Source organism: Protopterus annectens, chromosome 2.part0 (assembly GCF_019279795.1).
Source record: "Protopterus annectens isolate FY-2018-M chromosome 2.part0, PAN1.0, whole genome shotgun sequence".
Lineage (NCBI taxonomy): Eukaryota > Metazoa > Chordata > Ceratodontiformes > Protopteridae > Protopterus > Protopterus annectens.
In genome coordinates, this window is record NC_056728.1 from 1,873,817,611 (window position 1) to 1,873,889,699 (window position 72,089).

Sequence of the window (72,089 nt, forward strand, 5' to 3'; positions counted from 1 at the left end):
GGTCTGAGTGCTTATTCTATGGACACATGGTGGCAGTACAGTGGCACAGGATGACATGGCAGCACAGCAGAAATATGATGTCAGCAAGGTATGTCAGTATTTATGCATGATTCCCTAGGTGCATATGTGTAGAAGGTCGTGTCTGGGACAATGGGGTAGCTGGCATAATTATGCATTCATACTTTGTGAGAAAGTCTGCTACCTTTATACATGTCACCTGGGCTTTCTGACCATGCAAACTTAGATGGTGGCAGACATCACAGATGCCTATATAGGACCTGGAGCTTGTCACAGGGCTGTAAAATGCATAATCATTGTACAGAAATAGCCCATTTTGGCATGTCCATAGTGATACTAGGGGATATATCTGTAACTACACACATGGACACACACACTCACACAGAGTTGGCTGGTAGGAAACTAGAACACCTATTTATCTACTACTACACACTACAGCTCACAGTAGTTATCCCATGTACCATGAGATTATCTGCTTTTGGGCTTTCAGCTAGTACCCTTAAGGTGGATGACATCAGCATACCTTGTGGAGGAGTGCATTTAGAGGCCAGTAGCTAGTTTTAGGCCCATAAAATGCGCAACCATTGCACAGAGATAGCCCATATGGACTTCTCCGTAGCACAGCAGATGGATACTTGGGTACACACACACAGACAGTTGGCTGATGTGAGAGTAGAACCACTACTTATCTAGTAATACACACTACAGCATGCAGTACTTATCGCTTGCACCACAGTGCTGTTAAGGTAAATGACATCAGCAGGCTTTGTGAAGGAGGCCACTGTTGATGAAAGCAGATAGTCACTGGGCCATAAAATGAATACCCATTGCACAGACATAGGCCAAATGTTGCTGTCTTTACTATTGCAGGGGATATATCTGTATACACACACACACACACACACACACACACACACACACACACACACACACACACACACACACACACACACACACACACACACACACACACACACACACACACACACACACACACACACACACACACACACACACACACACACACACACACACACACACATGTTGTGAGCTTAAAACCCCTACCTTTCGATTTGTACACACTGTAGCTTGCAGTATTTATTGCATGCACCACAGATTACATCTGCTGCATTTGTTTATGCAGCCACAGTACTTGTGGCCTACGCAAAGTGGCCTTGTATTACAAAGCATGTGTGGTGTGCATAGTGCTTGAGTGTGTTGCTGTTGTTGTCTCTAGTGTCATAGGAGTGGGATACCTGTTAATATCCTTGCTATGTGTGTACAGCTCCTAGTATGGCCAGGTCTGACTGGTTACAGTTTGTTAGGTGGACAATTGGCTATGGACAATATGGCCTGTCCAAGGCCTGCATTACAACCATTACATATTACACCAGCTGCTCACCGTTGTCTGTCTATAGGGTGACATTCCACAGGCACAGGGTTCTGTGGGTGTATGGATTCTGTCCTTTTGCGGCCTTGGTCTGTTACCATCACACAACTGTTGTGATGTGTAGGTGCAGATAACCCCAGCATTCTGCAGGATAGCGGGGACATTCGTACATCTCCACACAAACACACACACACACACACACACACACACACACACACACACACACACACACACAAACACATGTATGTATGCATCATGTATATGTATATATATATATATATATATATATATATATATATATATATATATGGATATGGATTCCTATTACAAGAATGAAAGTTCACTACTTCGAACTTGTAATAGGAAGCCTCACTTCTGCGAAAGTCCACTTTAACGAAAGTGAACTTTTGGGTAAGTGCACTTCAACGAAAACATTGCAGCACAGTGGAGGACATACAAAAAAAGCTATGTCCTCCACTATGGTGGGATAGTCACAGACCTTAGGGTTAGGACATGGGACAGGCGATAGTTTGTAAAGCTATCCCCTTACCCTAACCCATGCCCTAACCCTAAGGTTCTTGACTATCGCACCATAGTGGAGGACATTCCTATGTCCTTCACTGCGCTGCAGTCATCACAGACCATAGGGTTAGGGCACAGGTCATAGTAAGGGGAAAGCCGTAGGGCTATCCCCTTACTATGACCCATGCCCTAACTCTAAGGTCCGTGAGTACTGCACAGAAGTTCAGTACAACACCCATTCTTTGTACTGAACTTCGCGTAAGTGCATTTTCAATTAAGTGCACTTTTGCTGCAGTGAGCATTCCATGCACTATTTCAAATTAGTGAAAATTTGATCTAGTTTATGGAACCCATATATATATATATATATATATATATATATATATATATATATATAGACACACAGACACACACACACACACATATATATATATATATATAGATATATATATACATATATATACATATATATATATATATATACATATACATATACATGTATATAACAGCAATGTCATCTTAACTCTTGCTGTGGGTGTACATTATGTAAATGTGTTATGTAGAAATGTGTGGAAAGTTTGTATCAGTATGCCAACATATATTGTCAACAAATATATATATATATATATATATATATATATATATATATATATATATATATATATATGGGTCTACCTGAGATGGTCGACAAGCCATTTGATCGACTTTCATTTGGTCGACAATTCATTTGGTCGACAGGCAGATTTGCCCCCCTCCCCAATGTTGTGCAACCCTGGAGTTGATATATATAGTTAGGGGGGGTGTGGGGGGCACAGCCCCCCCACATAAAACTGCTTTTCGACCAAATGAACTGTCGACCAAATGAAAGTCGATCATATGGCCTGTCGACCATGTGATAGGGATCCATATATATATATATATATATATATATATATATATATATATATATATATATAAGCACATACTGATAGCTAGGGTAATCATGTGTGACGGATGGTATAGGGGGAGACATATAGCTGTTCTTTGGGAGGAAGAGGCAAGAAACATGGGCTCAAGTTAGCTAACTGTAGGAGTATGCCCAATGTAACTGTCAGTACTTACAAGGTGACTCCAGCCCAGACCTACCTTTAGTCCAGTCTGGGATTTTGTGTGCTGCAGACTATTGGCTGCTGCACCTGTTTCCACACTCCAGCACCTCCCTGATATTTTGTCTAAGGCATTCCTTGGCTGTCTGCTGAACGTAATATGTGACTCATACCTACCAACTGTACAGATTTGCACAGAAAGTCCAGATATTTTTCTCATATCTTCAGTCTGTGTTACATAACATTTTGGTTTTCTGGCACATTATGGCAAATCATTAAAGAGTGGCATTAGGAAATAATGACAAATATTTGAGATTCAGACTGCAGACACTTCAGAAGATTCATGGTAATGCAAGCCTGTTTGCAATATTTAACATTTGCCTCTATTTCTGGGCCTTTGTCCCACTTATATTCATGGCTTTGATGGATTTGTTGCTATAAGAGGTTGAGAAGTTTGATGTGACTGGGGTACATGCTGTAACACCACATATAGGGTGACAGTTTGCATTCCTCTCCCTGTACATGTTTTTGCAGTATGTTCGGTCTATTGCACTATATGTCTGCTCTGTTGCACATACAGTTGTGGTTTTCTGGTACTATACTGTAAAATGCAAACACCGAAGTGTTGTATCTACTGAGACATTTAAGTGATGACCTTTACATCCTACAGCTAAACTAACCTGTTGCAACCAGCTGTTATACTAGCCACCTTCTAGGTTACTCAGACCATGTATAATGTCTGTCTGTAGGTTTGGCTCTCAGTTTTTTCTCTGGATTTGTCTAGCTGTCTTTCAGTAACAGATTGTGACATGATAATAGTCTGTGGGACTCCTACCATACAAGTAACTCACATGCTAAAGTTATAGATGCTGCCAGCTTAAAACCATCAGCACCATCACCCATGCTAATGTCCTTAATCCAGTGAGCCACACCAGCCACCAGACAGAGAGAGATTTATTTCCTCACACTATCAACAGCATATAGACATACACTGACCCTTGTATTTTGTGGGCAAAATATGTGGCCAGGTTGTATATCACAGCCCTGGAAATGTGTGGTCTGCTGTTATATCCTTGCAAACATACTCTATTACTGCAGTTGTAGGGGAATACAGATGTGTTAGGGGTTAGGGACTCTAGCATTGACAGTTGTGCATCTGTCCTGTGACTCCACTGTTTGGCATTTCCTTTGCATAATGCAGTGGAGTTTCCAGCCATGTGACCTAATGAATATTATGGGGCACAGTATTGGACAGGGTACCTGTTGTCCTAAGTGGCTGTTAGATCTCTGCAGACATGCAGCAGGTCCATACATCTGCTACCATTGTCTAGTATCCTGTACATTTGTTGTATAGGAGAGTGAATTACCTTGTGAATGCAGCAGTTGAGAGACCTGTGTTTCATGGCTGACTCAGTCTGATGCATGCAGTACACAGTCAATACTTGGTTAGGTGCAGGTTGTGTGGTGCGGCTGGCATCCTTTTTACTATGTATGCAAGTCAGAGTAAGATGTCAATCCCTAGAGCCCTAGGTTGGCAGTGCATGTGCTATGCACTGCCTCTTGGCCAAGGCCAGGGCATACTGGGCATGTCTACATCTGCCTACAGGGACAGCCTCAGGGGGGTTCCTCCTCTGATTCCTCCTGTGGGTGTGGCTGTGGGGGGGCTGTATGTCCCTTCACTGTGATGATCCTGCCACAGCTATTTCTAGAGAATCATATTGTGTAGCATGGCACATATTGTAAATATCTGTGCACATGTGGCTGGAAAGTACTGTAAGGCTCCTCTATTTATATTGAGGCACCAGGACCATGACTTGAGCAGCCCAAACACATGCTCTGTGATGTTCCTAGTTTGGTGTATGCCTCATCATGGCATTCTTCAGTAGGTGTATGTGCATTTCTGATGGGTGTTATCATCCACTGCTCCGGTGCATAGCCAGCATCCCCCAGTAAATGGCCATATGAGATGTCCCCCCAGTAAACATCTGGTACAGCTGTGGTGTGTGCCAGATATGGGAGTCATGATAACTACCAGGCTGCCAACACACACATTCATGATAATGCCCTGGGCATTGCACATGACTTGGCAGTTGATGGAGTGATACCACTTGAAGTTGATGTAGACTCTACCCTCCTCACCAGGCAGTGTTTTGATGTGGACATGAGTGCTGTCTATGGCTCCCAGTACCTCAGGATAGTGTGCTATATGGTAAAGGAGATGCATACTGCTGGACCTCTCCTCAGGGGTGCGGGGTAAATAAATGTGCTCACTGGCATGTGTTTGCATAGAATCCCAGAACTGGTGGAGTATCCTGGATGCTGATGTCTGTGAGACCCCCATCATGTCCCAGTTGGTCTTTGAAAAGTGCCTGTAGCTAGTATCCTAAGAGCTACACATACCTTTGTTTCCACTGGGATGGGTTCCACTCTATTGGCTCTGGGACTGAGATGAGGGTGGCAGACTTTTGGTGAGTTCTTTTAGTATGTCCCTGTCCACCCTGTAACATTTTACAATCTCCAGCTCATTTAGCCCCTGAAAGGTTACCTTGGGCCTGAATACTCTTCTCCTTCTCAGTCTAGGCCTATTATCAGCAGCAACATCAGCACTGACCTCAGCCTGTAGAACGTATAGATGTAGCAGAGCTGCAGCAGACCCTGGCATTCTCTCAGTTAAAATTACCAAGTCTGTACTTCAATGGTGCAGAGTATGGAGGGAACATCGGATCGTAGGGTGTATGCATACTTTATAGTGCTCTGCTGCAAATGCAGCCTATGTGATTGGCTAATTATGATGTATTCCACCTGCCAAGTAAATCATTGAGAGTTTGGAATGGCCCAGTTTTGGTGGAACAGGGGTCATCAGTTATTTATATATGACTGGCTTTCTCAGCCAATTTCATTTTTTTTCTTTTTTTGACAGCCTTCCTTGCTAAGCACTGAGGCACAGCACACAAACTTGTGCTACAGGTATAAACAATACTTAGCACAGTTGCACACCATGCAAACACACTCAAACCAGCTTAAACACATGCCCCAAAGCTAAACAAAGCTTAGCAGCACTGGACAGACCCACTGTGCTCAGCTCAGCACCTCTGTGCTCCAATGTGCATAATGAAATAGAGACACACCCCTTTTTGATGTCAACTTCCCCTTTTTTGGACACCAATATGGTTTGGGGGCTACACGTGTTTGATCTGCGGGCACGAATACCCATTTTTCTTATTCAGTAACCTCAGCTCATTTGCATACAGATCCATTCACTCAATCTGGATACTACACTATTCCAGGACCTGCCTCAATAGCAATCACAGGCATCTACCATTGTACATACTCCATGCAAGGCCCTATAATGCATTATTGTCACATATTTTATTTTATTCGTTTTTTTATACTTTTAAATATATTTTTATTGCATAATGGCATGTTTGCTCACTGTTGGGTGCCATGCAAACATAATATGGGTATTAAAAACAAAATTATTTTAAATTGTTTTCCATTACTTTTTGGACACACAGGGCATGGTTTTGCTTTGCTATTTCTGACCTTCTAACTGGGCTTTTACAGCCCCTGTTCACTTTTTACTTTCATGTACATGAAATTTTTAAGTGTACACTTTGGACACCAACACGGGATCTGCACAGCTGCTAATCTGCTTGCTGGATCACTCTACATCCTCATTTGCATGCAATTCACCTGCTTATAAGGTGATTTGCATGTCACCAACACTTCCCTGTTGACATGCTCATGCACGCCCCTCAGCTCTGTTTAGTGGAATGCATGGCTGCTTACTTCCATGTAATCTCTGTGCCACTATGCCTACATGGAAAATTACTCCATGTAGGCTTTATTGAATTTCCCCTTATGTCTAATACCTTTGTTATTTCTATAAAACAAAGATCAGTGGTCATGAATAAAGCATGTCCAGAATAAGAAATACTAGCAAGCAATTATAAAACATGAGATGGAATTGTGAATCATGCAAGGACCTGTACTTTTCAACTTCTAACACTTTGGAATTAAGCGTTTGCAAGATATTCCTGATCACTTGCTAAGGTAGCTGTCCCCAATTAATAAATGTCATTGATCTGTGCAAAGCTGTTGGGTAACACAGTGATATACTAAAGAAGTCAGAAGACTGCTGGTTTCATATTTATGAATCAAATGTTTGAGTATGTCAAAGATCAGAGTCTGTGTAGTACTTGTACATCTCACAGCTACTGGAATCTCCCAATACTCCTAGACTACAACTCATTGGCAACATGCACATCACGAGTCCTTGATTGTCTGTGTGTTGAAATATCTGTTCTTTGGTTAAACGCAATAATATATCTTAATTTATTATATATGATATACCTCGAAGAAACTCGTGCTAATTTATGACTCCATTGAATATGCTTTCTGTTTCCTCTTCTTGTCTTTTAGTTCTTTCTTTCTAAGATATTAAAATTGTTGAAAGCACTATTACAGAGCGAAATTTTAAATTATCTGCATAATCTTGTTTTCACCCATGTATCAACGGCACTTACACCAACTTTTACACTCTAAAACTAAAGCAGTTGTGTTCTGCAGAAATATCACAGAAGAGCAAATGCATATGCTTAATGAAAATTAATGCTTTATTTGGAGAAACGATGTTTATAATATTATCAAGATGCATAGCACATTCAAAGTTCAGTTCCATTATCAAGGTTTCAAGTACAGTCCAGTTATTTTAAAGACATGATTTGCAACACAACAGTATCACCTTAACAGTTTTTGATGGTTCATTTTGGTATTCAGTATGCAATTCTGCACTATTTGTTCTCTTTGAGTCAACATACCAGGCTGGCACATTATACTTGGATTTGTTTTTTGCTTAGTACTGTATTATTCTGAGATGTGGTTCATGCAGTGTGTTAAGCATTTGTCTTTTGATTCAGTTGGAAGTATTTTGTCACCTTTGAAATTTATCACGGGACGCAACTTATTTATTTTTTGAACAACTAAGACTGTGCCACTTTCTATCATGATGATTTTTGATCAGTTCAACATCTCATTATAATGACTTTCAGTAATTACATTTCTAAGTCAGTGTTACCAATCCCTGGAAATATTTTTGTTTTGGTTTACTTTTCCAAAGTATCTCCAACTCTTCTTCTACTATATCAGTTCTTTCAGAGTGACGTTTTACTGTGACCTATTCAACATCACTGCTATGTGCAGTTTCTTGCCTGGTCTGCATTTCACTTAAAACAATCAGCTAATATAATTTAAATAAACTTTAATGCATATTTTCATGGGTCAGTCCCCCTACACTGATGTGGTTGGCCATATCTCCCACAAAACTTCAGCTTGTATATAACAACTTGGAGGCTGCACATGTATGGAAAAGGGAAATATTAGTTATTTTAATTCCACTCAGTATCACTTCTCTGTGGTTAAAGGTAAAATGCAATGACTGTTCAAAATGTTTTGATAAAATAAATAGATATGTTTGTCCTCACCGAAAAGATAGCTTTCTGTATCCCTAATTGCACTTCCTGGTGAAGAAATGTATTTTTATTTTTTAAAGCCTTGCTTTCATGAAGGCAGTATGTTGGTCTTTGCTTCCTTTTTCAAGTTCTTTTTTGTGACATCATCAATAACTCCATTCATGTAGATGGGAATGGAGATCACTCCTGAGTTAGGTCATTAAAATGCAATTTGTGCTCATACAATACAAAGGAATAAGACTCTGTACGCAGGAACATGTTAATGCCATCGGCATTGAGCATTTTATGTTCACAGGAACCTATTAATGCCATCGGCATTGAGCATTTCAGAAGGATTGTCCCAAAACTATTGAAAGCTTTTGCCTCTCTTGATTCTCATACACAAATGCATGTGTTTTTGGAAAGGTTTGATATATTCATATGGAACTTCTCAGACATGCTATCATAATCATGTATATGGTACCCTTAGGTTGTGTGCCTATCCTTCAATGCAACAGATGATAGCCATTTTGATTTTTAGAGGAAAAATAATTTATACTGTTATTTTTGTGTTATAATGTATGCAAATAAACTTTCACTTTTATATAAAAATGCATGTTCATTTTTAATAAAGTCAAAAGAACACTTTATTTTGCTTATACTAGTTTTTGATTGTTTCATAAATGTTGCATTTTGTCAATTCATGATGTTCATTCTAGCCTGAATTTGACCTTATGAATGGTAATATGTTTGCAGTGGTTAGGTATTATAAAGTTTCTGGAGAAGACAGTTGGATACTAATTTTAAAAAAACTAAATACATGTGTGAACAATGTGAAAGGCAGGGAGATGTCAATATACAAAGTGTATGAATGTAACAGTGTGTGTGCCAATGATGTTTTTGCTATAACATTTAAAACTGCAGAAATAACATTTCTTTCCTTAGAAATATTTTTCATTTTGATTTCATAAGAACATACAACTGAATTTGTCACCTATAATGAATATTTAAATTGCAAAGAAAAAAAATGATATGTGCATGTATTAGCGGACAACTGTAAAACAAAAAGGCCATCTAAACGTCATGTATACCTGAATCCATTTGAAATTTTCTCATTAACATCTCAAAAAAGTATGCCTTGATGACAACCTACAAAATGCACTTAGTTGATGATTTCAGATGTAAAAATAAATCCACAACTGTATCTGCTTGTAATGTTTGTTTTTATTGAAAAGGGATGAAAGTGCTTGACCTGTTTTTTACTATTTGCCCAGGAGCACTTTTTGTCGTTTATTGGTTGTTTGTGCTTCAGACGAATGGAGGTTTTGAGGAATGTCTGTCATTGCATTTTACTCCGCCCAAAAAAAAATTCTCTGGAGAATTAGTTGCTTTATTTGTATAGAGATAAATCATGAAACACACCGCAGTAGATACCACGTATATTACGGAATTGCATACTGGGCCAATATATGTATGGTTCTGTGTGGTATGCAAACCACAAATCAAAAGACTTCTACAGTGAAACACAAACTGTAGGATCCACAACAATCTGCTACATGAACATTCACACCACAGCCAATGGACATAAAAACACTTTCATCTTATCAAGTGTTAGACCTCTTTTATGTTGTATAGATTTCTCTGTGTAAGAAAAAAAGGATGGTCTGCACATTTGCTTTAAAATTAATCTAAATATATTTGCATTAATGATGCTGTGAAATTAAACAAATAAAGTAATACCTAGAAAATCAAAGCATGAGTTAAGTCTTCAATAAGTCTATAAAATATTAAACACAACTTTTAGATATTTTTACCCACAGTTTATTATAATCAAATAATGCCTTTTTTGATATTTTATCAAGATTTCAGCAATGAAAAAAAGGTATAAAATGCCCAAATTCAAAATCTTTAATGGCTTTTTTTGCACACATCTATAGTTATCATGTGTACAAAATACATACATACTGTAACACATGTACTCACCACACACACACCCACGCACACATACACACACACACACACACACACACACACACACACACACACACACACACACACACACACATGCAAAACTATACTGCCCCTGTTAAGCCAGATGAATGACCGTTTAACCATAATCAAACAGCAGTAGGATTCAGTCACTTTCATCCACAGATTGCTTCTGTACTCATTGATTAAATCCCCTTTATTGACAATATGAATCTTACAGCTCTGATCATTATCAAATATACAGCAATGTATTTCAACTTGATTTCTACAAATAGCCCAGTAAGTTAGATAAAAGATTTCCTGCATTCACACACACACACACACACACACACACACACACACACACACACACACACACACACACACACACACACACACACACACACACACACACACACACACACACACACACACACACACACACACACACACACACATCCATCATCATAATCATTGACATTTACTGTATGTGCAACTGCAATTTGATTGTAATGAACAGTAGAAGAAACTTGTCTTCTTCTGTCTGCTTCTGCATCTGCTTTCATTTCAGACATTCTTTGTAGAATTTAATGTTATTAAACTTTATTTTTTTTATGTTTTTTTTTCTGTTTAATGAGTGAAGTATCACTATAAACTGTGCTTCCTACTCCGGGAACACTTATATTGAAGTTATTCATACTACCTCAGTCCCAAAATATCAGAATTAGCTGATTCAACATTGATTGGCTTTCCGAGATCAGGCTGCATTTAAAAACAAGACATATTCATCTTAAGAGCTTTATTTTACTGATATTAAGCGGCAATGCTATTCACAAGTAACAGCATTTATTGTGATCCTGAAAAGAAAAAAAAAAACATTTTGCTTCATTTTAAAGCAGCTTATCAGGATTAAACTGTGCCCAAACAGCTGGAACTCTAAAACAAATTCTTCTTATCTATGAGTGCATCCAAGGCTCTCCTTTCCACTTTACAACAATCTCTCCCCTCCCCCTTCTGTCTAAATATATATATATAAATATATATATATATATATATATATATATATATATATATATATATATAATATACACTTTCCACTTACCCAGTTATTTTTATTACCCCTAAACTACATGACTGCCTATCTATCCCCAACACTTATCTTTGAATAAACATGTTTTTTATTTAAAGTATATGGATTATTTGTGCATTGTAAACTGCAACCACCAAAACTGCCTTATTAGTTTTGTATTAATTATTCACTTTAATGTAAGTGTACTTTCTTTGTATAATTTTATGAAATATTTACTTTAATGTATGTGTATTGCACAGTACAGTTAGTTCATTGCTGAACTCATGATATGTTTCTGTTATAAATGTGTAAATGCTTTTGCTTTAATAGAGGTTTTGCACATTCCCTGGGATCCACTAATCTTCCGTGCAGGAATAATTTATTCCTGCATGGAAATAACCATTTAAGGGCATCATGGCAGCGTGCCATGCATAGTAATGAAGGGGCACTGCCTCTGCTCCTAAACAGACATGGAGCATGGACCAGTGCAGGGTGTGTGTCTGAGAGCAGAGCTCTCTTAATAGAAATGTCCCTGCACTCAGGAAGTGCTGCTCGGCAATCACAATGAGCGAGAATGCTCATAGGAGGCTGCATACCTCCCAACTGTATAAATCATCACAGAATGTCCAGGTTTCTTGACATACAGCACCCCATTTGTCCTGGCAAATCACTGGAATAATCTCAGTATTGAAGTTGGTAAATAATGGCATGCATTTCAGTGTCAGACTTCAAATCCATCAGAAAACATATATTAAAACAAATCCTATTACTCTAGCAACTGTCCCAAGTTTATAAGAGCAATAATGAAAATATGTCCGTAGTCGTATCACAATTTGTCAAGCTTTGTCCATATAGTTTGCCTGAAGAGGTTGAGAGGTCTGGGGGGTTGCTAGGATGTCTGCCAAATGTGCAGATGCACACAGGAATCCACAGCAATAAGTGAAACCTGTCCCTTCCTAGAGAAAATAGCAGTAGAGAATTTTTTTATCAAACAGATTAATTATAACTGTAGGTGCATGGGTTTGCCCATTGCTTAGCTATACATACTGTAACTTAAATAGCACAAGAAGATAAATAGCAAGATACATGCAATAGAAGCAGCACTGCAATAGTGTAGTGATCAGAGCATTCACTTTGTGAGCAGTCATTCCTGATTCGATTCTCACTGTGGTACATTCCATACAAAATCACTTTATGAACATTTTTCTTGCTGTATAGCCTACTAAATAACATATATGTGTGTACTGGAGTACTGCATTAAGTGCAGATGTGAGGTGTCATTGTAATAATGTGGTAAAATCCACAGATAAACACAAGTGCCCCATACAGTATATGTAGACATGAATCAGGGATACAAAATGAAGGTATAATGTGTAATAGGTTCATAGGTTCATAGGTTCATACTAGGCTATCTGCCCAAGGGCATTTATAAGCCTAGCCCATAGTTATGTGGCTTTCGCCACCCCTTTAGTTTGAATAAAAACTATGCCTATCATTTTTCTGTGCCTCTGTCAAGCAGTGACACTGAAGTAATCCCTGGGGATCTCCCATCCATTGGTCAAGATTCCTCTTGAACAAGGCCAGCGAGTGCTCTGCCTCACATGTACGGGATTTTGTTCCACAGCATAGGGAGTCTCTGGGTGATGAATCTGTCCCTCCAGCACGTTCTATTTATAACCGTGTCAAGGTTTAAGTCTCCGCCCTTGTGGTTCTGAGGGATCTAGATTTTTGAGGTGAAGCATATTCATCAAATCTGGGTTTGACATGGCCTTATATGTCAGGCACAGGTCACCTCTGAGCAAGCGGTATGAGACTGAATAAAGCTGGAGTTCTTTCAGTCGGGCAGCATAAGACATATTTTGAGACCCTTTATCCTTTTGGTGAGGAACTTTTGGGGCCTTTCAAGCTGCATCAGGTGTCTGGTCAGATACATTCGAGCGGGGCATTGTACTCAATCATAGGTCTAATGAGTGATGAGTACAGGGGACGATGACCTCCCTTGATCTAGATGTGAATCCCTTCATGATCAGGTGGGCGATATAGAAGGTTTTCCTAACTACTTTAGCAACATGAGTGTCAACGAAGACTACTGTCAACTTGGGTCCCCAGATCCCTGATGACTTTTCTGTGCTCAGTGGATTGTCACCTATATGGTAGCTAGGGGTAACCTTGTTTTTCCCGAAAGGTATGACTATGCATTTTGGCGTTTAACTTCAGGCCATGGCTCTGGCACCAGTTATCCGTTTCTGTGAGGCCCTTCTGGAGGATATCTGTGTCAGATGTGTTTTCGACTATGGCCCAGTTTGCAGTCATCTGCAAACTTTGTCAATAACCCTCCTGTGTTTGCTTGTACTTCAGAAAAGTAGATGCCGAACAAGAGTGGACCCAGGACTGAGCCCTGTGGGACACCACTTGTGACAGGCTTTGAGTCTGACATGGCTCCAGCAACTCTGACCCTGTGGGTTCTGTAGCCAGTTTGCAACCCATCTTGTGATGTATAGGTTTACATTCAAGCTGATGAGTTTTTCGATGATACCTGAGTGGGGTATTGTGTGAAGGCCTTTGCCAGGTCGAGGTAGGCTGTATGGACTGCCTTTCCCTCATCAATGGCCTTGGTGACTGTCTCAAAAGTCAACCAAGTTTAAGAGGCAGGATCTGCCTTTGACAAAGCCAAACTGGGTTGGATCCAAAGTCTGCAAGTTCCCTATGTCTTTATTTATGAGTTCCATTATGATCCTCTCCATGGCTTTGCAGATAAGGCTTGTCAAGCTAATGGGGTAATTTCAGGGTCTGTGGAGGCACCGCCCTTGAAGTGGGACCACAGTCGCGTTCGCCACTCCTCCTTGAGCGTATCCTGAGGTGAGGCTAAGATTAAACAGCTGTCCTAACTGTGGGTTTAATTCCTCGTTGAGTTCATGAAGCACACAGCCGGGGACACCATCCGGTCCCATGGATGCTGTGGGCAGTTCTCACCTGGGCGTTGGAGATGTTTGGGGCTACAGTCCTCTGGAATAGATATCTCTCCTTTTGGGGGGGAGGGGGGGGAGAAGTTTGCACTGAACCTGTCAGCCAGTATGTTAGCAATGTGTGTAGGTTCAGTAATTTTTTTCAGTAATGAATGATAAATCCATAGAGTGTCCAAATCTATCAATTTTCCAAGGAGCTATGTTTAATTTCTGTCTAAATTAGTGTGGAGGTAAGTGGGAGTAAGCAGTTTTAAGCAGTAGTAAGTGGGTTTAATCCCGTTTGCGTGGGGGTAAGCAATGTGCACACAGGTTAAGCAATTTTGAAGCTAACTCCCTGTAAGCATATTTAGATAAAAGTTAGCATTGCTTACTGCCATGCAAACCCACGCAAACCTGCTTACATCTGCTTAAAAGTTCCTCAATCACTCTGTATCTAACAGCTGATGTTCTGCCCAGCAACAAAATAAACAGCCTTGATGGTCTTGAACCCAGTACCATGTACACTATAGTCACAGCAGTTAACCAGTAAGCCATCATAGCAGTACATAAAATTGAGGTATCCTCAAACAGATCCTCACTATAGCAAAATAACAATTTACATGTGAAAGGAATCTATATACAGTTTTATGTTGTATAAACCACTACATAACATAAATATGTGAACTGAAGTACTGCATTAAGTTCAGATTTGAGGTGTCATTGTAATAAAGTGGTGAAATCCCCCAGTAAACACAAGGACCCCTTACAGCATACGTACACATGAATCACACATACTAAACAAATATATAACATGTAATGAGTGATAAATCAATGCCAAACAGCAAATAGTGTGCAGATTTCAAAATAAGCAAGGCTAAGCATTGCACACCCCTACTTACTAGGTGTAAGCAATGTGCAGGCCAGCTAAATCAATCTGCCCATTGGTAAATCCCTTTAAGCAATGCCAGTCTTAGATAAGCAGGTTTGCCCATAGCGTAGCATTTTCAAAACTATCCAATCATGGCAAAGTGGGGGAAATCAGCCCTATTTAACCCCACAGGCAGAAATACATCTCATAACTGGATGCAGCTTCCTCCTGTAGCCACTATGGCCAGTCTAGGAGAAGGATCGTACTTCCAGACATAGCAATGGGGCATTCAGGAGTCCAAAGTCATGGCAGGACTTCTCATTAAAGACCATGAACAGAGACTGCTGCAGGGCCAGTACCAGGTTTCCCAATATAAAATGGAAATCTGGAACTGTCTCATCCATGACCTCACCAGTGCCACTGGCATCCCTCGAACTGGTGAGCAGGTCAGGCTTCACTATGTCTACTTGAAATGGAGGAAGAGGGAGTTCTTGGATCAGTGGATCCAAGAAGCTAGGCAGTTGGGTGATGTCCCAACCGTGTGTGGGTACTCATCCTACTACCTGTTTAATAATTGCCTGCTCATGTATATTATGGATAGGTATGGCTAAATATTCCTCTTATGTCTTTGACAGTGGCAGCAGAGTGGGCTGTGAATCAGGAAGCCCATGCCTGGAGGCTGCAGAGGCTGCATCGCGAGGCAAGTTAGTAATAATCTTGCATGTATTGTCATAAGAAATAAATCTAAAAGTAGTAGAAAGTTAATTGCCAGTATAAAACATGTATTTTTTATGGCATGGACTGAATAAACCAGACAATATGGCGGGAAGAGTCTCATACAGGTTGTATGTAAATAAAAGGCCTGGCAATAAAGGTCTAACTCCTGGACTGTTTGTGTTTAGTCTGGTGTCAAATGGTAATGTAGTGTTGCAATCTCTTAATAGTACTGCTGTATTAAGCACTGTTACCTGCACTGTGCTACATAAATGAAATGTGTAAAAATGTCTGTATATGACTGTTGTAATCACAAGATCATATTGTGCAACTGAGAGAGACTTAGACAGAAAACAGTGAAAAGATAGATAACATAATCCAACTAGCACACTCAATTGAGACATGAAGTGTTGTATTTTTAGCACACACAGTCATGGTTAAATCCTAGGAATGGTAGTAAGCCGCATGCAGAATCATACCCCACAACTGTACAGATATTGTCAGAAAGTCCAGATAATTGGCATAATTCCCCTGCCTGTCACCCTGTCCCCCTGGCAAATCAATGGGATGATCCCAGAGCTTTAGGCAGCAGATAATGACAAACAACTGATTGCCAGACATCATAACTGCCAGAAATATATCTATAAGAACAAACCTGTCACTCTAGTAACTCACCAAATTGTTATGAGAGTAATAAGCAACGTATGTCCCATCCCCACCCCCATGTTGTGAAGCTATGACCAGAGTGTGTGCAGTAACAGAGTGAGAAGTATGTGTATAATAATAATGTGGAATCTGGTGATATGTGCAGTAACATTCAGGTAGTGTCAAAAAACATTCCCCCCACAGGTCTGTCAGAAACGAAAACTGTGCCTAGAAATAAAAGATTGAAGTCCAGGACTGGTACTGTTTAGTCTGGTATTGTATGTCAGTGTTAGTGTGGCAGTTTCTCTGAATAATAATGTATTACTCATCACTGTCATTCACACAGTGCTACATAATAAGACTGTCTAGGAAACCCTGTATAAGGGTGTTGTAATTACAAGGTCAGATTATAAAACTACGGGAGACTTATAGACAGAAATTAGAGAAGAGATACACAGCAATATCTATATAGCACACTCAACTGTGATGTGCACTGTTTTATTTTTAGCAGACATAGCCATGGTTCGAATCCTGGGAGTGGTAGTAAGCTGTATGCAGAATCATACCCCTCAGTTGTACAGATTTGTCCAGGATGTCCAGATAATTGGCCCATATCCTCTGCCTGTTACCCTGTACCCTGGCGTATCAGTGTAATGATCTCTGACATTTAGGCAGCATTTAATGTCATTTAACTGACTGTCAGACCTGTAAATATTAGGAAAATATATATGAAAACAAACCTGTCATTGTAGCAACTCACCAAAGGTTTATGAGGGCAATAGTCAAAATATGTCCCAGTTTCACCTGCATGCTGCCAGAGTGTGTGCAATAAGAGATGGACAGGTATGTGCATAACATCAACCTGGAATCTGGGAATATGCATAGAAACAGTGAGGTAGTTTTAACAAACAATACCTCCTCAGGTATACCAGGTAAGGGGTGTATACTGCAGGTAAAACACAGTTCATGTATATAGTTGTCTACAACCATACCACTGTCCAAACTAAGGACATAGGGTAGTGTAATAATACCTGTAAGGTACGGATCACAGCACTGATTAGGAAAGTAATGAGAACTACAGGGATATACAAGTTAATCGACACCCTCCACCATATCTGCAACAATAATCAAAATACACAACTCAATGGGTATGTATACAATTAAATCTACTGTTGGGAGATATGTCTTATTGTTTGATAAATATTAAAATTTGTTTCTATGCATGTGCCGTGTTGAAATACTCCCACATTGGTGGCATGCTGCCATCAATGTATCTGCATGCTGTCGTAATGGCCACTGTGGTTCCAGATATGCATGTGTTCTGTTTGCTATGCAACTGTTTCATATCTGGTGTTTTGGGTTAATAGGAATATCTATGCATGCTGTTATACCTAATCCTGGAATGTGTTAACTATTACTAACCCACATTTGTTATAAAATTGAAACGCCATAGCACATTTGGGAAGGCCAATCCCAGTGGACCCACCTCTCCCACCTCATCTGGACGTGGCACCAGGCACCAGCATGTCTGGGACCCACCCCAGGATCTCCTATTCTGCTGGTCCTGCACCACCTTCTGGTGGAACCGCCTTAGGGGATGGGGCTCACCCCCCCCGGGATTAGGCATGGACAGGATATTGTCACCTGTCATAAGGTCCTGGGTCTGGTGTGTAGCGAGCTCCACAGGGAGTTCAGAGATCTGCTACACCAGCTTGAGGGCCATGTGGCACATCTAGTCAGCCTGACACTCCTACCCAGCCCCAGCACAGTCACCTTCGGGGCGTGAAGGTGCAGTGGTGACTGTCCATGGGTGGTGACCTCAGTCCCACTGTTTCCATTAGGGGGCTCATGGGCTTCTGACTTCTAAACAACCCTCCCCATCCAAGGTGTTTACCCCCACATGTGTCATATACTGCCCATGTATGCTGTCTTGTCTGTCTTGTCTGTCATCCTACCCAACCTACCTCCCCAAATATACCTACTATCCCTCCCCAACATCCCACTCTTGCCCTAAAAAAAAGGGCAATCTGTTCCTAAAAAAAAAATCACGCCCCATACATAGTTGCCCATTTCGCAGACATGTCCACTGGACACATGTAATCTGGTCTAATTGGCTTCACAACATATTATTGTTGTCCTCACCCCTCTCTCAGGGGTATAAGTGTCCAAATCTATCTCTAAATCAGTGTATATGTACAGCTGTTGCTGTAGAAGAAATAGGCAGCTATGAACCTTCCCTACACCCATCCTGCACATCCCTAGCTATTTTCCCTACTATCTTTCCCTCTTTGTGCCTCTTTTTCACCAATTTCCTGTCAACCCTTTTTCTTTTCTTTTAAAGAAATTAATGTGGGGTTAAGTGGGAGTAAGCACATTTAAGTAGCAGTAAGCGGGTTTAAGCCTGTTTGCGTGGGGTTAAGCAATGCCTATATAGGATGAGCAATTTAGAGGCTAACTGACTGGAAACATATTTAACCAGAAATTAGCATTGCTAACCATCGTGCAAACCTGCACAAACCCATGCAAACCCGCTTACAACTGCTTAAAAGTGCCTTATTCACTCTGTATCCAATGGCCCATGTTTTGTCCAGCAACAAAATAACCAGCCTTTGCAAGTCTCAAACCCAGGACCCTGCACACCATAGCCAAAGTGATTTATCACTAAGTCATGAAAGATATATATAACCCTGATGTTTTAACAAACATATTATCCAGCACAGTCATTCAACAGTACAGGAAATGCATTTATACATGTAGATGTATGTGTGTGTGTCTGTATCTCTCTCTCTCTCTCTCTCTATATATATATATATATATATATATATATATATGTGTGTGTGTGTGTGTGTGTGTGTGTGTGTGTGTGTGTGTGTGTGTGTGTGTGTGTGTGTGTGTGTGTGTGTGTGTGTGTGTGTGTGTGTGTGTGTGTATACATCTATACATATATATGTCTACGTATATACGTCTATATATATATATGTAAACCGATATAGATATATATGTATATACAGATCTATATCTATAGATATAAAAGAGAACACAACAAATACATATATGACCAAAAGCACCATTAATGAGGGTAAGGGGGCCCAAGCTAAGTACCTTGTGTAAGTATTGATATCATCCCCTCCCCCACAGCCAAACATATCTGCCTTGCAGCACAATACCAATACTTGCAAGTTCCATACCCAAACCCTACACAACACAGACACAAAAAGTTAACAGTAATCCATCCCACCTGTATGATGTCAGGATGGTATCAATAACATATTGTGCAGTACAGTCTGGCTACCATAGTGAATGTACAATGTGGAAGCAGTAAACATTCCAATGATACACACACACACACACACACACCCACACACATATATGCAGATACATATATATATATATATATATATATATATATATATATATATATATATATATATATATATATGTTTGTTTCTTTCGGCTTTTCCCGGTTAGGGGTCCCACAGTGGATCTCCGGTCCGCTAATGATTGGCAGTAGAGTTTGACGTGCTGGCTTGCCGGGCCTAACGCACAACCTTCAATGAAGGAACACACATTCACGCATGTTGCCACACTGAAGATGCTCTAACTGAGAATCGAATGGAATGCTGTAATTACGGAGAAAGCCAGTACGAACTGAATAAATAAAATTCCACTTTATTCAACACGCCAAAAAATAACCAACATTGCTGGTGTTGGTGATGTTGGTTATTTTTTGGCGTGTTGAATAAAGTGGAATTTTAATTATTCAGTTAGTACTGGCTTTCTCTGTAATTACAGAATTTCTTTTGGAATTATTTGTGACTGTTGAGTGCTTCCACTATTTGATTTATTGAGAATCGAACGGGCAACGTCTAACTGTGAGGCGACAGTATATATATATATATATATATATATATATATATATATATATATATATATATATATATATATAGACACCTTTTAAAATGGACAGTGTATGATACTCTCATACAAAAGACAATTATTGCATGAAACATGTACCCACAGAGATGTCAAAGGATATGGCACCACACAAAGGTTTGCATACATAAGAAATGTTTATTTGTGCACTATTACAGTTGTATATGCCACGTCATATAGCTGTTTGGTGTTTGAAATACATAGTAACTGATTAATCCAACTCTCAAGCAGATCATTTTATACAGTAATCCGAAAGCATAACATATGTTGCTGTCCAGGCCAAGGCCTTTAAGTAGTACAACAGTAAAGAAAGACTGGGCCAGAGGATAAAAATCAATCAACAGTAAGTAATGCAGATGTTGCTCAGCAGCCTCCAATTACACTCTGTACTCAAACCCTAGGGGGAAAAGAATGAAGTTGTCAAAATGAGGATGTATCTGTTACATAGCAATGCTTAACTTAAAACATCACTATCGCACTGACAAACAGAGGAGTCTGTATGACAGTAAGCACTAGGCCACCAATGTTCCCAAGGTGAAATGTATGGTAATGTACAGCCATATACTGTAAGGTTTCTTAATACTGATATCCCTCACATGCTGTAACAGCCTAGGTTATATATGGTGCATACCCCTCCCCCATAGACTGACATACAGGGGCATATAACAGTGTTACATACACTGACCTCTGGACTGCAGAAGGACACACATGTTTTGTCCAGGTGCAGCCCACATATATATGGACCCTACTCCACAATATGTGTGGGGACCACAACATCACTGGAATGATGGCAGGAATGGCAGCACAACATAATCATAGGCCACTACATAACAACCCCCAACTGCATATCATATGGACAAAGCCTGGTATATAGGTGGAGGACAGAGACCGGAACACAGGACCATATTTGAAATATTGTTGTTATACACTAAGAAAGTTGCTGGTGTTACAGGATAGTTTGCAACATACCATTAGTCAGGAACATGAAGTCAGAAACAAAAATGGATGTAGCCATGTACTGATAGCATTCAACAGACAGAATGCCAGTGATATATCTGACACAAGAACTTTGTGGTGGACAGACAAAACATAGCAGGCAATCCTATGGCCATCATGTGGATAGGCACACAGATGAGAGCTATGCAGACAGACTGCATTCCATGTTAAACTAGTATGTACACACAAACCCTGTAACACTTGTGGTATACAATGCAAATAGCAGCACTACTAACACTGTCTGTAGGTCTGGAACCTAATACAAATATGTAGCTGGCCTGAATCTGCAAGTCATCTTGTAAAAGGTATTGCTACCTGCTGTCTGTAACACTGCTGCCCACACACGGGAAGGATGTCCTCCATACAGGAAAGGTAAAGGGACCACACCCACATGATGTAGGAATTTATAGTAGTGGGATGCCATGACAGTGCTAATTGGAAGTACTACACAGCAGGCTGCATGCAGGTAGCAAGTTGTGGGCACTGACTAGTGCAGAGGCCATCACCTGATCATGTGCATCACCTACAAAATTCATCCTGCAATCTATTCAAAGCAGCTCAATCCATTTAGTGGAGAGAGACCAGATAGAGAGAAAGAGAGAGAAATAAAAAAAAAAAAAAAAAACAAACACACATCCATCCATCCACACAGCGAAATGTATCCAGAAGAGACAACATTCCCACAACAGGTATGTAAAGTATATATGCATATAACTGAATGCTGTGCTTCGTCCATAATAATGGGATAGATGATGTGGAATGATTTATATGTGCCATCAGGTGTTGTAGTAATGATGTCCAGCAGAACAACTGCTATGAACAACAGTGTCTGTCCCTGTGGGCAGTGGGCCATACCTGTCAACTGTGCAGATCAGCACTGAATGACAAGATATAAGCCATCATAGTGTGTTGTGTACTGCAAGATGTATATTAGTGTGAAAGTAATGCCGTTATGATGGACATGTGAGTTCCAGAGCTCACCACTTGCAGGACAGTCATGTTAACGTGTAATGGAGCATGCACAAATGCCATAAGTCTGTAATCGGCTTACCTGCAATCTGTCCCTATATATACCACCCCTAATGTTGGGCTGTGTCCACATGTGGCACCTGTCTGTGTTGTAGCAAGGCAGAACAGTGCAGCTGTGCAGGAAGGAGAGTTAGAGAGTGGGCACCTGATGTCTAAATGCACTACATATATATATATATATATATATATATATATATATATATATATAGATATATATATATATATATATATATATATATATATATATATATATATATATATATATATATATATATATATATATATATATATATATATATATATATATATATATATATATATATATATATATATATATATATATATATATATATATATATATATATATATATATATATATATATATATATATATATATATATATATATATATATATATATATATATATATATATATATATATATATATATATATATCTATATCCATATCTATATATATGTATGTATATATATATATATATATATATATATATATATATATATATATATATATATATATATATATGTGTGTGTGTATATGTATATATATATATATATATATATATATATATATATATATATATATATATATATATATATATATGGGTCTACTTCATTTGATCGACAGACCATTTGAGCGAAACTCATTTGGTCGAAATCTCATTTGATAGAAACATCCTGAGGAAAACAACATGGCCTTGGTTACTTTCAGTTAGATACTTGTTATGTTACATTCAAGATACTATAGCTAAATCGAACACAATGCTAGCAGTTCATTTCTCTAATAAGCCTTTGTCTACCTTATCTCTAAACTACTGCAGCTGCAGAGGTTCCCATCCTCTGAACAAGGCTGTTTGTCTGGAATCATTACATTTATTAAACGGTATATTGTCTATTCATATGCTTCTGACCTAGCATATTAACACCTGCTTCTCAAGTACATTTCCACAAGGCATAAACAAGAATATTGCTGTGCTAGCAGTTACTAGGTCAGAGGGCAACTTGCAAGTTTCAGTAAGCATGCTGCAGTTTCAATAAAGCATAGTTTCGGTCTCATATGAAACTCAATTTATATAAATCACAGTGCATGAGAAATAGAATGAAAAGTGTATTAAAAACACTTGATTATTAATTTGGCATTAAGCATATACATATTAATACATATTTTTCTAACATCTCCCTCCTGTTAATACTTTTTATTCTATTTTCAAAAAAGGATAAACAGCTTGCTTCTTTTCCTAACCTCTTCCATTTAGGATTTGCAGTTAAGAAAGTCATTCAGTTTAAACTTTTATGAAAGCGTCTCGCATTCTAGCAGCTCTTCAAATTCAGTACTTTGATATATAGTTTCAGATACGGATATATCTATGAATTCCTTAATTAATTTCTTCATGCAGGGGATTCCGCAACAAATACAAGCTCCTATTAGGAGTAAACCTACCCCAATAGCAATCAATATGTTTATAAAGATGGAGCCCCACCCCCCAAAGGCATTCTGAAAAAACTCTGTCAGAGGGTTTGGGCCTGGTTTGGTCATGGCCGACACTTGCTGAATCACCTCAAGATGGTTGCTGATCTCATGCTGATGGTCAGGAATAAACACAGCACTCCTCTTTGATTAAAGCGCAAATTCCTCATCTCGCCGCTAGGGTGAAGTCAACAGCCATTCGGTTTTTAAGCACTACAGTTCTCATGGCATTCAGTTCATCAGTTATCAGTTCAAGGGCAGAAAAAGTTGCATTACTCATTATTTCGAGAAGTTTAGACAGTTTTCGCAGTTCCCATATTGATTTGACTCCGCCATACATGGGTGATATACCTGCCCAGGATATAACAGCATCGCTCAAGTCCATGTGCACAAGTTTGGTTTCCACATTACGATGGTCTTTCCACCCCGCTTTGATTCGTCCCACTGGATTCTCCGGTTTCTTAACAGTCTTTTTGGTTACGTCTCGAGTATTTCGAATACTCCCTTGAGGCAAAGCTGCAGTGTGTCGGATGGCCGGAACCAGGTATCCCAAAAAACAACTGTCAGACCATTTCTCAGGTAACCATTTATATGCCTTTTTTCCACATACAAAATAACAGTCCTCTACCTTTGTCATTACTTTGTTACGAAATGACTGCCCTGCATGAAACATTTTCCTATTTATCACTGATAACTGTTTGAAAAGTATAGGATTGTGCTGTACCTGATTAAGAGTTTTATGCATAGATTTCAAAAATGAGTCATAATCTGTACTACTAGATCCACTCAAATCATTTGGTTTTCTATAACATTTGTACTGTACAGTAACATTACATTTACTCCATCCAACTTGGATGGAGTCATTTTTATAAAAGCATACAATTCCTTTTTGTGGCACAGGCAAATACAGTGCTACCTTATCTTGTGCTTTAATAGCGACTGTGTCAAAAAACAGATTTTCCCAGGTCTCATTGACCCCTAGGGGGATAGCAGTCATTAACAAACCCCCGTATGCTGTTGGTATGGCCGTACAGACCCAGCAGTTCGAAACATTGAAATTCTCTGCGTATACACGTGTAATTGCCTGATAAGTGTTAAAGTTCGGATGCCAGTCTATGTTTGGTTCATTACGTCTAATCAGTTCAACCTTTGTGGCAGGAAAAATGGCCACAGCAAAAGAACAGTGTGATCAATATTGCAACAAAAACAATCATACAAGTTTTTTGAAATTGCTCAGTGTCTCTACTCACTCTGTATCTGGCCATTTTGTTCTTGTTGTGCAACAGTAACAAAGTTTTTGTCCAGTTCAAAGTTTTTGACCAGTTTACAGTGTGTCAAATGAATCCAGGAAGCTCGCTCCGCGATTTTGACTGCAGTGGGCATTGACAGCAGTACCTGGTACGGACCTTCCCACTTCGGAGAGCTCCAATTCTTCCGTTTCATAATCTTTACCCACACCCAGGTGCCGGGGGATACTGGTGCTTCCGATTTCGGTTGCTCTTTATCTGAAACAGAATTTAACTGCAAAAGTTTGTTATTCAGAAATCTCCTCATCTATCCTGCAAGTGAACTGTCAGCCTCCTGCTCTGTAGACATGAGAGGTTTCCACTGAGGTATATAATATGCCCTCCCAAACAAAGTTTCAAAAGGAGTTAATCCCTTTACATTTGGAACAGTTCTCATACTCAGCAGTGTTAAAGGCAAACAGTGCACCCAATTTTTCTGTGTCTCTTCTATCAATTTCCTAAGTCTGTTTTTCAGTACCACATTATGTCGCTCTACTAGCCCTGCAGATTGAGGGTGATACGCGCAGTGGTTCTTTAACGATATTCCGAAATAACGACTAAGTTGTTGGATTGTTTGGCTCATGAAATGTGTCCTGTTATCACTATAAATCTTTTCTGGTATCCAAAATCTGGGTATAATTTCTTTAACAAAGACCTTTGCAACCGTAGCTGCATCTGGATTTTTAGTTGGAAATGCTTTTACCCATTTGGAAAACATGTCTATAATAACTAGGCAGTATTTCTTATTCTCACATTTATTCAATTCTATGAAGTCCATACAGATAGTATGGAATGGATATGGTGGTGTAGGAAAATTCCCTCGCTTAGGCTTCAATGCCCCTTGTGCATGATGCTTGTTACAAACATGGCATGCTGCACAAAATTTTTTTGTATAGTTTGTAAACCCATAGGTTGTAAACACTCGATTCACTAACTGTACCATCCCCCCTGTTGAGACATGGCTCTGCCCATGGCTCAACAACGCTGCATATTTAAACAAATTAGATGGCAAAATCGTTTTTTTTTTTTTGGAGATGTACAGTCCGTTTTTGAGGATTGCTCCTTGTTTTATTTACTTTTGTTTTTTTAAGATTTGTAGTAAGTGTCTGCATTGTTTTTAACATTTTTAAATTTAAAGTCTTTGAGGGTTGTAATTTTTTACTTAAAAGAAAAGTTTTTGTGGCTGAAGCTGCCTGCTTTGCAGCTGTATCAGCCCGTGCATTACCTTTTGAAATTTTATCCTGTTGTTTTGTATGAGCTACGCATTTGCAAATAGCTACTTTTTTAGGTAACTGAATTGAATCTAACAAGTCTAAAATAAGTTGCGCATGATTAATCGGTTTACCAGTAGATGTTATCATTTCTTTATTTTTTTACTGTTGCGCAAAAACATGTACAGTAGAAAAAGCAAACTGACTGTTAGTATAAATGTTTACTTTTTTACCTGTTGCTAAGGTACATGCCCTCGTTAAGGCAATTAATTTTGCTGCTTGTGCAGATAAGTTGTGTGGTAAAGATTTTGCTTTTAAAGTTTCAGTATTAGAACCGACTGCATACCCCACTAGGTTTTGTCCTGTAGGACCCCTCCTGCACGAGTCATCCACATAGCATGTCACCTCTGCATTATTTAAGGGAACATCCATAAGGTCTTGTCTAGGTAATGTCTTTTGCTCAATTTCCTGCAGGCAGCAGTGCGGTTTGCCATCTACAGGGGTTGGAAGCAAAGTTGACGGATTCAAAGTTGCGCATCGTTTAATTGTCATATGAGGTTGGCTCAACAGAATGGTTATACAGGAAAGATGCCTAGCTGGAGAAAGATATGCTACTTTTTTTTGCAGTAAAATAATTGCGACTGCATGAGGCACTCTCAATGTGAGAGGGTGGAATAATATTACTGAGGCTGAAGCCTGCACTGACATTGCAGCTGCAACTACTGCTTGTACACAGTGGGGCAAAGACCATGCCACTGGATTTAACTGTGATGAATAATAAGCTATGGGGCGTTGTTTATCCCCATGTTGCTGTGTCAATACTGATGTCATATAACCTTGCTTACAATTTACAGTCTGAATAAACTGCTTGTTATAGTTTGGTAATCCTAAAACTAAGGATGATGCTATCAATTGTTTCAGCTTACAGAAAGCTGCTTTTGCTTTAGGTGTCCATTGTAATAAATCCTGTGCAGCCATTGGCTTTTTAAATATTAAATCAGCCAGTGGAGCAGATTTCAAAGCATAGTTTGGTATGCAGCTCTGACAAAAATTAGTAGTTTTCAGGAAGGACATTATTTTTTTTGGTAGTTGGTCTAGGTGCTTGTAAAATCGCTGTTTTTTTTTTATTTATTATTTTACCTTATTTGGATATTACATATCCTAAGTATTTAACTTGTTTTTTTCAAAGCTGTAACTTGTCTTTGTTTACTTTGTGATCTTGAGTAGCTAAAAATTGTAACAAAGCTATTGCGTCTTTTTTGCATTCTTGCTGGGTGGGGGCTGCCAGCAGAATGTCGTCTACATAAAGTAGAATTTGACTACCTTTTGGTGGGATAAATCCCGCCAGGTTGCTTGCCATTTTTTGTGCAAATATTGTTGGACTTTTACAATATCCCTGTAGTAATCTGGTATATGTGTACCGCTTTTTCTGAAATGTAAATGCAAACCAATATTGGCTGTCAGGGTGTATCGGTATCGAGAAAAATGCATTACTTATGTCTACCACTGAAAAATATTTTTGTTTTGGCTTTAAATCATTTAGTAAGGTGTGTGGATCTGGCACTGTTGGTGCCCTGGGTATAACTGCATTGTTTACTGCTTGTAGGTTTTGGACCATACTCCATTCCCTGTTTGCTTTTTTGACAGGAAATAAAGGTGTGTTACATGGTGAATTAGGAGATTTTATTAAGACTCCTTCCTTAAGTAAGGCTGCTATGGTAGGTTTGATTTTTACCTCTGCATCCTTTTTTAAGGGATACTGTCTTTTTTGGGGTCTAAAAGTTGACTTTGGCGTTATGGTAACTGGTCCTGCTGTTCGTATTAGTCCTATATTTGATTTTTCTGCTGACCAGAGAATGTCTGGTATGTCTGGCAAGGCTTTTTTTTTTTCTAATAAGAGTAATACTCAGCTATTCTCACTAGCCTGTGAGTGTACAGCTGGGTGTGTCTGTGTGATTTAATTTAATTTTTGTTTTTGTACTCCCTGTTCTGAGAGTTCTAATTTTGTCTGTTTTTTCCACCTTGTGACTTTTTTACCTAAGTCTGCCCATTTTAAAGTTTTATTCTTAGTCAAACTAACATGGGGCAGTCGATTAAATTTGTAGAGTGCTAAAAATTTCTGGGGCAATGAACAGCTTGCTACACTGTTTTCTTCTGCATCCCAGTACAAGTTTTGCAATACTAGCCTGTTTGCATGGTTTTGAAACAATTTTTGTTCATAATCTTTATCAGGACCTGGTCTATTACAGTAATATAGAGTACAATGCAACAAATGCTGTTTGTCAATGTTGAGGGAGGGGAACTTTCTGATAGTTACGTTCATTAGTTCTTCGGTTACTGCCCCTGAACCAGTCATAACCAAGTCTTGGCTGTACCAATAATACATTTTACCCTTCGGTCGCACTACAAAAGTGTCCATTTGTCGCTGTGCTTTCATACCCTGCATGGTTGGAACTACGGCAATGCCAAATATCTGCATTAAATTTTTACCCAAAAGATTCACTGGGCATTTTGCAGAAACTACAATTTTACTTTTTTGAGTCATTTCTGAAACAGGGTTTATTATTGTAATGTTACGGGAGAGTGGCTCCCGATATAGCTGTCCATTAGCTGCTTTCACCAGTATATAATCTGGTGATTTTGTATCTTCCGGTAGTTTGGAAGTGTGTATCAGGGTGCGTGAAGCCCCTGAGTCACACAAAAATTTAACTTCCCTCCCCTCCACCAGAAGCGTCACTTCCGGTTTCATGTCTTCTAAGTAAAGGTCTAAGCTCAAAAGAGCTAGGTCTAAAATTTTATTTTATTTTACATCTGTGTATTCATATACATCCTCTACCCCTTGTGTCACATCCTCTTCTCCTGCTATCACATTTACACTTACCTTTTCCTGCTCACTCTCATCTAATGATTCCTGACTATCATATAGTCATTCCTCATCCTCCTTGTTTTCTGTAGTCGCCTTCTTGTTTAGCCTGCAATCTCTTGCTAAATGTCCTTTTTTTCCGCACTTGAAACACTCACCCTTTTTCTTTCTTTCCTCGAAATCTTCTGATCGTTTGTCAGATTGTTTATTTCCCTGGGTATTTTTCTTACCCTTTTTCCCAGTTTGTACTACAAATACTTCTGACCCATCTTCTGCTGAAAATACTTGGGTTTTCTTTTTTCTTTTTACTATTAAAATGTCTTTCTGCATGTCTAGAATTTTCAAGTAAGGCTTGTAACCTACTTGTTCGATGATTTATCATATGCTTCGTAATGAAGCTACTAACAGGTGCAATGCAACCTTTTAAAAATGCATTTTTCAATTGTTGTTCATACGGGGAATCATTTGTTTGATTTTCAGGAACTGTCATGCCACTATGATTGTTAAAGCATTCTAATAATCTGGCATAGTACCCATCTACTGTTTCTTTTTCTTTCTGTATGCATTGATTAATACAAGTCCAATCAGCCCTAGGCTTTTACTTTTCAGAGATTCGTTCTGTTAGACCCTTTACTCTGCCAACCAGCTCTGCATCAGTATGTGGGAGTGGTCTAAGTTGTGCGTCATGAGGATTTCAGCTGCCACAAATCATGTGCCAATCTGGACCTACAATTTGTCTAACTACTTTTTTTACTTCCTCTCTATTCAAATGGTAACTTAATCTCATACCCTGTAAGTCTTCTACAAATTTTCTAAAATTCACCTTTGGGTGGGGAATACCTTCTGTGGCTTTCCGGATATTTTCTGGTGTCCACGGTCTATAAACTAAAAGAGTCGGATCTTGTCCTGCCTGACGATTCGGTACTTCTATGAGCGGACATATCTCTTCTTCGCTCATAGCTTGTAATGCTCTATTTAATTCAATTTCCCTTCTCAAGTCGCATGTTCGAGACCTGGTCTCGATGGGATCCCTGACAAACGGTTGTGCTTTTGCAGGGACAGCTGGGTATAGCGGAGGTGGATCAGCTCGTCCACTCGCTTCATATTCTGGTAACGGAAGTGGAGGGGGCGAAGGAGGGGCCGTCGCTATTACCAAATTATTATCTTCTTTGTCTAAAAACATAGTTTTTGAATTTTTAATTCTTTGCTCCCTACGATTTGCTTCCTCAATCCACCTGTGCGCCTGAGGGACTCCTAATTGTCTCTGCTTTTTTAACTGACCTTTCGCGTCTATTTTTAACTGTTTTGCAAGTTTCATAAGTGCAAGTTTATCTAAATTCCCCACGAATTTGTACTTATCGACCCATTTGGTATAATATTTAACATTATCGGCACGCTGTAATTGCATATACGTTGCGTCTTCAGTTAGGGGCGTGTCACAGGAACTTTTTGTGCACTGATGTCCCATTGGTGTCTTAGCTAAGCTGTAAATTGTTACGTAACCCTTTCTATCACGTGGTACCACACCTTTTTCACAGTTTATCTAGAATAACTGTCTACCTATTCTGTTTCCCTGATCTATGACAAAAAACAGTAACCACTTCATCTGTCTCTAATTTGCATAAGCAAATTTACCTGACAAAAAAGAACAGTTCTGTAACTAGTCCCTGATCTTAAAACAGAAATAAGGTAATTCCTCCTTACCTGACCCTCCGTGAGTTGATCCACCGGATCATTGACTCGTCCTCCAATCCCAGATCAGAAACAGTGGCTGGCCTCTTTTGAATGACAATTCAGTCGGAGGTCTTTCAAAACAGAAGAGCCGATTTGGCCTCTTCTCCGTACGGATGTATGCCACCGGGCCCAATTCTGACCTAGGTCCAGAGCGAGAGATACGTTTTCCAGTCCGAAGGACCAATCTGTCAAAGGAAAAATATACTTTAAAAATGATCAAAACACGGTAGGTTCAGGTTAAGGCACTTTAATCTTGCAGCAAGGAGACAAAAATGTGCTAATACAGAGTTTGTCTAACCAGAAACAGGAAATGCATTCATTTTTATAGGTTATCAAATTAATCCTGTCCTACCATGCTGACGTAACGAATTACCACCTTTTGGTCATCATCTGCTGACCATCTTTCCCATGATTTTTTGCTGATTTAAACAATTTTTATGTGAAACATCCTGAGGAAAACAACATGGCCTTGGTTACTTTCAGTTAGATACTTGTTATGTTACATTCAAGATACTATAGCTAAATCGAACACAATGCTAGCAGTTCATTTCTCTAATAAGCCTTTGCCTACCTTATCTCTAAACTACTGCAGCTGCAGAGGTTCCCATCCTCTGAACAAGGCTATTTGTCTGAAATCATTACATTTATTAAATGGTATATTGTCTATTCATATGCTTCTGACCTAGCAGATTAACACCTGCTTCTCAAGTACATTTCCACAAGGCATAAACAAGAATATTGCTGTGCTAGCAGTTACTAGGTCAGAGGGCAACTTGCAAGTTTCAGTAAGCATGCTGCAGTTTCAATAAAGCATATTTTCGGTCTCATATGAACTCAATTTATATAAATCACAGTGCATGAGAAATAGAATGAAAAGCGTATTAAAAACACTTGATTATTAATTTGGCATTAAGCATACACATATTAATACATATTTTTCTAACACTCCCCAATGTAGTGAAAACCTATAGTTGATATATATAGTTAGGGGGGTGTGGGGGGTACAGCCTTCCACATTGGGGGGTGTGGGGGTGAAGCCCCCCACTGATTTTCGTTTGAAAGAGGAAAATAAAACAAAAAGTACACATTTTAAATTAATATAGGTGGGGGGCTTTGCTCATCACACCCCCCAATGTGGGGGCCTGTGCCCCCCCACCCCCAACTATATATATCAACTCCACGGTCACACTACATTGGGGAGGGGGACAAATCCCAGTTTAATGCCTTGAATACTGGTTTTTGATCAAATGAGATTGCGACCAAATGAGTTTTGATCATATGGTCTGTCAATCAAATGAAGTAGATCCATATATATAGATGTATGTCTACAGATATACAGACACCTATATGTATATATATATATATATATATATATATATATATATATATATATATATATATATATATATATATATATATATATATATATATATATATATATATATATATATATATATACAACTCATAATATATAACTACACATATATAGGTATATATATATATATATATATATATATATATATATATATATATATATATATATGTGTGTGTCTGTGTGTGTAAGTAAACATATATACAAACACACACACACACACACACACACACACACACATATTTATATAAATACATATTCCCTTCTGTTGAATAATAGAATAATAGTGCTGCACGATATGTGTGAGGGAATATCACACATATCGATACACATACACATATGTGTATATATATATATATATATATATATATATATATATATATATATAAATAAATAACAGCAGTATGGGTGCAAAATGGACAGTTATGTCAGGTGTGAACCCCATGTTGGGAAAACATTGCCCTTGTTTGTGAAGGTGGGATTGGTAATTTGGGGAATTTTGGGAAGGATAGTATGTATATTTGTGGAGGTAGGTTGAGTTGGAAGATAGAGAAGACAGCATACAGCGGCAGTATATGACACATGTGATGGGTAAACATCCCAGATGGGGAGTGTTGCCTGCGATGTGGAAGCACATGAGCCCCCATATAGAAGCAATGGGATCAATGTCACCACCCATGAGCAGTCACAACATCAGCTTCATGGCCCTGAAGGTGCCTGGGCTGGGTGCTGAGCTGGAGGAGCATGCAGACTTTTGAGTGTGTACTGAGGGCCTCAAGGTGCTGTATCAAATCCACCAAGTCTCTGTGGAGCTCCCTATGCACCAGACCATGGACCTGACTTTGGGTGACAGGATCCTGTCTGTGTGTGCTGCCAGGGGGGTAAACACCATCCGCTGAGGTGCTTCCACCTGAAGGTAGTGCCGGACCAGTAGATGAGGAGGTCCCACTGTACATCCCACATGTGATGTGGCCTGTTAACATGGCCAGATGAGGTGAGAGAGGTGGTTCTGCTGGCAACTGTTCCCCAAACATGCTATTGTGTCACTGTTGTAGAACATATGTGGGTAGTAATAGTCCACACATTTCCGGATTATGTCTAACAGCATGCATAGATATCCCCATTAACACAAAACAACAGATGTGCAGCAGTCACATAGCAAACAGAACACATACATATATGGAATCATAGTGGCTCTTACAATGGCATGCAGGTGACATTGTTCGAAACAGGCCACAGATGATAGTGTCCCAACATGGAACATGACTACAAACACATAGCACAAATTGTTGCACAATACGATACATGTCCCAGTGGTAGGTCTTCTGTAGACATACTCATTGAGTTGTTTGATCAGATTGTTGTTGCAGATATGGTGGGGGGAGACAGAGATGTGCATTAACAACTATGATAACCTTGCAATATGAGCTCCTCAGACCTGTTTCTTGCAATATGAGCTCCTTGCCAGCCTTGGGGCACCTGCCCGTCTGCAAACACAACACCTGGCAGAGAGCATAGTGGAGGTGGGTGCTACCCACATAATGGCAGAGGAGTGTGCATGTAAGGCCACAGGCCACATCAGTAGACCACGGTTGCATATCCATCCACATCTGTACAGTTAGATCATGAATATGTGAGATAAAAAAAATATATATATATATATATATATATATATATATATATATATATATATATATATATATATATATATATATATATATATATATATATATAGGCTGTTGCTGCATTGTAGTAATACACAGATGTGCATAATCTGTAGTATTGTGGGCTTGTACTGTTGATGCACTGTAATGCTACACCCAGCCTGTACAAATGCCACAGGTGTGGCTACTGACATCATATCTCTCACATAATTGTGTAGGTCCCTCTGGTATACCTCCAGGGCAGCAGCCTCTAGCTGGTGAGTATGGTGTTTGTTTAGGTTTGCCAATACACCGGTCATGTTATGGTCATGGTATATTCCATGCACACATTTAACACACCTACCCGTAATGCATGCTGTACATGTTCACGTATTGTTACTGTTAACTGCACTGCATCACAGTGGTCACCATGATGGTGTATCTGAAGGGTATGTCAGACTCCTGCAATATAACTAACATCCTGTCATTGCAAAATGTGTACACAGAGATGAACATAATGGTGGGACAAATGGCCTACAGTAGGGACATGTCTGAAACATCACCCTTATACAGTGCTACAACAGTGTATATACAAGTATTACAATGGCAACTGTTACGGATCTACACTACAGCATATCACAATACTGCAGTCCACAACTCTTACAACCTGCAATGTGGTCCTAACATGAGCAATGAATGTGTAATAAAGAATCCTATGTTAGGACAGTAAATATGGGGAATACATACCTTCACAAACACTGGAAGCATATGTGTGCATACACTCCAGATAACATATAGTGGAAGCAGCTGCTGAGGTACTGACAGCATACATTCTTCATGAGTATGGACCTTTCAGCAAGTACAGGTCCCCAGTGTCACACCAATAAATGGTTTGCTGTTCAAGACATTTTCCCATCAAATGCGCCCACTTACCTGCAACAGAGGCAGCTGTGGCTTGCACACATCTTACATGCCATTGCATTGACCCAATAACCAACAGGGAGCACCCAGAAGTTGTAGCCATACCTCACCAATGCATATACCATGGCAAACAGTGCAGACAGTAATATATGTGGCGAGGATGTATGGGGCAGGATTAATGTAGAAAATCAACAGATGGCCATCCAAGACAGATGATGTCACATGTTGCAAACTGGTCATGCAGGCTGCCTAGTAACATGCCACAACACTGAAGGAGTTGCAGGGATGTCTAACAAGTACTAGCTATACAGTACCCATGTCAGCAATTGCCTAGACTCTGCATAAGTGTGGCCCATGGGTTTTGGTATCAGATGAGACAGTTGTACCACAGGAAAGGTCAGCCAGGCCTCTCTACAGGTAGCATATGCATAACAGAAAAGGTCCCTAAAACACATGCATTGCAATGTGTACTGGTGTACTAAGACCACAATGGAAACCTACAGACAGTATCAATTAAGATACATGTGCTGCACAACCAACATCTCACCCTACCTCAGGCCTACCATCCCCATATGTACCTTGCCGGTGCCAGTGTACACCTGTATGTTTGTCATTCATTAACTGGGCCTAGGCTGGTACACATGGTGTTCAGTGTTTGGGACACTGTGAAATGGCACACATTTGTAGACCTTAGTTGTCAAGCATCTGCAAAAAGGCTGAGGGTAGGGAGGGGTAGTCATCATGACACAACAGTGCACTGAAGCAGAGATCCAAAGGACACTACAAATGGCTGTATCTGCACACAGTCATGGTCAAGAACTGTGGAAGACATAACCCTGACTTCACAGCAATAGTGATGGCACTGTTTGACCTCCAAGGGATGTGCACATTAGTTGACCTTGCAATCATGCAGAGTTCAGGGATATTTGCAGAGCAAATTGACCAAATACTAGCAAATGCAGATGGCCCATGCTAGTATACCCCTGCCAAGAATAGTGACTGGTGTAGTACACATAACAGTAGGTGCAACAAACCATCATGATAAGGGCATGCACATATATGCACCCACTAAGTGTATGCATCTCAATCAGCATCTGTACAACTAACACATTTGTTTGACACTGCATTTGATTGTACAGGTCATATGCCACATATCAGGTTTCTGTAATGTTAACATATGCAGTAATGTGGTCCCATGGCATATCAAAGAAGAGGGCGTCATATCAATAAGAGTGTGTACACTCCCCATAGCCATGGTATGATTTGAAGGTTGTCAGTGTAATTGTATTGTATTGGTCATACATGCACTGCTGATGATGAGATCTGTAAATCAGACATCAGGCATTCACAAATGATATCTGTCCACATATCATCTCAGGTATGTGTCGGGCAAATACTTAGGGGCTATGAGCAGCAGAGCAAACATAACTGATGCAATAATACACATTCAGCAATGGTGTGTACACCTGTGAGGTATGGTGAACATTACATGCCAGGGTGCTGAACAGGTGCACAGCAATACTGTGTACATGGTTGCAGTGTGTTCCAGGGGAAGGGTCATCACCTACTAACACAACCCATGCATCACAGAGATGTATAATGTTGCTAGCAGGGATTGACTATAGCTGCACTGCATATTGTTGAGTGCCATATGTCATGCATGTTGACAGATGGGTAATGAGAGGCCTGTGTGTAATATTTTTGTGCAATCTCACCTGCAAGTGTGTGTGTGTGTGTGTGTGTGTGGGGGGGGTATTTTGTCTGTAAATGCAATCTGGTGGAGTGGAGGGGGGTTTATGTATGTAGGATGTGTGTGTGTGTGTGTGTGTGTGTGTGTGTGTGTGTGTGTGTGTGTGTGTGTGTGTGTCCATGTATGCACATGTTTGAGTGTGAGGTTGTTCATACCTCTAGACTTCCCTTTGAAATCGTGCAGTACATGGACATGGACAGACACATGAGACACCTGAAATACTTGTCTGACATGTAATCTCAGGACAGCTGATAGTATAATAAGGTCTGTATCATGGAACATGCATTGGGAGGGGAACTAGACACCAGGGATACTGTTATAATTGCAGTCAGCAGAAAAGTGAAAGAATACCCACATATGCAGCACTACAGATGAATTGGGGAATTACTAGACAACACCAGACAGTGTTTCCAAATATTACTGTAGTCCACATAAAAAGTTAATAGAGCAACAGATCTTGAATCTATTGAACAATAGTTATGTATGACACTCCAGTGCTTGACATTATTGAGTGGCTGCAGTAACCCCTAACATATGGGGGGCCATGCTCAAGATGTCAGGACAAACCAAGTATGAACACTAGATGACATGAGGGAGTCTTTGAAAAACTGACTCCAATCAAGTCAAAGAGTTAATGGAGTAACACTGGAAACCAGTTGGCATAACAGTTAAGGTCTTCACCTCCCATGCATAAGGTACAATGTTTGGACCTTGCTTAGGGTGGGAGGTTGGCATAATGGTTAGGGTGTTTACCTTACAAACACAAGTTGCAGGGTTTGATTCTCACATGGGGTGATTGGCTAGGTTTAAAATTACCCACAAAGGCAGTTAGCCTAGTACTAACCTATGAATCGACGTCATGTTTTGTGATCACTTTTCTAGGTAATTAGAAGAATGATATGTTAATGATTGGTATTATTGGCTGTAAGTATCCAAGACTAATGCAGGATGGGGAGAGTAAGAGAATAAACTAGGGACAGTCTGTAAACCCAGGGACAGGTATGTATTATGGTGGAATGCCAGTGTGTGTGTGTGTGTGTGTGTGTGTGTGTGTGTGTGTGTGTGTGTGTGTGTGCATATGTGTATACTGTTAAGTAATGATGTACAGGTCTTGTTTTCCCCTCACAGGTGGCAAGGTGGGTCAGGGTCCCTCCTGCAGGCATTCTGATGTTGGTGTCCATACAGACACTGACGATGATAGGTGTGTTGAGGCACAGGTGGGGTTGTCAGAGGCTGAAACTGTGCCATCGTTTGATATCAAACTGTTATCCACCCCATCCCCACACACAGTCACAGTGCCTATACATACCCCATCACCAGTGGCCATAGAAGAGGGACAGTTGGTGGTTGGTGGCATGGAACAGGACAGTGTGGTATCTATGGCACATGTGTCTGGACACAGCAGCTATAGCCGGATGTCCGTTAGGGTACCACATTGGCAGATGTACAGGGGTGCTCATTGGAGGGCTGCTGGTCATCGTGCCACTGGCAGCAGTGCCACATCTGGTACCACCAGACACATGTTTTAGGCTGTCATGGAGGTGCAGGCATGTATGGAATGATACACCAGACAGGCTCTGAGACTGCAGAGGGCTACTCATTCAGCTGTTACTGACAACATCCGTGATCTTGCGGTGCCCTTCATTATTATACAGAGGTCATGGATAGATGGTGGGGTGAGATGGTGGGACTTGTTGACTGTGGATTGTCCATGCTCGAGCATGTGGTGGGAGTGGTGTGATGGCCACATGGACATAGGCCAGCAACGCCAACAGCTGGAGATCAATGTGGATATGCAAGGACACCAAACAACTCCTGTAGTGGCAGTACCAGCCACAGCAATGCAAGGGGGGGTGTTGTCCACACCTCACCACAGCAGACCACGTGCACGTGGTCCTGGCCAGTCCAAGGAGGGACCTGGTTCGAGAAGACATATGTCATCATCAGGGGAGAGTACCATATCATGGCTTGTACCTGGATGTGCCCATGGAACCCCTGGTAGGCATAGTTCTCATGTCCGTGGCCGGAGGCAGTGAACTTCACACCCTGCCAGGTGTGGTCTGCAGCTGTCCAACAAACACGTGTATAGGGCAGCCACATGACAGAACTGTGTGCATGCATACTAACACACTATACAGACACAGCTAGGGCAACACCACGCCTACACACACTACATCATCACAGCCATATCAATAATTAAAACCCTTCACTCACACACACACATGGTGTCAAACGTATGGCTCAGCCTAGGTCTCTGGCAAACCAATAATACACCCTGTGTATATGATGATACCTGTGCCACATCCCTGTCATCCATTACATCGATGCAGGTACAGGCTAATATAGTTTCGATGCACACGGTGACTGTACTATGGTGTACCAATGTACTGCTGTGTAACATGTTGTCAGCAGTAAAGTTTAATGCTTACATGTAAGGAAGTGTAGCTATCTAGCCATGACACATTATAGCTGTTACTAACACTAAGTGATTGTGGTCTCCATAATGTAATCTGTTTGTGTTGTATGTGTCCATGTGTCAGCAGGAGGATGGTCTGCTGTCGTATCCTACAAGGGGTATGGCACTGTGGTGACACCTTGGCTGTGCCATATCCTGGGTACAGGTGAACACATGTCACAGGTCTGTATAACAGTTACTGCACGTGCCACATGGCCAATACGTCTGGGGGTGGTGTATACAGGTGAGTGTATGGTGGCTGCTGTTAGCAGCCCTTCTACAGTGGACAATGATAAGTGTACTGAGTGGTACACACCGCATGTTTGTGTATAACACATACCGAGGCTTTGGTGTTGATGCAGTACACAGAGAATACTGTACACATGGATGTATGTACCTGTGCAAGGAACACATTGTAGCCTATGTAATTCCACCAAGCCAGAACAGGCACAACAACACATTAGGGAATAAGCAGTCCACTAGTTTAATGTCATTGACGATGGTACTGGCAGTGTATAAGTCCCATTCTCCAATGTAGTGCAATCCTCAACTCGATAAACATATGTGTGCTGCTGTGGGTGGCACACCCCTACCCTTTGCAGGGTGAGAGGTGCTGTAGAACCACAGACAGTGTAATAGACAACTATCTAACCTGTTAACATGAACTGTACAGTATTACGGCCAGCTAAGCATGGAGATACACTCAACAGTAACTGAAATGATAGTGGCTGTGTCCACAACAGCCACACTGACCTATATATACCAACCCCAGTATTGCTGCACACCTATACACTGGGGAAGAGGGAATTTACACATCTAACACTAGTTGTGATAGAATGTATGTCCATAGGATGATACCTGTGAAATATTAGCATATGCCTGGCAGTTCTTGGACATATGACCTCCTGGGACATGTATATTCTGTAAACTGAAGTAGATTCCTTCACATACACGCTGACTCTTACTTGGCAACACTGGAACTAAACCCCTACCTAGGTATGTAGTTTTACTGATGTGTGTGGCTTTAATTGCACACACCATACAGCTTTTAGGATGAGGTTCCAGGTTACATGTTACATGAAGAACATCTCCAGGCATGTGCAATACTGTAATGGAGGATGTACTGGTTGTTTATGTACAATACATAGTGGGACATACCGTCATATGCACACTGACAAACACATAACAGTCAGACACACATCTGTGAGACCTGGGCCTATCAGTGCTAACTACCTTTCAATGTTTCTATTGTGTTACACAAACACACACTTGCCAGAACTCAGTGGGTATCCCATGCCCATCAACTCATTTGTACAACAGTGTTGTGCTGGTACTGCAAGGCCCAGGTAACCCTTAGGGAGAAGAGCATAACAAGGTATGTGTAATGTCCAGTACAACAGCAGCCACATCTAACTATGACAATGGAGGGGTGCTGTGGGTGTGAAGGGCCTCAGGGTATTCCCAACTACAGGTCTACAAACACACAGACACTGATATTCTCAATAATGCACATGTACACATTTGTCAGTACTGGAATGCATCAGTGCAGTTGTTCATAGTTGTGTACCAGACTATTGTCCATGGAGAGATGGGAAGTGTAGGGGATGTGTGTACATTCGTATCATGCCACTTGCCATGTGCCAGCAGGCCATCTATCAACTGATATCACTGGGGTGATCCTCAGGGTGAGAGTGAAATGCATCAGCCAATCATCTGGATGCCTCTAGCAGAGGGCCACTGAGGTGCTCCAGTTAACATGTATGCAACATGTGTTACATACCATGGTCAGTGTCTATCTTGGAGACCTATACCCAAGCATGTTCTGTTGACTGTGGTAGCATAGTTGAGGTATCCATGGCATGTGGTGTATACATGGTGTGGATTCCTATCTGTGGCACTCATAACACAGCTGGGCAGACATGTAAGTGTCTGTACAGAGGACAGACAGACATGAGCTAGCCAAATAGCTATCAATTAGGATGAATGTGTTGGCAGATAGACATCTGATACCAATAGGTGTGCCATTACTACATGATGGCAGCCTGCACTGCCATGTGCTATACACACAGTAGTCTACAGTTATTTTCCACATGTCAGATCATTATCCAGTAGGACATATTTAATAAGACACAGCTCACACACCAGGAACATGACAGTGAGGACTCAGAGTCCATCTTTGCATGTAGGGGTGTTTGTTTCAGTACTACAATTTGCAATCTACTCTTACTTGGGAAAGCATTCTCAACAGCAGTAACGTAATGATACACTACATCTCAGTGTGACTGCATATAACCTGGGATACTACCCATGTATATAACACATTCAAATGGAAAAGAGTGTTGTACAAGCCATATATACTCAAGAGTCCCAGACAGTAGACTCACACCCCTTGCTACTGTGATGACAGCACATAAATGCATATTATGTACATGGCATTAAATACACTTATTAAAGATGTCATTACCCTGCTATGTTATCAGAATGGAATGTGATCACTGGTTACCAGGTCCAAGCCATGCTTAGGAGGTTTCAGCATTGCTGCAATATTACAGCTAAGGACATTTGCGTACTGGCAAGCGAAGCCTACATGATGTAAGCTCCTGTACATTTAACTGTAAGTAGCACAGCTTAGCTTCACGCAAACGTGCTTAAAGCTGCTCCAAAACTGCCTTAACCACTGTGTATCCAACAGCCCTTGTTCTGCCCAGCAACAAAATAAACAGATCTTGCAGGTCTTGAACACAGGACCCTACACACTATAGTCACAGCAGGTAACCACTAAGCCATGACAGCTGTAAAAACAGTTTTTGTTTTTTTCCAATATATCTGTCAGTACACATACTGAATGGTACTGAACAATTGCTGTGACTTCTACAATTGTGTAGTACTTGTTAGTGATATTACTGTTAAATCATGTATGTTGTTATATCTAAAAATACACATATCAAATAAATACGGTGTGATACATCTGGGAAGGTATACACAACAGTAATGTTTACACATAACAAGGATATATATATATATATATATATATATATATATATATATATATATATATATATATATATATATATATATATATATATATATATATATATATATATATATGTACATATTTAGATATATGTGTACATGTGCATACACATATATATTCATATATATGTATTTATATACATCTGTATATTGCATTAAATATATGGCCATATATAGATCTCAGTATATATATATATATATATATATATATATATATATATATGTATATATATATATATATATATATATATATATATATATATATATATATATATATATATATATATATGTATGTATATATATATATATATATATATATATATATATATATATATATATATATATGTAGATATAACTATTTGTATATATGTATAACTATTTGTATATATATATATATATATATATATATATATATATATATATTATATATATATATATATATATATATATATATATATATATATATATATATATATATATATAAATATATATATACACACATATATGTTTAACATATGTCCATATGTCCTGAACATGGAGTGGAGTCATACCTCAGCACCAATAGTCTCAACCTTTTAGTGCAAGGGGATATCATGTAAGTATTGCAGGTATAAATGTAGACTGTTGCTACTGTAACAGAGGTTGTCTTAACAGAAATGTTGTGTGTGGGAGGTCACATCTACTTTTGACATGTACGCCATCAGTTACTGACAGATATCCTAAGGTCATTATAGTACAGTACCACAGATGTCACAGTAATGGTCCTGTGGAATACAGCAGAGATATGACCAATAAATGTGGACAGTCTGACATACTCTTGTCAGTCCAAAGGTATACACAGAACCCCTTAGTGCAAGACATGTGGACCAAGCCTGACAATGTGGATGTTAACAGCTTTGTAAATGGGTATATCACGTAAATACTGGAATACATATGCCCACACAGTTTATGCATTCACACACTCCTGTCTGTCCTGACACATAATAACCAGTGGTGCAGAAGTCACATTCCCACATACCACCCACTTGTTAGTGACATACATCTGTACAGCATCCCACTGCTTTGTCAGCAGTGCATGACAGTTTTGGTAGCCCAGCAGCAGTACATCTGACAAATATCTGGACATAACATCATACTGGGTAAGTACACTGAGCTGCTAGGCATGTCACAAATCACTGTGCAAACTACAGGCAGACTGCCACATCACTGGCCTACATTTCTTATGAGGGAATACACATGTACCTGCAAATATAGCAGGCTCTACAGGCATGTCACAGCACAGAGTAACAGACACCTGTATGAAAGTGCATACCCACAACCAATGTGAACACAGCCACATATGGTAAGTGTGCTTAGTTTTACAGTATATGGACTGTCTGATCAACACCATCCTCATATGTGCCACTCACACACTAACCCTACATATACTGGGTCAATACACAGTGTATTCCAATGCCTGACTGTGGTATGGGACATGTGTGTGTTTGGCCCTACAAACATGTAAGCTGATAGGGTACCATACACTGGAGCAGCATGTAGCATTAGATAGAACAGGACCAACAACAATGACATCTACCACAGTCTGTACACAGGCCAAGGTATATATTCCCAATACACAGACTGTTGGCAAACACCATAAGTACACAGACCTCACTACTGTACACACTACAACAGAATGTCCAGGTTTTGTCCTCAAATATAACCCCTACTATACATAACATGTCTAGCAGTCTGATATCTCACTGGCTTGTTATTAGGTATGATGTCAGTAAATAATGGTGTACTGAACATATGCATCTTTTACTGCATGACATATGTACAAAGGCTGATGGAGTTGTGGCTGAAGGCACAAACACAGGACCAATATTGACATGCTGCTGTGAGAACCGCATATATTTACTGGTGTAACAGGCTTTGTTTTGACATATGTCCTATGAGGGATAAGAAGTCAGTAACTCTCATGGCTGTCACCACGTACTGACTGCAATCCTCAGACTATGCTTCTGCAGTTCTAAAGATAGGTAATCTGTGAGTAACACAACACATGTAAGACTCCAAACACTGGCTAGTCTGCAGATAGCCCTACAGGTGGGAGTTTCCTCAACCACATAACACTGTCATGACAGATATTAAATCATGTAAACCAGCCATATCCACTCAAACCCTGTTAAACTAACATTACTTCAAATGCAGAAGAGCAAGACTTACATTCTGTAGTCATGTCTGGAACATCCTCCTCCTGTTTGTTGACCTGTGTATGTTATTAGAGGTATATCCCACTACCATCTGTGATGCTGTTTGCCAAACACCGACATGACGTCCTGCTCACAGTGAATGAAAAGGACCAACACCCACATGATGTTCCTAGTTATAGGAGTATGTTTCCATGCAACTGGCTATGGGAATGTTACCACAGCTGTTCCACATGCAATCAGTTAGTGGGGGACTGCAATTCGTGCACAGGCCATCAGATTTCAAACCCCTGCCTATATATTGCTATCACATTTCTATGCAGTTATCGCATGAGCCACAGAGCTTACATGTTGGAGAGTTGTCCAAAGGTATATTTGATGTTGAGTGGCAGCAACAGTGATGGAGAAGGGATAAGGTAGGTGTAGTACATGTGCCTATCCACAGGTACAGGTGTCAAGGATGACAGAGCCACACTCTCTCAGGGACTCAAACACTTTATCACAGTTGGCAGGGTCAGGATTAGAATTCCTAACTAACTAGTTTGTGACATTACAGTATTACGCAGGTATCACATGCACCACAGAGGTTATTAGGCTGATATATGAGCAAAGGGTATGTCAAGTTGTCTGACATCAGAAGGCATGCTTCAGTAGGCCAATGGGAGGTGTAGCGAGTGTGAATGTCATCCAAATCTTTATAATCCACACACGCACAAACACTGGTTTGCCAGTACTGACATGCATGGGTGCATTGCTTCACAGGTGTATAGTGGTTGACTGTGCCAGAAGGCTGTACAAAGCTAGGTAAAGGGTATACCTTGGCATCAGGCCACATGACAATTCCCTGCAGTGTGGCTCAGGGTGTAGCCTCTGGACTGGCCCACACAGGTGGGTATTGTAGTCACCATCCACTCATCTGGGTTACTATTGTGGGTGGCCAGTGTTGTGCAATGCCTGCCACACTCACTACACCTCCCATTGGCTTACTGAAGCATGTATGTGTTCTATATTCCATAACATGGACAGTGTCTGGGATGTGCACACGTCCCACATGCATGTTCTGTGACATGTAGAAGTGTACCTGGGGTGGCTGGGGCATCTGATGTAGACAGATTGTTATAATCTAATGTGCCATTCCTGACCTCATGTGGTGAGAACTGGCAATGGAAACCAGGTTGACCCTGCACCTACATTGACAGCATGATACAGGTATTCATTGGTGTCAGTAGCATCTATCCATATAGGACATGCGTATAAGGGATGGTATTTCCTTTGTGGGTTACATTTGCTGACTCTACAGTTGTTGCAAGCATCCAGTGGGGAACATAGCAAAGGACCGCTGTATGCAATGATTTGCCTATTGTAGGAATGGGACAGGGGGCCATGACCTCTATAGTCCACTGCAGTCACACCATTGTTACTATCTGTGGGCAATATACAGGGAACTACCAACATAGTGGTGGTTGCCTAGCCAAGTATGTTTGTGTATGAGACATGGGTGGAGAGTGTCCTCTGGGTAATACAAGGGTTGCCTATATTCTTCCCTAATCCATGATGTCACATGTAGGGGTATGGATTGTCTACACCAGCCTCTCTGCTGTTTGACATCTGTTGTCCTTGTAAGGTGGACATTGTGTCATATAATAGGAGTACGATATAAGAAACTTGCAAAACCCACTCCAGAATCAGTCCAGTTATTACACACTCACAGCTACTTTCACACAGGATGCTAATGACAAACACACAGAGTCTCACAGTTGCAATGTCTGGGATTCGAACTCCTCCCTAACTAGTACATCACACTATAGTATTAAGTAGTTATTGCATGCGCCACAGAGCTTATTGGGTTATAATTTCCCCAAAGTTGTATTTCAAGGTGAATGACAGCAGGCTTTCCAAAGTAGGGTAATGGAAATTGTAATGACTGTGAAAGGCCTCAAAAGCATTGATCCCTACAGAGACAAACACACACACAGAGTTTCACAGTTGTCCTGTCTGGGATTAGAACTCTTACCTAACTAGTACATCACACTACAGGATTACATAGTTATAGCGAGCACCACAGAGATTACTGGGATACTCCTTACCCAAACATGTATTTCAAAGTGAATGACATCAGCAGGCCTGCCAAAGTAGGCCAATGGAAGTTGTAGTGACTGTGAATGGCCTCAAATGCATTGATCTCTAACAAACAAACACACACACAGAGTTTCATAGTTGCCATGTCCGGAATTAGAACTCTTACCTAACTAGTACATCACACTACAGCATTATGCAGTTATAGCATGTGCCATGGAACTTACAGGGCTACATTTCCCCCAAAGGTGTATTTCAAAGTGAATGACTTCAGAAGGCTTGCCAAGGTAGGGCAATGGAAAGTGTAGTTCATAGGTTCATAGGTTTATAGGTTGGTACTAGGCTATCAGCCCTATGGCCTATGCAAGTCTAGCCATGACAATTCCCTGGCTATTTCTCCCCACAATATTTACTTCCCTGGACCCATGTCTAGCAGGGTGACTGATGTGATCCCAGGGTGAATTTCCTATCTTCCATCCAATCTTCAAGATTCCTTTTGAAGAGGGCCAAAGAGGGACTCTGCTTGACATGTATGGGCAGTCTATTCCAGTGTCTGGGGAGTCTCTGGGCCAGGAACAAATCCCACCAGCATGTTTTGTCCATTGTGATGACAAGGTTTGGATCCCTGGAACATGTGGCTCTGAGGGATTGGGATTTCTTTAAGTGTAGCATGTCCAACAGTTCTGGGTTTGACATGGCATTGTATATTAAGCAGAGATTGCCTCTGAGTAGACAATATGTGACAGAGTATAGCTGGATGATTTTCTGATGGTCAGCATAAGGCATCTGCTTTAGGCCTGTGATTCTTTTAGTGAGGTATTTCTGCAGCCTTTCTAGTTGTTGCAGATGACTTGAGGGGTACATACCTAATGGGGCATTGTATTGTATACTGGGTCTACTGAGAGATGACTACAGTGGGACAATGGCCTCCTTTTTTCTGGATGAAAAGCCCTTAGTGATGAGTTGTGCCACATAGGCAGATTTCCTGACTGTTGTGGTGATGTGGTTATCGAAGGTGAGACCACTGTCTACCTGTGTCCCTAAGTCTCTTATCACACTTCCGGTGTTTAGTGTACTGCCACCTATGTGGTACTTCACGGGTACATGTTCCTTCCCAAAGAGGATAACTATACATTTCTTGGCATTGAGCTTGAGCCCATGGCTCTGGCACCAAGCACCTCTTTCCGTAAGGCCCTTTTGTAGAATATCCACATCATTTGGAGATTCAATTTTGGCTCCCAGTTTGCAGTCATCTGCCACCTTTGTTATCCAGAATTGCTTAGTGTTGGCCTGTACTTCAGAGCAGTAGATGCCAAACAAGAGCGGTCCTAGGACTGAACCCTAATGTACTCTAAATGTCACTTGTCTGGGGCTGGATTTGAAGTTGCCTCCTTTTACAGTGTGGGTTCTGTCAGTAGGGAAGTTGGCAACCCATTGAGTGACGTAGAGATTAATGGCCAGCTTAGTATGTTTATCTATGATTCCAGACTGGGGGATTGTGTTGAAGGCCTTGGCGAGGTCCGGTTGGGCTGTGTGAACTGCCTTACCCTCATCCACAGCTCTGGAGACTGATTTGAAAATGTCAATCAGGTTTAGGAGACATGATCGGCCCTTCACAAACCCAACCTGGGTGGGGTCCAGTGTTTCTAGGCTGCCAATGTCTTTGTTTATAAGTTCCATGAGAATTCATTCCATGGCCTTCCAAATCAGGCTCATCAGACTGCTGGGGCGGTAGTTCCCAGAATCCAAGGTGGATCCCCCCTTGTGGCCTGGGATAACAGAAGCTGTGTGCCACTCAGTGGGCATGAAGCCTGAGGTGTGGCTTTGATTAAACATGGCACATAGGTGAGGTGCCAGTTAATTTTGTAGTTCATGTAGTACACAGCCCAGGATGTTGTGTGGTCCTATGGATGCTGTTTTCCTAGCTATAGAGAGTATGTTTTTTACCTCTGTGGCCATTATTACCAGAATCTGGCCATCTTTCTGTACTGAGATGGGCCCTTTAGGAGGTGGGGGTGCTGTTGGCACTGACTCGATCTGCCAGAATATAGGCAATATCCTTGGGATCAGTATATTTAATGCCATTCTGTTGTAGCTCAGAGCAGGTGTGAGCATTATCATTTAGATTCCTGACATAGCTATGGAATGGCTTGCAGTTGTTTTTGAAATCTTTGGCAATGTTATGTTTGTAACTAGCTTTGGAGGATTTTATGAGTGATCTCAGCTTCTTACTGAGGCTGGTAAGGGAATTTTTTTGCATCTTGAGAATTTCCTGTTTTCTGCATCAGTTTCTTCCTTTTGTTGTAAAGTTTGTTTATGGCAGTGGACCACCACATTGACTTCCTTTTCTTGGAGGGGAGCATCTTGGTTCTATTTGGGATGGCACAATTCATGTATAAGTGGATGTGCTTGTACAGTGTTTTAGTGTAGGATGCAGCAGTCGACCTTTCAGTTCCCTTCTGCATGGGTGTCATGACATTTGTCACGTCTGAAATGTGTAGCATGAAGTTGGCTATGGAGACATGTTTTACGTTGGTTTCCTTACTGTGGTGTGGTGGAGGGATGTGGATGTTAAGGGTGATTAGCTTATGTGCAGACCCACAGATGGGGTGACCATAGGTGTGGAGCATCAACTTCCCATGTTGGTAATGACCAGGTCTAGGATATTGGAGCCCCTCGTGGAACTATGGGTTACTTGATCCAGGGCACTGGGAATTATGACTTCCAAGAACTGTTGGGAACAGGTGTTGGTACACGAGTAGTTTTCCCAGTTAATGGCAGGGTAGTTGAAATCACCCAGTATTAGGGTGTTTGGTTATATCTTAATATTTTCCAGTATGTTTAGAAAGGTGTAGTAGGAATCTTGGGGCATGGTAGGGGATCTGTAGCAAGCTATACAATTTGCATTGCAGTCTTACCTAGTGTTAATTGCACCAGGAGAATTTCAGATGCATTGTGTTGGGCAAGTAGCCTGATGGTGTGAATATGGACACTCCTCCACCTTTAGTGTTTTGGTCCTGGTTTGGTGGCCGACAGTTGTGGTAAGAGCTGTGCCTGGTATTGCAGGGGTGCTCTCTGTAGCCTTGGATCAGGTCTGTGTTACTCCACAGATATCGATGTTCTCTATTTTTAGGAGTGTGTAGTGACTGTGAATGGCCACAAAAGCATTGATCCCTACACACACAGAGTTTCACAGTTGCCATGTCTGGGATTAGAACTCCTACATAGCTAGTACATCACACTACAGCATTACACAGTTATAGCACACACCACAGAGCTTAATGGGCTACTCTTTCCCCAAAGGTATATTTCAAAGTGAATGACATCAGCAGGCCTGCCAAAGTAAGGCAATGGAAATTGTAGTAACTGTGAATGGCCTCAAAAGCTTTGATCCCTACACAGGGACACACACACACACACACACACACACACACACACACACACACACACACACACACACACACACACACACACACAGTTTCACAGTTGTCATGTCTGGGATTAGAACTCCTATCTAACTTGTACATCACACTATAGCATTACACAGTTATAGCATGCACCATGGAGCTTACTGGGCTACTCTTTCCCCAAAGGTGTATTTCAAAGTGAATGACAGCAGGCCTGCCCAAGTAGGGCAATGGAAATTGTAGTTAATGTGAATGGCCTCAAAAGCATTGATCAGTATACAGACAAACAAACACACACACACACAGAGTTTCACAGTTGCCATGTCTTGGATTAGAGCTCCCATCTAACTAATACATCACACTACAGCATTACACAGTTATAGCATGCACTACATTGCTTACTGGGTTACTTTTTCCCCAAAGTTGTATTTCAAGGTGAATGACATCAGCAGGCTTGCCAAGGTATGGTATCGGGGAGTGTAGTGACTGTGAATGACCACAAAAGCATTGATCCCTGCACACACTGTCTCACAGTTGTCATGTCTGGGATTAGAACTCCTACCTAATTAGTACATCACACTATATCATTACACAGTTATAGCATGTGCCACAGAACTTATAGTGATATTTTTTTTCTCAAAGTTGTATTTCAAGGTGAATTACATCAGCAGGCTTGCCAAAGTAGTGCAATGGGGAGTGCAGCGTGTGTGCATGGGCCATAAACCATTCATCTGAAAGCAGACACACAACACTTAAGCACACACAGGTTTAAATTTAACAGGTAAGTGTATGCAACTGCTAGATGAATAATGGCTTGTACAGTCGTGTTACACAGTTATCACAAGCACCGCAGAAACTATAGTGCTGAGAGATACCAGAGGTAAATGTCTACAGTGATTGACACTTGTGCATCATGTGGTTTTAGCCAACTGGATGTGTACTGGGTGGGACAGACCTCATGATGGGAGGCTCTTTGTCACTGTCTGTGACTCTCTTCCACACATCTATGTATGTGTAAGTTTGGCCTATTATAGTGTGTTGTCCTTGGATATATGTGTGTATTCCTATCTAGTGTGTGTGCAAAGCATGACTGGTGTGCAATGTGGAGTGTGTGCACAAACATATGTGACTGTTTGATATGTATAGTCCACTGTTGTTGCCGGACATGGGCTTCATTGGGAGCATGCCCAGTATGAGCTTTCATTATTTTGTTGTCAGACATGGGCTTCATTTCTCTAAGTGTGGGAGCATGCCCAGTATGACCTTCTGTATTGAATGTATGAATCCATCCCAGGTAGGTTGTACTCCAGTGGAAGCTTTTGTGTTCTATACCTACAGATAGCAACCTGTTTCTGTGGGATAGCTGTAGATTGGTTGACAATATGGGGTCAAAATGGGCGAATGATAGTGTGTTACTCTAGGTAATTGTATCTGTGTTGCTTCTGCTACATGGTTTTGGTGTTAGCAGAGATATTCAGACATATGTACTGTTTTACACTGTGATGTTTTATGTCATCAACTACTGTCAGGTATACATATTTGCTTGCATTAATTTCATGGGGAATACAGGGTGAATGAAGTTGTGTCCAGTATTGTGGTATGCAGCCTACATATTCTTTCACAATCATGCCATTCTGGAGGGGAAGCTCCAGACACTTGCTGATGGGTCTGTGTAAATGGTTCAGCACCTTGGTACAGTGGTGGCTGAGAATCCCATGCTTGTACATACATTGACGTGACAGTATGGCCATATCCTGCTGTCCCATCCCTCACAGCTGAACAGATTCACACAGGTTACCCAGAGGCAGGGCTCATATTTCTGTTCATTACCCCTTCACATTGTGCTTTACAAGCAGGTTTGTAGCCACCCATTCCTGTGTTTGCAGCCAGGGATAGTATGTGCACATGGCTGAGTTTCAGACTTCACACACTCCATGGCGTCCATGTTCCTACCCCCCTGCCCCCCAGTTATTCTATCCTCTTCCAAACATTATGCAAACATTATCTGATAAGTTCCCTATAGTTATCACTTCATCCCAGCAGTATTTTGTGGTTGGTCCACAGTTCATGCAGTAGGACCTGGTGGACATGTTACTGAGATTTGTCAATATGGCCTTGCATTTGGGTTCTGTGGACTATGTTATGTTGTTATTTAGGAGTCCATGAGATAACATACATTGGCAGTACACGTGAGACTCAGGCCTTTGACACAGGACTGTACAGCATTTGGTAGTGATGCAGGCCATCTGTAGCAGGTTGTTGCATTGTATCACTCCTACAGTCCCAGGCTGTAAGCCATTATATTCCCCTGGGGTGACAGGATAGGTGTGCAAGGTGTTAATGTCAATAGTTTCTGTCATTATTGATCCAGTGGTGTGTATGCTGGCAGGGTGCTGCTTACAGCTAGGGACACACCTGCATGGGACACCTCTTCAGCATGATGCATTCTGCGGCTATTTCCATACAGAGATGGGGATCATATTGTACTCATTCCCAACAGCAGGGATAATTCCTGTGAGGTACCTGTGGCTGATGGTGGGGTGAGCTGGGTGCATGTGTGCTATGGAAGCTACTTACAGCTGACTCACAGATATACATGGGGCATTCCACTTATGCTGGCTTGTGCTGGGACATCAGCAGTTTCTCAATACTTCATACCTGTTACCTTTGTGGTATGCCAGTGTTTGGCCAGACAACATCGATATTCCATACTATAAACCCAACTAATGTGCTGCTAACCTGTATGTACAATTCCAAAGGTGTGTCCATTTGACAGTAGCATTTTATACACTGTCTGTCTAGGATACTTCCACCTGTGTACTGTTTGTATGTCTGGGCCCACATTCATGCCATGTCCATCTTTCAGATGGTGACAGATAATTACATCTGAACAATTACTACGGCTTAGTGCTGGAATGTGTCTTGCTGGGATGTATTGTGTTTGGCACTGCAGTTGTGAGAAATTAGCTCTGTCATCGGCAGTACTGGCCAATGGGCACCAGGACAAAATCCACCATGCCTAATTGCTGACCACTCTCACACAATATACAACACACACCCCTGCATATTGTACACATGCTAAAATCTATCCTGCTACTTTGGCCAGCTCAGGTAATCTGTGCTCCACTGTTATTATACCTACACATACTTGTTACTACATTTCTATATAGGATTGTGGCGGGGGGGGGCACACCTGACAACTGTATACATTTGCTATGACTGTACTGTTTTTCAGGTACTCTATTTCATTCTGTATTCTGACCTATCATGCAGACTAGAGGTATATCAGTGTACTACAGTACTTAGGTTTTATTGACCTATATTTCAGTTTCAGACTTCTTACCCTTCAGAACTAACATCCCACTGCCTGACCTGTTGTAGTTTGTCTGTGTAGGTCTGGAGGGGGGTTGTTCTTCATAGCAATCAGTCAGAGGCCTTAGCACAGCCTTTCTTTGTGTTTGTCTACACCTGTCCTGCTGGCTGAGACTGTTGTTGGGTATGTGAGCCTCACTGACTGGCATGTGTGTGTCCTATGGACACACATTTGGCCCACCATATTTCCTGCAGTGAGTTTTGTCACCTTGTCTAGTACTGGCTACTATGGTGACACCAGTAGTTGTTACAGATTTCATGCTGCCAGTATAGGTGTCTTCTATCTGCTGGCATCCCATTCAGCCACTCAATTCCATTGCATGCTCACATCCATACCATAGATACAAGTAACAAAACATACTACTCCATTACAGCAATTAAAAGGGAGAGTGACTTACCTTGTGGCTGTGCCAGTATTGAGGATGGTGCTGGAGGGCTGACTATGTTGGATGCACATAGTACACTCCTTATAAATGGTTATGGTAGGAGGTTGTCATAATGGTTAAGGTGTTTACCTTACAGTTACAAGGTACAGGGTTTGATTCTCACATGGGGTAATTGGCTAGGCTTAAAATGGCCCAGGACAGCTGTTAGCTTAGTACTAATCTATGAACTTATTAAGCACAAGTAGTGTCATGTTTGGCATCTCTTTTACTGTATGTGCGAGTCAGAGAGAGGTTTCATTTCCTGGGCTCCTACTGTATCAGTGTATGTGCTATGCGTTGCCTCTTTGCCAAGGCCTGGGCATACTGAGCATGCCTCCTTCTGCCTACTGGAGCAGTCTCTAGTTGTTCCTCCTCTGAGTCACTCTGTGTCTGTGCAGGCTTTGGCAATGGTGGGGGGTGGGTTGTGTGGCCCTGCCCTGTGCTGTTCCTGCTGCAACTGTTTCTGCAGGATTATATTGCGTAACATGGCACATACAATGATAATTTGGGTACATGTAGCTGGTGAGTACTGCAAGGCTCCACTGGATATGTCCAGGCACTGGAACCGTGACTTGAGGATCCCAATCGCACACTCTATTATGATTCTGGTCTGTGCATGTGCCTCATTATGGAGTTCTTGTTTGGGTGTATGTGCATTTCTGATAGGTGTCATCAGCCACCGCTCCAGTGCATAACCAGCATCCCCCACTAGGTGGACACATGGGATGTCCCCGCTGGCATATCTCTGGTACAGCTGCATCATATGCCAGATGTGGGAGTTGTAATAGCTTCTAGGGCAGCCAGCATACCCATTCATTATAATGCCCTGGGCATCACACATGACCTGGCAGTTGATGGAGGAGAAGCCCTTGTGGTTTATGTAGACCCTACCCCGCTCACCTGGTGGTACTTTGATGTGTATGTGCGTGCAGTCTATAGCACCCACTACCTCAGGGTATTCTGCTATTTGGTGGAATAGATGCATATTGCTGGTCTACGCCTCACGGGTGTTGAAGAAATATATGTGCTCACTGGCATGTGCTGACATGGCATCCAGGAACTGCTGGAGTACCCTGGATGCTGATGCCTGTGTGATCCCCTTGATATCCCCAGTTGGCCTTTGGAAGGTACCTGTGGCTAGTATTCTTAGGCCTACACATACCTTGATATCCACTGGGATGGGTTCCCCTCTGTTGGTTCTGTGTGTGAGGCGTGGCCGGCATAGCTCAGCAATTTGCTGTAGGAGGTCCCTGTCCACTCTGTAGCACTCCACTATCTTCAGCTCATGTAACCCCTGGTAGGTTACCCTAGGTCTGTACACTCTTCTCCTTCTCACTGTAGGTTGGTCGTCAGCATTCTCATCCTCACCACTCTCAGCCTCTTCCACATGTTGATTTATGAGAGCAAATGCAGCCTCTATCATTTTGTTGCTTTTGTTAGGTAAAATTTCCCCATTTGTGTACACCGGTGGTGTAGATTTTGTGGGAAAAACCAGAGGGAAAGGTGTTTGTATTGTTTATAGTGGTGTGATCGGCTGGGCTGGGCTGCTGCCTGTGTAATTGGGTGATTCTGATACATTTCACCTGCCAGCTATGCTAGTTCTCCTTGATTTCCTTCCTACTACTGTTTTCCCTTCCCATTGCCTTCTTGTTTAAACCCAGTGGCACGCAGTGCAAATACAGTGCTCAGATGTGCACGGAGCTGCTATTTCCTGGTTTACTTTTTGTGGGAGTTAAAACCTGGTGCACAGCATGCACACCAGTTTAGGCATTGTAAAGTGTGCTTGACAGCTTCAGACGCACCCCCTTCCGTAGCTCTACTAAGCTTAGGGAAAACCTGAGCCACAAGCTCCAATAAGCTTGCAGTATGCCTGATGTCAGCTAGCTCTTAGGCTTACACCATGGCCTTCCTGCACCTACACGGTTGGGTGCAGGCAACCATGAGGGAAATCTGTGATTCAGTTTCATTCCCCTCATTTGCATAGGAATGCCTGCTAATGTCTAGTTACAAGTCCCACACTTAGCAACCACAATTCACTGGCCTTGTTGTCTTCTGCCTGACATTGACTATAATGGCAAAGTTGTGATTTTGCAGGGAAAGCTTTTTTCAGGGTTTTTCTTTTATTTCCCAGCCGATCCCATTTGCCCGCCACTGCCATACGCTTAAACGTTCCAAATCGGCCAAAAAAAAATAAAAGTTATTTATTTATTTTTTTCTTGCAACTATTTTTCATGCCAACGGACATATTTTTCATGGCAATGGCCATATATTTGGACATTGGCATGCTTTACACGTTATATACACCCTTTATTTGGAGCTGTCATGGCTCCGTTTTGTAGTTTGCAGAAATGTACTCGGTTACTAACCGAGTACATTTCTGCAGGTTACACTAGTCCTGCACGGATGGCTGCCAGCTTCCTGGATCACAAATTCACCTCATTTGCATAGTTTTCACATGCAAATGGAGTAATTTGCATACAGGAGCTGTATCCGTGCAGGAATAGTGCAGGAGCACTCGTGCACGTCCTGGGAGCTTGTTCCTGGATTTCTCGGCGGCCATATTGCCTCCAGCAGTTCCTGCACTATTCCTGCATGCCGTGCAGAGCTTGCTGAATCCTGGGGATTGTCATTATAATTTTGTATATGTAACCACAGAGCTTTTATCCACAGACATCTGCTGAAGAGGGAATTTTAATTCCTAGCAGGACTTTCCCCATAAACAAATATAATTAAAAAAATAGCTTGTGTGGACTGTGTACTGTAAATAACATTGTTAGACAATTTTCTTTATTTTTTTCATTTAGTATTGTGAGTTTCCACTGCAGATTGCCAGGTCTCTGTGATGCGACAGGGAAGCACATTTACAGTCATAGTTAGTCATTGAATTATGCAAGTGAGAAGCATCTTGTTTTAGTTGTATAAGAGGCCTTCAGTAGGATTTTAATGATGACATTAGTGCATTGTTACAAATGCTATTTCTTTGACTTAAATCAATCTACATTTACTATAGTTAATGCTGTAACACTTTTCATAATTCCACATCTTTATACGTTATTGGCAATGTTGAGTCTTTTTGTAATGCAGTATGTAATACATTCAGGTATTCCTTTTATCCAGAGTTTGAGGCAATCTTTTAGGATGGCTACATTTATTTTTTTCCTTCTTCAATATGAAATTATTTTTTTGCCTGGATCCTTTGACTTGGCTGCTGAAGTTAAGTGTCACACGACAGTTTGGGCGAACACATTAGATGCATCAGGATGTAATGTTAGATGTGTCAGGATCTAGAATTTTGAAGTTATGTAGATAGTTTATTTTGTTTGCTGCTTTTGGACACTGGCATTCCAATTTACTTTTTAATTATGCTCTTTGCTAAAGTGTGGAGATGGAGTTCATGAATGGTTCCTAAGGTTACTATCATGACAAATGCTGACTATCTTTTGACATCAGCTTCCTGTGGCCACACCAGTTATTGCATCTTGAACAAGGTCCTTCATACTTTTCCCCTAGAATGCAAGCACTTCTATATGGGATCTAAACTCATCATGCATAGAAGCATTAAATGTCACCAGGAACCCTTACTACATGTTTTGATTTCATAGTTGACTCAACTCACCATCAAATGGCAATCTGTTAACAGCATTGCACCTTTCTTGACTTGAATGTTCAGAGCATATGGCCTCAGGTCTGCTGACATGATCATAATGACAATCACTGACACTTAGCCCAAGGTGTTCTGGCATCAAATACATCTGTGAGCATTTTTGTATTTAGACATGTTGATTGCTATAGATACTCCCTGAGAAGCACAGAAATCTAGAAGAAATTTGCCACACAGGTTGAGATCAGACAATACAATCCTCCAAATCATACTCCTTCCCCACACCTCATATATGTATGTCATTCCCCACATAACTATTGAAGCTTTCAGGTAGAACTAGAGAACCTGGAGATAGTACCCTATCAGTCAAGTAGATTAAGTTGGTCTTGCACCAACATACAGTTTTAGTTCTAGAACCAGGCATCTTGATCAGAGGTGGTCACTCTCACCCAGGACATTACTTTTAGTGGCTGTACCAGGCAGGTCTGTGATAGTCACAAATGCTCTGGCTAGGCTTATAAATGCCCTAGGGCAGACCTATGAACACAGCTGTGCTCTCTAAAATGAGGAATACTCTGAATAGTTGAACATTGTATATGCACAGACAAGACCTTTCCTTTCTTCAGGTAATTTACAGGAATAAACTCCAAAAGAGGATTATTCAGGTTGGGGTTTGCGACTATCACAGACCTGCCTGGTGCAGCCACTAAAAGTAATGTCCTGAGTGAGAGTGACCACCTCTGATCAAGATGCCTGGTTTTAGAACTAAAACTGTATGTTGGTGCAAGACCAACTTAATCTAGTTTTTACTCCTCAATGCCCCACACAAGCCTTGGCTACCTCCTTACGAGAGGGGTTATATTACATGCCCAAGAGTCAGTTCCTGTTACAAGGATTTGTTGTATTATTCACATATTTCTGCATACTGCAGGTTTCTGGGTGATATTTTATTAATTTTATCTGATTTCTGTGCTACTAATTGAGTTTTTAAATTATGCCAGCAATTCGTATAGCTTTTTTAAGGTTTACTCAAGTAGTGAATGCTGACTGCATTAATCAATTGGATCACTGAGTCATGTTATGACTCAGCTATTTACAATAAGCCTGCCTTACTTAGAATTGTCTAGTTGCCATCATTACAACATAGCCGGCTTGTTAAAGGCCAAATGGTATGTTATTCTAGAATAATATCATGTGACACAAAGTTTTTCTCAAAACTGGAAATATTAATGGTGATGTCATATTTTAGGGGATGTGTCCTGAGCACTTATTAAATAATGTCAAGGATGAAGTTATTTTACAGAGACGTGGGCTATTTATACCTATTATTTTAAGGGGATTGATTACATACCTGCCCTTACAGAGTGAGAAAGTAGAGATTAAACAAGCTTGCTCAAAATAGTTTAAGATTCTGTAATATGGTCAAAAATGATTTATTAAAAAAGATCAGGAAAAATAACAGGATCCTTTGTATTGTGGGAACTGCCAATTGTCATCAAATTTGGGACTGGACATCAAATTGTTGTTTAAATGTGGTTTGAATATTAATACGTTTTTAGACAATAAAAAGAATGGCTGTTCCACTATTGGCAAAATGTCAAATGTGGCAGCTGTAATTCGTGACAATATATTTCGGAGAGTACATGATGTTCAGTTAACAGAAATTATTCACCATTTCCTGGTAGAAGGAGCTTTATTTGTGGTACTTCCTGGATTATCTTTGCTGCCCTGCGTGAGTCTTGTGCTGCCTTTTACATAGGAAAGACAGAGAAACCTTACTTTCTCGTATTTATCAACATGTTTACAGTATAGGTACAAAAGTTTGCCATTTTATTTACAGAGAGTGCCTCCATCATCTAGAGTATGTGATTGGAAGACATTCCTCAAGAAGAAGGAAGTGCTTTGGAAGTTGTTTTAAAAGCTCCTTCAGCCCAGGAATAAATACAACCCTATCAATTAGCAGTTTGTTAAAATTTAAAGCAACTAGATTGTAATAATCATTTTTAGCTTCTCATCTATTAATCCCTCTCTGATTTAAAATCGATTTTATGAACTTATTTATGTTATGGTTTTGGAAAAAAAAACATTTTTCCTTGTTTATGAGTGTAAATGGGATGTTTGGCATGTGCTGGTCATGTGACTAATTGAATTGCATTAATTCCAGTTTGGACTGGACTCAAACTATTTTGATAAGGTCTATATTATATTACAGATGAAAGCATTCTATTAAAACTGTGTTCACTTTCCCCCTTGTCGGCAGTTTACAGTTTTAATTTGTTATTTGTTTATAGTGTAAATGTTGAGTTTTTTGCATTTATTAAAAAATGTATTTTTGTCAGATGGTGAAGAAGATTAAGGTTGTGAGCTGCACTATAGGTTTGATTCCTTTAACCTTCCTGTGTGTGTGAGCATGAGTAAACCACATAACCAGACAGTGCTTGTGAACAATTGTGAATTAGGAATAGGATCTGCAGTGGTTCTCTGGACTGCAAGCCTAGTAACTACATATGAACACTAATAGGTTGTGACACTGAAGAAGATGATGACATGATGTGACGGCACTGAAGGTTGTTACATTATGCAGAATGGGGGCAAGCAAGAGCATGTTCAGTCACACAAGTAAAGGAAACGTCTCCAGCTATTACTGTAGCACTTTCTGTTTGCAGAATGAATGAGAGGAGTGCACTCAAACAGTAAACAGATGTACTTTTGACTGTTGGCTCTGATATGCCTTTCAGCAGTGTCCTGCTAATACTGTAGTGATGTTTTACTACTGCCTGCACTTAGCAGTGAGGTGGGTGCCTGGGACTTCATTTATTTTTAATTCTAGAAAGGAAAAAAAACAGTAATTAACCTGTAGTGTGCTGTAAGTTGCACTTTGGTGGTAAATTAGCTGTAGTGTTGCACTGTGCAGTAGATTGAGAGATATGTGTCAATGTCCTCTGGTGAATTTAGTTTGTGAAATTTTATGATTAAAAGTCTTGTACAAATAGTAATGAAATAACCAATCATCTAGAAATCCCAAATTTTAATGTGAAGCCCTTTTCATGATAAAGTATACAGAGATGTGTATTGTTAGAAAACAAAATGATCTAGGCGACACACACACACACACACGCACATATATATATATATATATATATATATATATATATATATATATATATATATATATATATATATATATATATATATATATATATATATATATATATGTATATATAGGTCTAGGACTATTCACTGAAACACAGTTGACTGTGCACAATTCACTGAAAGCTCAATTCACTGAAAATACAATTCACTGAAACACATTTCACTGAAAGTTATATATGGCCTTTTAACTGTTATGTGACCCTGTAGTTAGTATATATAGTAAGGGAAGGTGTGGGGGGCACACAAGTAATTACCATACAAACATACAAATACATACAAATGTTTCAAGCATGGGCATTCATGCCCTTCTATCCTCCCAATATACCAAAACACTTGTTCCCATAATGTGTCCAGGCAGTTCTTAAAATATCTAAACTAGTACTTGCTTTAATGTAATTTGGTAGTCTGTTCCATGCATCAGCTGCTCTCTCAGAGAACCAGTTAGTGCACTTCTCATTCCTATAGAATCTTCTACATAGGTTATCTGATGATTCTCTACTTCTTTTTGATAACCCCAAACATTCCCAGAGGTAATTGTCTCTAAATACCCTATACAACTGAATAAGATCTCCTCTTAGATATCTATAAGAGACATTGTACACGTTCAGATATTTTAATAACTTAAAATTTCACTTCCATGGGTGCACTTGGTATATTTCCTCTGTATTCTTTCCAGTTTACTCATATTTGTTTCCTTATATGGTTTCCATATTGTTATTCCATACTCACTTTTGGGTCTAATGCAGCAAACAAATAATGACTTCATCATTTCTGATTTCCTAGACTTTATAAATCGTTTTATACAACCTATAGTTCTGTAACTATCATTAACCAATTGGTTGATATGATTAGAAAAAATCATAGCTGAATCTACCCATATACCCAGGTCCTTAAATGTGTCTACAGTTTCAATCACTGTGTGCTGTATTAAATACTGACCTCTCAGTTTATGTCTCCAAATATCATATGCTTAGTTTTTGATGTATTTATCAGCATATTATTCTCCTGTGCCCAAATGGTCAATTTAGTCAAATTCTTTTGCAGACATGCCTTATCAGTAACACTTGTAATCAGTTTACCTAATTTTAGGTAGTCTGCATATAGACAGTAGAACACCTAAGATGAAAAAGTTAGGTCAGAAAGATACAATCTAAACAAGTAAGGGCCTACTACAGAGCCCTGTGGGGCATCCTGTCTGTAACCAAGGATTTCACCTGTCTAGTTGCTGTATGATACTTGCCACGTCTTATTTGTAATGTAAACCACGCAGCTATCCATCTTATCAAGAGTACATCAATACCTAGTTGTACTAATTTATTGACCAGTGTTTTGTGTATGACCCTGTTAATTGCTGAAGTTAAATCTATATAAATTACATCACAGCAGAATTTTGCATTCATAGCTGTTATTATATTGTTATAGAACATCATGTTACAGGTGGTAACAGATCTGTTTTCAACATATGCATGCTGATATATGGTTTCAAGTCCCAGCCTGTCCAGTTTTGACAATAACTTATCCAACATTACCTTCTCCATGATTTTTCCACAACATGAAAGTAGACTTAAGGGTCTATATGACTTTGGGTTTGTCCTACTCCCATTTCCCTTGAAAACAGACTTAATAAACACATCTCCAATCTTGAGGAATCTTGCCATATTTATATGACCTAGTGAATAACAGATAATAATGGTACTGTAAGTTCTTTCTGAAGTGTTCTTGGGTCATTGTCACTGATTCCATTTACTCCCTTTGCTTTGCTTGGTTCCAGTTTGTGCAGTTCTTTTTCAATATAATGTAATTTGATTCTAGCATCTGGAGTTACCTGGATGTCACTAGTACAACTTATCACCCCTTTTGTGGAGCCAAACTGCTCTGCATAAGATTTTGTAAATATTTCTATTATCTGTTGTGTCTCAGAATAAATTTTAGAATCTGCAAACAGTTTATCAATGTGTGCGTCTTTACTCCTTCCACATCTTATGTATCTATAAAAAGGTTTCCTATTATGCTCAATATCTTTATATACATTTTCTTCAAATTTTTCTTGATCTTGTTTCACACTATACTTAATCTGTTTGTCCAGCTTATTTCAGTTTTCAAAGTTGTAGTTCGACCTCTCTTCCATTTCTTATATTTTTTCTCTCACCTTAATCAGATATCTTGTTCTTATGGAAATATATCCTCCTGAATTTGTATACCTAGATCTTGATGTTAAACATTTGTTTTTATCGTTTGCACTCAATTTCTCTTTCAAAACTTTCCACATTCAATCTGCAGTTTTTCCACTGAACACCTCACTCCAGTTAGTTTTACATAGTGACTGTTTTGCTTCTATATAATCTGTAATTAACCTTCTGTGCATTGGTTTAGATTTCAGTTTGGCAGAATTATCTAGCAACAAAATAACCTTTATAACCCCATGATCACTGCACATCAATGGTGGTGAAACTTAACTTGAAGTAACAGTAATGTCTTTGGGAACACAAACAATGTCTAGCATGTTCCATCCCCTGGTAGTTTTTTTTACAATCTGAAGCAATTGTTGTTCCTGAATATAAGTTGCGAATAATTTCCTTACTAACATTGTTGAATCAATATTATTCCAGTCTGTTTCTGGTGAGTTTAAGTTCCCAACTAATATTATTCTTCTCATGTAAGAAATGTATGAATTCCTCTAGGTCATCTGCACATGACTTTGGTAGTCTATACATGCCAACAATTGTTATATGTTCCAGGGTTGTCTTTATTGTCACAGTTACACAGACTATAGTATTGGTGTTATCACTGAAAATGTAATAATCAGTGGTCTCATAACTATCTTTAACCCCTATCATAATATTTCCACACAATTTTTTGTTAGAATGTCTGTTACAGTAAAAACATTTATACCTTGACAGAACTGGTTTCCAGTCATTGTTCTTTAACCATTTTTCACAAACAATAACAGCATCAATCTTGTGAGAACATAGCACATTTTCTGATAAAAACTTTATTATTAATACTCCTAGCATTAATAATCAGTAGAGACGCATCAAATGTTGCTATCTGTGAACTGTTAAATTCTGCAAAATTTAATTGATGAACAGATTACTCTGGTGATACAGAAGGATCATCTTGGTGGTCTTTCATTGTTTTTTTGAGTTTACAGAAGGATAGTGTCCTGATGATAGCTCAGGCAACCTGAAATCTATTTCAGCTCAGGTGCTTGGTAACTCAGCCAGAGAAGGTTGACTTGTCTTCCTGTTATTAAGGGGGTCTGTTTGACCAGGGGAATGTGTGCATTAGTTGAATTTACCCTAGTGAAGAATGGTTAAACTGTCACGATGTGTCCCCTGCTGGAGGACAGGATATCCTATTAACATAAATTCCTTGTCCCAGTGAGTTGTCAATGGGTAAGCACTAGAGTAGAGCATAAAAAGAGAGGAGTTGAGACACTCCAGATAGTTGTGTCAGTGATAAGCCTCTCCTAGTTGACACTTGCCACAGTGAGTGGAATGGATGGACCAATTTATTGGTTGGGCCCCACTCTCAGATGAGCAGCATTCCCCTTCCTCCTGAGAGGTCATCTCAGAATCCACTAGTAAGTACAGTGGGTTACCTTCCATATGGTGATCTTTGTCGCCCTGGAGAGAGAGAAGCACAAGTATGATACCTGTATACATTCACAGATCCCACTAGGTGAAGATGCAGTGCAACAGGTTGGGACAGGCCTGAATTCACTGAGTCATTGCTGGCTGATCATCATGGCACAGTGGCACTGTCTCATATCCTCAAAATGGTGGGCACACTCACAAATGCCACAGCAGAGCTGATGTGGAGGGGCATGATAAATCTCTAGAATTACTTGTGTTGTGTTGTGTGAAGGTCATGCTGTCCATGTCAAGCCCATCCATATTACACAGGTGTCACTACAGCAGACTACATTAGAAGGACAGACTGTCTGCTGAGATGCACAAACCAAGCAAAGGAGAGACAGATAAGTAGGTGGTTATCAACATCATGATTCCAGGGGATTCCTAAATCTGGATCTAACCCTTGGCATCTATTTGCAGATGTGGAAATCAGTGATCCAGGCAGAGACAACCACTGCTCACAAACCACATCATTGAGTTCAATGTGCTGCATGTCCTGAGTGAGGAGCTACAACTACAGCAGGAGTAGGTATGCCTTTCGAAGATATTTATGATTTAGGTGGACCACACTGGTGCATCCATGAGGATGTGGGCAGCTGTCTGTCATGGCAATGCCAGGGAATGGATGATTATTTCATGATCATGTGTGGGCCTTACACAGACAACACACTGCTCTAGACACAGCTTCATTGTTCACTTTGTCAATGGCTGTGTCTGACCATGGGCAGGGACACTTTCATGGACATCACAGTCCCTCTTCAGGTTGCACTGTTTGCATACCCAGAGGCATAGATAGCTATTCTGCCATCCAGTAACATCCTCCAAATTGATGCACTCCATTATCTGAAGTTGAGGAGTGAAAAAAAAACAAAACAAAAAAAAGACATACTTTTCTTTAATTTTAAACTGTTTTGCAACTATTTGCTACATAGATTATGCCACGTGGAGAGATAACCTTTTCAGTTCTGATCACAAATGCAATGCCTACATTTGGATGCTGGTAATGTATTGCATTTATGACAGATCAGCATCTGCAGAATGCTCCCCTAGTAGTTTGCACCGGGACAGCTGTCATTTACCCCACCCTAGCTATGCTACTGGGCACACCCACTAGGCAATCCAATTAGTCTTCCGTATTTCAATGCCATCAGACTCTTATGTAGTCCTACTATGAAGTACACATACCTCTAAATTTGCCTGTGGTCATGGATGGCAACATTCAACCAGAATGCCACATGAGAGATCACATAGTTAGGTTCACTTACATGTTCCTTATATGATATGCCTTTCTTCGGTCAGGATACCTACTCCTGTAGCATCAGGTTAAGCACCACAGTTCAGACCACAGATACTGCAGTTTGACAACAGATGGTTTCATGCAATGGAGCTGTGTCGCCAGTAGTCTGATCATATGTTCTGAGGATAAAATATGTAGGTGACAGTGCAGTGTCTCATGCCATGTCTATGAAAGGCTTGGGGTCTGTAAATAAGAGTCATCAGCCACAGTTCCATGACACATCCTGCATCACCCACAGCACATTGCAGAATACATCCTTATGAGTTGTTTGCCACCTACATTCAAGGATTCTGACTATTCGGTTCAGTCCAGGTGGCAAAAGGTGTATCTTCTGAATAAATTACATTGTAGGAAGTCATGTTAGCTCTGATTCAAAGAGCTACTGAAACAATCATTTGATATTTCAATAAATCATTGCAATGGCTATCCTGAAGTATCATGATGCAACCTTGAAGTTATTGTAAAAAAAATGATACTTTTGGCTGCAGCCCAATCTCCAGAGCATAGTTTTTCCACTTTTATTATCCATACAAACACATTTACTTAACTACAATAGAATTTTATAAATTGTATATCTTCGTCATTTTTTTCTTTATTGCATTATTTTAATGCATTGTGTTGATATGTTTAAATCACGTCCAAGTGTCTCAAGTTACTTGCACCAGCCAGATAAAAAATGCATGTAAAGCGTATTAGTATCTTCTGCTTTGTTACAAAATTTTATTTATCTAGGAAACCATTCTGTTCTTTTGTGCATGGTCTTATTCATGATACCCAAATTTGTGAATGGGAGACAGACTCACAGTAGTAACAAATTATCCTTCCACTTTATTACTTAGTCCTGAATGAGAAGGCTGTTAGCAAATGCATACTGTGCCAGTTATTTGAATATGTTGATGCAATATGTCTAAAATAATAGTGGTATGTGATGAAATGTGCTTAGTTTGATATAGCTATTAATTCTACTCCTCTCTAGCTCCTGCTCTTGAGAAATGTATGGCTTTTTATAAATGTAGGCCTGTGGTCTGCATTTCATTCTTTACTTAAAATTAGTGTGAAGAAGTGATGTAAAAGAAGACATTTTTTTTAACTGCACCTGTAATGAGAATAATTTTTAGACTGTGTCATTTTTACCCTTGATATGTGTGCTAATCTTTCCAGTGCCATCTTCAGGTACAAGTAAGTGAACCCGTAATCTGCAGTGTGCGTGTTTAATCTTCAGACTGACTTTGTGCACTATGTACTATACATAACTTGCATAGTACTGTCTGGCAGTTAGAGGAGAGGTATAAAGCTCTGATCTGTTATTTAGCTACTTCTGGTAACAGGGGTACACTGCTTGAATCTTTACACCTTCATTGGCTACTGTGCAACATTAAGCAAGTCACTTTACCAAATATTGCTTTGGAACATTTGGGAATTTAGGATAGGCTCCTCAATAGTCTCCTGGACTGCATACCTAGAAACTAGCTATGAACCTATTACAGCACTGAACAAAAGCAACAGGAATAAAATCACACCACTGTAAGTATGAGATGTGGTACTCTGTCATACTTGTATAAATCAGCACCCCCTGTCTACATACGCCTTTGCCAATATCATCACAGTTTTTATAAACACATACTATTATAATGTGGTATGTCATTTATCTCAGCAACTTATTTAGAAACTGCTATGTAAGTTCCATCTTTAGATCAGTACTAGAGATACTGTGTTTGTTGACAAAGTAAATTATGCTGTGCTATGTATCACAAACTTTTGATAATGAACATGGCAGTAATTAAATAGCTAACGGACTTCACTGATAGCTAAAGCTCTCAGACTGCTACTGACTTCTTGCCTTGAAAATGAAGTTTTTTTCCAATACCTCTATGAAGCAACAAGACCATAATTGCTCTGCATTGCAAGTGCAGTCAGCTTCACAAGCAAGTATTTATTTTTAGTGGTATATACAATTTCTGAGTCCTATGCTCAGATGGCATTGTAGACACCAAACAGGAGTTTTGCATTTATTAAAGTATGCAACTGTTGTTCATTTTATAAACCAATGTTATCAGAAGGCATCTTAGCTCTGTAGGATCTCATATGCTCAATGGACCCCAGTAAATACCTCACCTTTCACTCGTTAGACTGCATTCAACCTGTTCACAGACAGTGGCCTATTCTTCCTATACTGCTTGAGAAGCTTAAACCCACTTCTGTCCACCTTTCCTGCCAGCCCATTTTTTTTAATGCAAAATATTGGTCATCCACTATCCCTGACGTACTTCCTATCTTTCTATTCTATTCTCTTATTTTCTTTCTTTGTTCAGCAAAGTAGTAAACTAAATATTTCCACCCACATTGCTAACTTAGTTACACTTACTAACTATCCTGAATTATATCCTGCACCAAGTGCATATGCAAATTATATCAATCTGACCATATTCTAAAACAGAAACCCCATAAAGTATGCAGCACACATGATCCCTGTCACCAAGTTCACAATGGCTGAGTACCTTAAAAAAACCAAATGTGCATTCACAATTAATTTTATGTTAACATACCTTTTGGCAAGGTCTGTACCTTTCTGGCATTCCAATTCTGGAATAATATTAGAACAAAAACCTAAAACTTCAGGAAATGTTTACTTTAACACTCCTGTTGTGCAGTCGCTGCTTCTCCACAATCCAGCACTCTGTAATCCTCCTACTCAATTACTTTCACCTTATGCCTTATCATGACAAATTAACTACCAGTCCACTAGAGCAATATGACAGCAGCAGCATATTTCATAACAAAAACAATGAAAAACCAGGAGGGCAACAGCTCCATTTTTTATTTGATTGTAAACTTCAAACATTTGAAGAGGGACTTCTTAAACAGAATTATTAAAATGTGTTTCTTGGACAGAATTATTATAGACTTTATGCTGCTTATATACCTCAGTGCAAGTAAAGCTAGGAAAGCCTGGCTGTTTTCTGCCAAACAGGCACATTATCATGTAGCAATAGTCATGTGATACTGCACTACATAGCTTCACAGGAAAGGAAGCAAAGAACAAAAGTGCAGATACTTTATGTTAACTATACATATTGTCAGGCAGTGCTAGTCATGTGACATAGCAGGTAGCTGAGAAATAAGTAAGTCTGATGGATTATAAAAGACCTTGAACATGCAATGTACTTCACACCGTAATTGGATATAACACTATATAGTTTACATGCATCAGAAACAGAAACATCTTGGTAACTAGTCATATTAAAAAAAGGAAAAAGAAGGAAATAAAAAGGAAAAATATTGGAGAAAATTCTAAAACATCCACACTGCCTGACAGCTTGCTGATTCTTGCATTTTATTGTGTATAAAAGTAGTCATGACTTGCTGTAGTTTTTTTTTTTTTTTTTCATTTTTTTTCTGATTCTTAGGAGGGTCCTGCATCCTGCTTGGGAATAAATTTGCTTGCTGCAACATACCTTTGTGTGCAGAAGATCTCATTCCTTATTAAAAAGTAGCTCTCTAGTTATACGATTGTAACTGATTCTGCTCTAAAATAGCAACAATATTCAGTCATGCAGCTCCTTTCAGCATTGATATCCCAGCATAAAAGAGATGACTCCTACTTCTACTTCCTGACTTTCATTGATTCCAGGTTTCCATGACTCTAACCTGAAAGTCGTAAAAGTGTCCATGATCAATTGCTCAGATTCAGACATCATCTGTAACAAAACAAGGAAACATGTATTGTGTACCATAGCAATGAATTATTTCCCCAAAGTTTCACCCGAAGGAACAAAACCACTTTATTGCTCTCCTTTATATATCATAAGCTCCACATTACACCCTCATATCTATGCATTCACAATCTGATTCATGATTTCTGGCACAAGCGGAAATGAGTATGTCTATTAATAGTAAAGCTAATGACAATGACATTCATCTTCACTTACTTAAGGGTGAGGCATACTTCTTAAAAATGTCATTACCATGGAAAAATATTACCACATTAGAAACGTATATACTGCAGTATGCAGAGGTCCATATAACCGTAACTGGAACTCGAAGAACCTGTCTAACAACTATTATGCTAGGGCTCCAAATCCTATTAGCCCAAATGGCACATTACAAAAGTTATCTAATATATAAGCAAATCTGCCACACCCTTAAGTTATAATTCATTGTTACTGTTGGTTGCATGATACCCAATTAACCAAGCCCAGCACCTTACGAAGTACACCTTGATACCAGCCATTTTCTTTGCTTTTTTTTTTTCTAAGCATTTTAGCACTGTGCTGCCATACCACATAATATAAAATCAAAGTACCTCTGCATCTTGTGCTAAACTATGCATCCTGTTATGGAAACCTTCTGCTAGGCTTTCAAGATCACCAACCATTTTGCATGTACCCGTTCTGCTGAAATTCCAAACTAAATCAAAACTACTTATTTCCCTTTGCTCTATGATACCTTGTATTGTTCCACCCTTCATCAAAACCCTCCTATTATTATCTACAAGCAAGCCTTATTACTCCATTGAAAAGCATTATTTAAATTACCAGTTGCTGTCTGAAACTCATTCATGGTTCAACACTGCATTCCATTGAAGAATATGATAAATTATAACGCAAAAGCACATACTAGCAAACTCATAAACTCTAAACAACTTTGCTGTTTTAGGTATGCCCTACATAGCAAACTGCCTTCCAGTCCCTCCACTCATGGTCATGCATTATTCCAACTGTTGTTTATACCTTTGACTAGCGCATATGTCTACATATATAGTGTATCTCTAAAATGTTCCAGTCCATGTAACTATTGTTGACAGTCAGTATAAACTACATCTTTCCAAAGCTAAGGTGTCTGACAATCATGTCTGTACTGATTGAACCAGCAAATTGTCAAGCTTGCCATTTTCTATTTTTTCCCACTTCTTTGTTGTCTCTGCTATGATTAGTTATGTCTTCATTGTTTACATCTTTCTTTTCATACATTTCTGAAAGTAAGTGTCTGCATATTAGGTACATGCCTAATCAAAACAGACCAGAGTAGTGGCACTCATGTTTAATTATTTTCTATTCCCTTTCCTCCAATCCTGCTACCTTTCATTAAGCTTTGGATTATCCTTTCCTTTATATATATGTATATATATATATATATTGTGCCCTCTTCATAAAAAGGATGGTCAGCACTTGGCCTAAGTTTCTGCAACTCCCATCTTAAGCAACTGTCCTCTTTTACCACTTTTTGTCCCACTGTACGTGTAATGCCATGAAACATACTTACTACTTTCCAGCCATGAAAACCTCATAGCTCAAGTTTGGTGGAGGAGAGAAGGAAGATATTTAGAGAGAGTAGCAACCCAGGAAATCTTACCTTCCTAAAACATCCATTTTCACATTTCATTTTTGTACGCCATAGTTCCATTTTGAAGGTCATCCTACTGCCTCCAGGCTCTTCTTGTGATGAACTGTGCATTCTTTCTTCTTTGGATATATTTTCCTTTTTCAAAAAATTTTATCTTAAATCATCTCCTTGTGCAAATTAGCCAAGATGATTAACCAGCTTATGACACGGCCAGTACCATGTCTAACAAGTATGAACTAAAATTTAGCATACATCTTTTAAACATTTTTCATCATTATTTTTTTTCATTGAAGACATGATAAAAAGCAAACATGAGGCTCGTGATTTTACTTTCATATGAAAATTATTTTAATATATATATATATATATATATATATATATATATATATATGTGTGTGTGTGTGTGTGTGTGTGTGTGTGTGTGTGTGTGTGTGTGTGTGTGTGTGTGTGTGTGTCTGTGTGTGAGTGTGTCTGTGTGTGTTGGACTCCTGACTGAATCAACAGTATTTTGATACCTGTCTAGTTAACTGCATTGGGTGGATGCAAATAGATGGCTGATTGCTGTGTGATATCGACAGTTACTAGGAAGGGGAATATTCTCTTTTCCCAGGGGGTTGTACAATCTCGTAGTTAATACATATATATATATATATATATATATATATATATATATATATATATATATAAACAAAGCGAACCCAATAGGAAGGTATATCCAACGTTTCACAAACCAACGGCTCCAAAGCCAATGAACTCCAATAACAAACACGATGTTAATGTAAAAGTAATTTATTGACGTTAGCACTTTCACGGGTGTCCCGCTTCATCAGACGTTACAAATAAGCAAAAACCATCCATCATTATAAAGCTAAATTTAAAAGATGTCATTTCCTACTCAAATAAGGCTGTAACATCACTTCCTATGCTAAAATAATTGAATATAATCAATCACTGCAATAAACAGCTCAAAATTCTGATATAGACCATCTAAACAGCATCTATCAGCATGAAAAACATTAAAAACATAAAAACATCATCAAAAAAGGGGAACTACATCCATAAATACAATAGATAAATGAACAAACATACTAAGCCCTATAAAAATCAAATAATGAGACATTCTTGGCTAGCCATTGCACTAAAGCCACTTAGACCAACAAGTATCAGGGATCATAAATAAGCATGGAGGACCTAATACTTAAT